Source organism: Megalops cyprinoides, chromosome 11 (genome assembly GCF_013368585.1).
Source record: "Megalops cyprinoides isolate fMegCyp1 chromosome 11, fMegCyp1.pri, whole genome shotgun sequence".
In the NCBI taxonomy this organism is placed as follows: domain Eukaryota; kingdom Metazoa; phylum Chordata; class Actinopteri; order Elopiformes; family Megalopidae; genus Megalops; species Megalops cyprinoides.
In genome coordinates, this window is record NC_050593.1 from 8,806,175 (window position 1) to 8,867,122 (window position 60,948).

Sequence of the window (60,948 nt, forward strand, 5' to 3'; positions counted from 1 at the left end):
GCCAGACTCCCCTCATTGCACTGCGTGGTGTTTGTGTATATCGGAAGATTACTCTCACAGCACCGTTTCCACGGTGAGACAAACATACTGTACAATTTGCAGTTCCAAATTGGGTGAAAAATAGGAAAAAGCATGATCAACAATAACACTGATTACCTCAACTGTTGTGGAGATCTGAATCAGGGGTCATGATCCCAAGGTCTATGACATCATATAGCTAAAAAAAAAAAAAAAAAACAGGAACTGAAAGATTCCTGTGGTAAATGAGTTCAGACAGGCACACAGCCTAGCTTTCTGAAACTTGATCAAACTGAATGCCATTTTACAAAGGCCAGATTTGGTTTCATTATTTCATCTGCTTTGATCTGTTATTGCATTTGACTGGACAACACCTTATCCTGAGCCCAGGGCAGTGTTGTGCTTAGCAGTGATGAAAAGTAATCTAAACTACAAGCATATTTTCAATGACTAATGCAATCCCTCTTTTGTTTCAACTTCTCCTATCAAGGTTTCCATGCAAAGTCAAGACAAAGACGTTTTTGAGCTTTTTTTCCTCTTCACACAAGGGTGCTTTTTGAATTGCCAGTTGTTGACCAGGCTTGTGTCACCACAACAACGTCTGCAGTTGTGAAGGAACGTCAAGGCGAGTGGAATGTAATCGTCCGATACATGCGGCCAGCAGCTATTTTTTGCACTTCAAGTCATTCAACAAATTAGAGCGGAGGAAGTGCTCATCGAAAGACAGGTGCTACTTCATTGATGTCATCCGAACAACTCGTGGGTGCCTGACGAATCGCAGGACGTCTGGGCGGTGGGACAAGCAACCTCCGCTGACCCACCCCTATGTCCGGCAGAATTAAACAAATTCATGGGTCATTGCTGGTTGAAGACATAGCTGGGATCTAATCTGGGTGCAGACCTCAGCTTGCACTCAAGACGAGTGCCTTAACCAATGAGCTTCTCCGGAGCCCCCCAAAACTAAATGTTTACATTGAACATATTAGGTCTGTCTTTATCACATGATCACATTTTAAAGGTTTTTAACGTGCTACCCCATCGAACATTACCTGACGCTGTGCTCCCATAATGCCCCTGGTGTAAATATAGGCCTATGGGTAAAAATATGTATATTTATGTATTATTAAATGTAAATATAGGAGATGTTTCTGAGTGAGTTTGCAGCAGTGTGACATTGAACATGTGACAAACAGGAACAAGTTTGTGTTTCACCCCTTCCTGAAGAAGTGGTAAACCAAACAATGCAGCTTTGTTCAGCAGTCAGACTCATGCAGATAGAAACCCAGGCGTGTGTCGCTATCACTCCACAACGTGCTATCACTCCAGCTTTTGGCCATGTTCCTGTGGAAAATCCACTTCCTGTTTCCCATGACCAGTAGAGATACAGATCCTCCGTGCGGATGTGGCTGAGGTAATCTCTCTCCATGGAACTGTCCCTGTCCCCTGAGGGTGGGTGGCTGGGTGGGTCATCTGCTCAATTAAGGACACAACAGTCGCTTCATGTGGCGCAGTCTGCGGAGCCCTTTCAGATCACATGAGGGTACAACGGGGTGGTGCTGCTCATCTGGTTGAACATGCAATGCACTCATTTGCCACACATTACACCAGCACAGATTTTAAGATCTGGGGACAAGTGGCTTCAGCAACTGCCTCATCTCAGCACTTTCTATGACGTGCAAAGAAAGAGAGCTTTCACTGGAATCCCTGGGGACTGTTTGTTCAGGAGTGCACAAACACAGCTCTGCTCTGTGGGATTCCCCTCGTGTGTGCACTGGGTATATCCCCCGCATGGCCTTCCCCCACAGCACAATGAGGCAAAGGGAAGCTCTGCTCTGTGGGATTCCCCTAATCCATGCAATGAGCATATTCACTATATTTACTCACTATGGACAATGAAAGAACAGAGAGCAGCACACATCAACTGGAAAGATATGAACGTGCATTACTGTCAGTATTTTGCATCCTGCTCGTCATGGTGGATTCTAGATGCCTGGTTGCACTTTCCTTGAACCTATGCAAAGATCGGGAACATTCCCCTCCAACCTCCCTGCCAACCCCCCCCTTTGGAGTTCTGTGGTGAGCTTAATGCCAAAGGAATGCAAAATCCGGCTCTTTTTGCATAACTGCTCCGTTTCCATGGTGCCAACAAGACAGTGGTTTCCACGGCAAGGGCCTCACCCATTTAATCACTGTTGCTTGTTGTTATTTATATCTTACTGACCTAAGCCCTTTCTGCTGAAGCAAGAATGCTAATTACCACACACGTATTTACAATGATGACAATGAGAGCTACGCTGACACTGTGGTTCAGCCAAAATGTATGTTCATCAGACCAGCCTGAAATCTACCTGGTCTTTCCAGATATCTAAAGGTCAGGCATGCCTTACAGCACAGGAGAGCCCTTTCATTAATTTTGGAATGCCACTGTGTGTCACGAGATTTAGCCTCCACGTATGCGTTGGTGTGACATAACACATCCACTTCACGCCAAGTGACAGGGAAGCTATCCAGTTTTCCCACAGAAATAGAACACAATGAGGAAGAATCACTTCAGAGAGGAACCTGCTGAACATTTACCACAGAACGTAAGCACGCATTGACAAAGCTGACCTTTGCGTGTTTGGCATTGTGCAATATTTTACCACAGTGAGTTGGACATTACACCATTAAATAAATACCTATTTGAATAAAAATGAACTTTAGGGGAGACATATTTGCTTTTCATACAAACAGAAGTACCAGATTAAGTGCTGAGATCGATTACATCTTCCAAAAATTACTTGAATATACACTTGAAGTAAAGTGGAGTGAAGATTTGCATGCAATATTGTGTGGAACACAAGTACGTTTTGAGTGCCTTTCAGTGAATGGAAACAGACCAGTGTTCCCAAGCTAGACTAAAACTGTTTGTGATTGTGATGCCAGTGGAGAGCAGACCTCATACTTACATTATAATGGGAAAGCATGCAGCCCGTATGCTGTTGCCATCTAGCCAGTAAGCGGAAATAATACACTCATTTCTCCTGTCTGTTACTATTTAATTTAACAGTGGAGATGTAGGAAGTTATAAGGCATATGAGCATGTAGTGACTTTGTGGTGTTGTTGAGGGGTTTCGTTTGGGCTGAGTGTTGACATTGTAGTAATTCCACTGATGCACAACGGCGTGACATCCTGGAAGAGAGACAACTCCCATCATGCCTTGCAACCTTAAAGTAAACATACAGAGGAGGAAGAGGGTGTGCATTTTGCTGTTAAATGTCATTTTAAAAAGTTTATTCTTTATTATTGGTATCCAGTCCTGATTTAGAGAAAGCCACAGGTGAATTGGGAGCTCCTGTGAGCCAACGGTCATATTTGGTGGGGACTAGAGGATTATCATAACCAAGCCAAGCTTTTTACACTTATGCTAATAGGTTTTACATGAAATGTGTAGCTCATTCAATAATGTAACGTGTGTTTTAGAAACACTCAGGGAGACTGTGGTTTGTTTCGACTGGTATCTGAGTCAAAAGGTTGATGTGAAAATGGGGTCCAGACTAGTTACTCTACTCACCACTGCCATTGAGCAGAATTAAAAAAAAACACGAGTGGGCGGGGCTAACGAACCAACAGCTGTTTAATCGTTTTTAAAAATCACATGTCATTTTCAACACGTGACTGTATCCCTGCTTCAGCTTCAGGAAAGATTTCGCCCAGGTCTGTCCTATTTCTGTTAGCAATTACAGCTTCAAATTGTTAGAGTTGGGAATTCCTGTTTTTCATGTTGAATTTTCTTGGTCCTAGTCAGCCCCAACACTAGACCTAATCTGCGTTTCCTCTATGGGATGCGAGCTAACATGTGGCTGCCCTGGACACCGCTAGCACTTGATTCTGCTCAGGACAAACAGCGGTAAACCTGCTGCTGTAATAAATGAGCGACCACAGGCTGCATTACACCACAGTGCCTCGGGGGGAGCAGAATCAAAGCAAGCCCCTCTGTGATAGCGGGAGGGTAATTAAAACTGGGGTGGATTTGGCGGGCGTCTGGGTGGTCTTGCACAAACTGCAGCAGCTAGCGGTTTTGACCATTAGGTTCTGTTGTCCGTTACGGTCAGCTTGCAAGCAGCTATTGTTGTCACAGAATAACGTGTTGGCTTTCCCACGTGAAACCAAAATATATTCACAGGGTAAACATTGCCCTGCATTGGTTTCGTGCTGTCCATCGGCAGGGAGCTTGAATAAGAGTGAAAACAGAATATCAAGGGGGTTAAATATTGTGCGTCAAATTTCGGGTAAGAACATAAATGTTCAGCTTTCCAGAGCTAATATTTCTGGAAACAAAGGAGTCGCGTTTTGTTTATTTTTTTAATCTTCTGGTTTCTAAAGCGATATTCATGCAACGGGTCACCACTCACACTTCCTTCTATTCAGTAACGGAGCACGAGGGAAACTGTTAATTGGAGTTTGCTTTTCTGTGAATGCGGCACATGGTTGCCCACTGACCCAGCTGTGACTGTTCCGTACGAAAACACAGCGCCCAGCTCTGTGCAACGCATTACCGTTAATTGGAGGTACACCACTGTCTGATTCCCTTTGATAAGAGGACTCACGTAACTTCCACCAGTTCTAATGCCGATTGCTAATAAAGCGAAGGAAAATGTGCTTCCCTTCAAGCGTCAACTAATGAATACAGTACCAGATCCAGCTCGGCTGGGTATTATTCCCCCTTCGGTTTTCTCAGCAGGAAGAGCACGAAGCAGCTGCTGCTTCCCGTTGGGGATAGGGATTAAAAAATGTACTCACCCAAACAAAACAGAAAAGAAACGCTCGGGTAAACTAGCCACACACATACGCTGTCTGAAAGCATTTTCAGATCGATGGCCCCAGTTTAGTTTTCAAGTAGTGTCTGTAAATCAACAGAGGAAGACCGTAAACAAACAAATGAGCTCCAAGATACAGAGAGTAACGAGTATGGACAGGGACAAGGGCAGGGTTGTTGGCGGCTGTCTTTGCAATGGTGTCCGGCCTGCTCAGAGAGTTAACCCTGAGCAGCAGGAGGCCTGCAGGCTTTGGCAGCTGTCTCAGGAGGGTCATTCTCTCAAATCAAGGCTGGAAATGATTATGTCTGAAATTAAAAGGGGAAACGAAGCGCAAACCGAGACGCTGGCGGGATGTATGGCAGCGCAGGGCTGGCGCTAATCTGTCCTGAGTAGGGAGGCTACAGGTTTTCACCTCTGACCTCCCCGCTTTCCTCCCGCCTGAAAATCGCCTGTCTGCCAACAACAGCACGATCATTTTGAGCCTGAGAAGCAACCTACCAACGCAAAATGCATCCATTAAAACAGCAATCCCATGGGAGACAGAACAATGGAGCGTGTTATAACTGTAAAATGTGTAAAATAACATATGGCTTGGTGTTGACTGAAGAGGGTCTTTGCTGGGGATAAACCAAAGCAGTATTGCAGATTTGCTTCTCTGTCTATAGTATTGCCGCACTATTACAGACAGTAATGATTAGGACACAACACTAAATACAGGAGGCCCAGTTGCTGAGCAAGACCCTCTGATTGTTGGGCGTCGTAATGCTGCATCGAGTGGCAAAGATATACTTACCTAAATCAACTGCTGGTTGTTAGAAGGCCAGAATACAGGACTCTAGTGAATCACAGACTCTTTGCAACCAATGCTGTTGCATCGTTACTGACCACAGTTAGTCAGGCCATTCATATCTTTAGTATCCTAATATGTCATTGTTTTTGCACCTCCTCCAGCACAGTGTCGCCACCAATGCACTTAGTTTTTTTTGCTTCTGAGGAAACATAGGTCGGTCGAAATGCTCCAACAGTTTAGGGTCTACCAACTATCTTGATAAATACCAATTCTACATGTTGAATCTGGAATGACAGCCATCAACAGTGGGCAACTACCGAGTATGTGGGACACATTGTGGTGACTACAAGCGATGCTTGGCCTGGGTTGGTTTTTGACCCACCGTTGGCTGTGTATATCCCCAGCTTGGGAGAAGACTGCTTCCTACCAGTCCGCTTAAGCATCTAATAGCAATAATAGCTTTCTGAGAAGGTCTCTCTCCCAAGTACTAATCAAGCCCAGACCCTGCTTGGCCTCAGCTGTTTGGCAAGGGAAGGCTATAGGGTGGTAATGTTGCTGGCTCTGTAATCATGTAAACCCACAGTCTGAAATGTGTCTCCTTGGGGTGAGCCAAACTCTTTTGATTCCAGGAACCATCCATTCAGGAAAAAGAGGGGTGAAAACAGCCTTCTGAGTTCACTCATAAATCACTGTTACTTTGCTATGTGACAATGATTAGCATTATCTGTATGCAACCACGTTCGTCATATTGTCCATTTGTCTTTTGGTTTGAAGCCACTATCAACACATTAGACTACATATGATTTATGTAATTGAGGATTTATTTCACAAATCAACAACAACACAGCTAAGATAGTCAAAGCTGATACACAGTGATTAGATATTATATTCATGCTGTTAACCTTGTATAATAGCATACTCATAATCTGAGTTCTTTTTTCTTGCTTTATGAAGTAGTCCATTTTAATTGTTATGGTTCTTGTCTGATAGCAGCAAGAGTTAAATGCAATGACTTTTTCTTGTTCTTTGCTTCATCATTACACTATGCTGTAGAGATGTGTCACTGATAATAACAACCTCCGCTCCAAGATTTCACCAGTCTCGTTTCAGCTGCTAAGCATTCACACCTGTCTCACACCTTTACATCAGTGACAACTGGTGCATGTCATAACTACTCCTCCACTTCTGACAATCGTCAGTGATGTTTCAGAATGAGGTTGAAAGTGTGTGAAATTACTTAGTGATGTGCGACCGAGGCTTCACAACCCTTGTGGGGTTTAGCTGCCATGTTCAGTCTCGCATCACGGCCTCATATTAGCCAATCAAAAGACTTTGCTATCCATGGCAAAACACTATGTTTGGTTCAATGGGTCAGTGTTACTACATGGTATCTCCACCCACTTTGGGGATCAAGCCTCACTGTAGATTGGAGAGTGGATTTTGCCCCTGCCACTATCACTGCTGGTCATTATCATTTATAGTGTCTCCATTTACAAAATGGCCCCTGCATCATTAATGTATGTTATGTGTGCGTGTTGAAAATGTGTGCCATTACCATCAATGGGGAGCAGTTAGGGCCACTGTTCTTTTAACTGTGATAGCTGTGCAGTTAAGGCAGGACTGCAATCTTCGGTTTTGTAGAAATGACAAGAAAATATTATAACTTAATGTAAATTAGAATAAGTTCACAAAATGGCAGAGTACTAACAACATTTAAAAAAAAAAAACTGGCATAATGAAAATTTCCAGAAATACTGTATCATGGGAATAAGGTGGTGTGGAGAAACTATTATTTCATACCATAAGGACTACTGTGTTTAAACTGAAACAACCAAAAACAACAAAACACCTCAACTCCTTGTCCATTCCCAAACCCTTAATATTAGATAATTATTCCACCTTTCTTTCAAATACTTATTATTTTCACCTTTGTGGACACATTCTTCAAAGAGCAAATGGGGGGGGGGGGGGGGGGGGTGGAGTTTACTGTGCACAGATCAAATGAACCCAAAAAATGCATCAAATAAGCCTGCAGCAGAATGAGCTTGGAACAGCCGCACTTTACGGTTTCATCTAATGACTCAGAGCAATTACGAGGGGCTGCTTATAGGGGATTCAAGAAACTTTCAATACTTAAGCGATCACAACTGCCAACAACCAACAAAAGCAACATCCTACAAAGCATGCATGTGGTTGGTTGATATATGGTTTGAAAACATAGGTCTTACTTTGGCTCCTTCTGTGTTAGCACAGTTGAGTAACTCTGTTCTTCATTATCAACCTAACAGAATGAAACAGCACTGGAAAGTAAACAGGATCTCATAACAAGGAGGTCAGAGGTCATGGTTGGCTCTTGCAAAGCCTGTTTCCTGACTGATGGATGTCTTAAGATTGCTGTGCCCATATTTGAATGATTAAATGAAATATTCACCATAAACATGGCAAAAAAACATTTGTAGGAGGATGATCTGGAATTATGGAACTGTTACTGATTATTTCAGCCTGACCATCTTAGTCAAGGCCTGGACAATGTTTTGAATACTTGGGATTCTCAGAGTTCTTGGAGACAGATTGTTTTGTTTCACAAGATCTGGCAAGTAAAAATTGACCATGTCCTTGTGGTTTCTTCTGCATGGTTTGCCAAATTGGACCTCATGGTTCATAACATGTTGGTTCTGTTTAATTACAGTTAATAACAGTCCTGAGCTTGCCGTTTGAATAGTCTGTTCAGTGGTCTTGTGGGTAGAATGTCTGTCCCGACACCAGATGGTTTTGAGTTCAAGTGAAGGTGGTTCCTGCTGCTTGTCTGCTGGACTGCTGGACAGAGTTGCATGGTGATTCAAACCTGGTGGCTCTTAATAGACAGTAATAGTTTAAGGCTGTTTGACCTATGACAACATTTACTGCCCTTGTGGCAGTGTGTTCAACAAAGCATTGCATTTTGCACCAATGATTCAGTATCTGTGCAGCCAATAGCCAAACTCTACTGAATACATGTGTGTAGATCATTATGGAGTGCATGTGCCAAATTAATACATTTAATTCTAGAGTGAGGTGAGGAGTTCTATATCATTCTGGTATGCTATGCTGGAAAAAATTACATATCCAAATTCTTCACAGAAAGTGATTGCTGTAGTATTGGAAATTATAGCGGGTATGTTAATAGTTGACTCAAATGAAAGGTTTGGCAAATCAAAAAATCACTCACTGTATCAGTAAGTCTAATGGAGTTGAAACCTGAGGATGTAAAAACATTTTGATTGGATCTGGTCCAATTCAGATGTATAGCAAACTGTTGAATGTCCACAAGCCAACCCATCCATTCTGTTTGCCAGTGCATGAACAAGGAAATGAAAGCGTAAATTTTCCTTATGGAAATCAATTTTTGTAACCCTAACCCTCACTGGATGGTGACGCCCAGTGTTGAATTTTCAAGATGTCAGTGCAGTTCACATTTGGCACAGTGCTGCAAGGGACAGCTCCGGTTTTGATAAGGCTGTTATGTCTGACCTCTGACCCCACCCCTTGAGTGTGATTAAACATGCTTCTCAGATAAGAGGCACACTGGGCAGGTTTCCTGCAAAACCGAGGGGAATGGAGGGCCTCCTGATAAACTTTAACCTGCTCAGTGGGCTGAGAGCTCAGACCGACATTCCCTGTCTGGTGACACCCGCTTTGCCTCTCAGATGGCGGACCAAATGGGTGTGAACTGGTTTGCAAGCTACCTGGTCAAATACTCCTTCAAGATACCAGACCTTAACAGTTGTGTTATCAATTCATATTTACAAAAAATGACAACCTATTAATACTGTATAGAATACCTCTTGCTGGGAGCTAAACCTATTTTGATTAAATATGTGTGAAATTAAATGAAAAAGTAGTTGGAAAAAAGTGGGGTTGAGAAATAAAACTTTCAGAATATTTCAGAACATACCAAGTGCACAACCAGTTCGCTGAATATGACGAAGATGAAGACAGCATACATTTTAATGGTACACAAGACCAGAAAACACACAGCCTGAGAAGATAAATGTTAACAAAACTGGAGTAATGGTATAACTCATGCTTTGCTCAGCAAGAGGCCTGCCATGTCTGGCGTACACCAAGGAGAATCCTCGGGCCAGTGAGTGATCATCAGCTCACACTTCCCTTCTTCTGTGAAGTAGTAGTCTGTGTCAGTTGTGACACCCAGTTCCTTGGTTTGCCAAACCAAATAGTGTCAGCAAAATGTTTCACATGTAGCACAAAAAGTCTACAGCACATGCTGAGCAACTTCAACTTCTGTAATCTATCTTGCACATTTGTCTTTGCAGAATAACACTGTGGTGCTCTGTGTATTCAACAAAGCCCTGATCATTCCCTAACCTCTCTGTTTCATTATGACCCAAACCAGAATGAATGAATGAATGAATGAATGAATACAAATTAATGAATGATCATGGCAAATGTTCTGGATGTTCAGCCAGGATGCTTATCTGATGATAAATAATTGTGGTCAGATATCCAGCCATCAGAAAATATGAAGGCAATATGCAACCATAACATATTCAAAAATAGCAAACGTTTTCCAAATGCAATACCATGAAAAAGCACAACAAGAGCAGCATTAATTGAGAATAATTCATACATCCATTTTTCAGGCACTAAGATCTCACAACTCAAAATCTCCTTCCTGTAGCTCACTCTTGTTGTGTTGCCAGAGAAAGCTGGGCTCTTTGTAATAAGAGAAGAATTGTGTTTGAATGTAGTCAAACAATGAGCTGTGAAAGAAAGCAGACTTCATTTTCTCAGTGTTTCCAGGGAAGTACTTGTTAGATTAGATCTGGTGGCGCTTAGTTGTCATTCAGTACTAGAACAATGCCAAGTAGAACTGTCAGAAATACCCCCTTCGTGATTCCCAAGAAAATGGCAAAGAGCATCACGTCCTCTGCTTTGCTCTGATTTTTTATCAGTGCTTCAATCATAACATGGTCACGTCACGCTTAAACTCATTTTGAAAACCATGTTTAATAACGCTGTAAAGTAACACGCTGGCAAGAGCTGTAATTGGCTCTTAATTATTCTGAATGACAGTCTGGAACATCTGTTCTCAATTCAGCTGTCATTCTGTTAATGGCATGTAACTTCACACATTTGGCAGTTGTAAAGCAGCAAGCAAAAATGAAAACGTCAGACACCGAGTTTCTAAAAATATGCCTGTCCACTTCAAAGCATTCCAAAGGCACTCTGAAGACTTCTGTTTAATTTACTTATCTGTAAGAATTAGTCTTCTGTGGTGCGCTGAAGAACAAAATAAACGGACGTAGAAACAGAGGAGTGTGAAAGTTTGTCCTAAACTGGTGCTGGACCTCTGAAGAGGAAGCATCCCTTTGGGCAATCCCACTTTCCAGTGGAAAAAAGACCAGCTGCTCATTACCAGACACAAAGGACATTGTAATCCTAAAAGCCATCCTCAGTCTCCCCTCATCTCTCTTTCTCTTCAGGGGAGCGGTGAACATTGTCTCAAAAATCTTTAAATCGTGTAGGATTTTTTCAAGATTTTTTTCATGATGGTGAAAAAAAATTTGCAAGTGAACCGTAAACTGCTACATGAAATCTCTGCAGAGTAACTGCATGACTTTTAATTCCAGAAGTGATTATATAATTTTATGCCATTACGGTCTTAAATAAAAGTATGGTTTTATTTAAACATATTTAAGTTAAATTACAAAACAGCTAGAGTGTATGTCGTAATGCTTGTTGTTTTGCTCCTAAAGGTAGTTACCCTATATACAAGAATTTTTAGAAAATGTAATTATGCACGTTAGTAGCATTTACCGTTGTGGGCATAGCTGGGTGTGGCCAAGGACCAACAGCCATGACCAGCTGCTTCTCCTCAAGGTGAGGCCAAACTATTCTCTCATATTCAAAAGATTGAATCCCAATCCAAAAACCAAGATCAGTTTGGTAAGTAAAGCTAACGACATTGTTCACAACCATTGAAACCTTCCAGTCAGTCAGTCTACACCAGCGTTTCTCAAACCTCTCCTGGAGTACCCCCTGCCCTGCAGGTTTTAGATCTCTCCCTGCTCCAACACAGCTGATTCAAATGATCAGTTTGTTATTAAGCAGCTTCAGGAGTTCATAACGAGTGGATCATTTGAATCAGCTGTGTTGGAGCAGGGAGAGATCTAAAACATGCAGGGCAGGGGGTACTCCAGAAGAGGTTTGAGAAACGCTGGTCTACACAATGCAGAATTTCAGTTCAGATCACATAAATGGGTCCACAACTTTGAAAGACTTTTGAAAAATGCATACTCTCCCATGGTAGCCTCTCTGACTGTAGTCTCTGTTCCTGTAGTCTCTCTCCCTGGAGCTGCTCTCCAGCCATCCAGCCACTATCCTGATTCTCTCCAGTCACCTCCAGCTGTTGTCCTGTTCACACTAACTGCTCCACAGGCCCTGACCACCATGCAGTTGCATAAGGGCTTCCTGCCTTATGAAGGGAGCCAATGCAGACAGCACCTGGGTGGCACATTTCCCCCCTCATTGGCTTACAATAGTATGAAGCAAGGTCAGGCTTTTTGGCCCGATTAGGATCAAATGCTCGGAAGTCCTTCAGAAAGCCAGGCAGTGTGGCGATTAAATCAGAATCTGTGACATAGGCTCAGATTTCATCTCTGTTTGCACTCACCCTGCCAGAGTGGCAATGGTTGTTTATGGAAAAAACGTTTGGATCGTTTGTTGAAACTTGTGTTCTGTTCGTAATCTATAGAGGCATTACATTCTGTACAGACATAAATCCTCTCCTTCTTCAACTGTTATAGTTGAGTATTTAGCAAGACGTCCTCTCCTACCCAGTAGTGTTTTATGCTACTCTTTGGGATCAAATTGTGCATTTTTCATGACTTTATTTGCCCTTTTTTTCACCCAGCTCTTCAGGGTAGATTCCAGCAATTTTGAGCAATCTTATTGGCTAAAAAGTGAAGCATGCAACAACAGGGAATAGCCATTCCTTTCACAGCAGGATCAGCAAGTCTGTTTTGCTTTTTTGATATCTGTTATTGCGCAGTTAAAATAACACACACAATTTCTGCTTTTTTTCTCCACAAGATGTTAAGCTTGTACTCTTAAATCTTGAGATGTCACACACATACAGGGAAAAGAAGGGTGGCTGTGGTGTTGTAATTGGGGATGAGATCACTGCCACCAGGAGGTTACAGGCTGAAACCCCGGGAAGAGGCACTGCTGTTGCACTGTGCATCTGTCTCCCTGATAGCGGTGTGCGCACGGGAGCCCTCACCTCGTTATGACGTGGCATGTGAGAAACCTGAGACCTTCTCAGGTTGAGCATCTGTCTCAACCTGAGAAGAAGCAGCGGAGATGCAGATGTAGGACTGGCATGCTTTGAAGTCTTTGAGCTGGCAAACGTATGCCTCACTGCCTGACAGAGCAGCTGCAGACAGCTGTGATGCACTGCGTGATAGCAGCCGTGGAGCAGAGGCGGCGGAAGGCGCGGCTTTGGATGAAGTGAGAGAGGGCGGGAAACAGCTCCGGTGTCGAGGCCCCTCGCTCTGCTGCCACGGGGCCCAGGCGTGGATAAAAAAAGAAGGCAAAAAGCATGCTGTCCTCATCAAGGTGTGTGCTGTCCTTCTGAGGACAGAGTGCCTCCAGTCTTCTCCCAGAACCTGCCTAGAGGACTGCAGCCTAGTTTTTAGGTTTAACAGATCTAGAATCAACGATACCTATCCCAAATCCATGAACAGAGTTCCTAGTTTGCTGTACTCAGACCAGTCACTTCATGAGATTCTGTGAAGAATGAACTAGAAGAAAAGAATCCAGATGATTTAAATAAGAAAGAGGCATTCATCAATGGTCTATTTTTACATATTAAAAATGCAGGAAGCCAACCTGAGGAGACAGAGCTGTGAGCATTCATGAGCGATGTAGGTGATGCTGATTAATGGAAGGAGGTCTTCAATAATGCAACACAAGGGAAAGAGGTGTTTTATGTGGGAGCAAGAGGAGGATAGCCAAGGGCCAGGTGTGTGCTATTTGAAGCCCTTACAATGCAATCAATGCAGTGGAAAAATAAAAAAGCCAGACTTGGCAGGGCATTCGGCATCCCACATTCACGGAAGATGGAATCAGCTGGCGATCAAAGCTATGTCTGTTGAAGCAAACATTCCAGCGCCGTGGACAAAGAGGGAACATGACTGGGGCAGGCAGAAGGGCCCGGCCAACAGCACGGCTCTCCTCCATCTCACCTGCGAGCACATTCCTCTTTGGCACACGCTCGTCAAAGCCTCAGAGTCTGAATAATACAGATGCGTGCAGACTTCCTCTGGTCCCCGTCACGCTCTGGTGTGATGGATGTGAGGCGATGAGTTATTGCACGTTCAGTAGGATTCAAGAGGTGAAAAACAACATGCAACTGTTCTGTGTATCTGGCCTCAGTGAGAGAAATGTTATATCTAAACTATCACAAAATAATAAAATATTATTTCTAAATTTATAGAAATATAGATTATATATAGATGTATAGATTATATATAGAATATAGACTTATAGAAAATCATATAATACTACATCTATTATTATTATTTTACAATTATAATATATTAAAATATCTCACATATCAAATATAAAACATCTTGACCATAACATATTAAATCTATATTCATATAAATTCATATAATACTATCATTATGTTTGTATAAACATACAGTATATAGTATAATATAGCAGATAATACAGCCCACTAACTAGCTTTCATGCGTGCATGCATGGTTACAAGCTGCATGCCCTTACATAGTTAACAGATTACATTAATCCAAGTGAGATAGAAATATGTCATATTTATACAGTAGGTAAATCCTTTAGGAATGAAGTGTTGATACTAAACGTCATCTTTCTCCTTGCCAATGCCTTGAAAGATGATAGTAGATAGATAGCTGCCTGTGTGTTTTGCCAACAGTTCAGAATTTGCCCACTGTGTTTGGTAAAGGATTGAACTAATTTAAATATTGGATGACATTCAATCCCAAAAGAGCCAAAACAAATGAAATCTTTTATGCTGGGATTTTTCTCCCACTTGGTAATTCCCACAGAATAATCCCCATCAGTCAGAGACCCCGAAACCAGTGCATTGCGATGTTAGTCAGATTGATGTTTGGGTTGATGTGAAAGCATGGTGATGGGACGGCAGGCAGTTCCTTTTGTCTTGTCACAGTATAGATGGGTGGAAATTTCATCTGGAGCCAAAGAGGCGGAGCCTGACTTAGCATGTCTCGTCTTATGAATAACAGGAACCCACAAACAAGCCTTATTTAAGTGGATTGAAACGCAACAGGATGTTAGTTACTGCACAAGTGTCTGTGATTAAATATTGATGACAGATGACTCTGAACCCTCTTGTCCTGAAGAAGTGGTTGAAACATCAGCCAATGGTGTCCTCTTACTGGTCTCATTCAAGCCTGTCTGTATCTCCAGCCACTCGAAACGGGCATTTCAGTCAACTGCCCTCACTCTGCCCCTAACTCTGCCCTCACTCCACCCTCATTCTGCCCACACTCCACCCATAACTCCGCCCATGCATGGCATCTTACAATGCCACAAATTGCTTGTGAAATTTAATTTTTTTTTAGTGCATGCTGTTTACAGTTGTCCCCATGGGGCCTAGGTTGACCATTAAGGAAACATGGAAATTTATCGACACAAAGTCATGGTAGTGTATGGTAGGTACTGTGTAGTGGGCAGCAGTGTAGCATAGTGGTAAGGAAAAGGGCTCCTTACTAAAAGGTTGCTGATTCCCTGCTGGGGCACTGCAGCTTTGCTCTTGGGCTACGTATTTAACCCATATTTGCCTCAGTAAATATCCAGCCATATAAATGGATGACATGTAAAATTGTAACCTAAGTCGATCTGTAATGTAATGAATTATACTGCTGGTCTACACACATAATGAAATGTGTATTATTTATCGTTTTACTAGGTAAATTACTACTATTTAAATTGGCACAGTAGAAAATTACTTGCTAAAGCTGCCTCATGAAACATTGCACTCAATGGCAATTGAAAGGCTTTCCGTATAGTGTGCTCAAGGATTAGACCTTTATGGCTCTCTCTTGCTGTGTCCCCACAGTTTTTGGAGGTGCACAGTGATGCTTAAAGTGGTGTGTAATAGGGTCCCCCAGGGGGGCTTACACACAGGATTACACCGTGACGGCGGCTGAGCTGTGAGATGCGGTCGTTGGGGTTTAAATTCGAACCATGCTGCCCTTTCCGAACATCAGACACCTTCAAACACAGGCTGTGCCTATTAGCCTCAGCCAATGGGGACCTGATTTATGGGTCCTGTCAAGGGAGGCTTAGCAAATATCTCCATTCCCTGGAGAAGCAGGAGGCTTGATCAAGTGCAACTCCAGACTCAAGTCTGTCTGACAAAGTCAGGAAGGTAACGCATAAAACATGAAAAACATTGGCACTGTTTGAACTAACAAAAGACCTGCGGTCACCGCTGGGGTTCTACTACCAAAGGCCAAAATAATCACTGCTGCGTGACATCCTGAAAAACAACACAAAAGGACACACTTCTTTGGTTCAAATGGTGTGTTTGCCTTTCGACAACTTATTTTGGAACTGTCCAGCTGGGCTGGCAAGCCCTGACCACCAGTGAAGTGAAGAGGGTCACACCCAGTATCTGACATTCACACAGGGCCACCCTCTGGAATTAGTTTTCCCTTAACTAATAAAGTGAAATGTATAAAAGCAGATGAGTCCCTTCAGCTATAATACAGTGCACTGTTGCTCAATTGTTTTTTTTTCTGCAAACCAAAGTGTGGAGAAGCTGGCAGACACTCCTCACAAAAATGAACAAACAGAAGGATGAAACTTAAAAAAACATGAACCAGCCTTGAGCACACAGTCAAAAAGTTCCCTGCTCTCCAGCAACACGCCTGTGAAGCTCGTTAACAACGACAACAAAAATTGGACACTTAACAATTAAGCAATTAACCTGTTTTGCAATGCAATCTGTTGACGTTACTGATAGGGTTGAAAATCAAATAACAAGGGTCCTTACACATTTAAATGATTAATGATTAAGCAATAGAAAACAATAAAACCACAGTTTTATGGGGGACAGATGAAGGCTCTCCTCCACTCCTTGGTATGACATAGCCTGAGTAAAATGGAATGTATGATGCCAATGTTGTGTCAATGCTGGCAGTCTGTGACAGTAGGACTTCCTGTTTCTAATGTTTAGGAACTCTTATATTTGGACATGAGTACAGTGATATGTTCCCATTTCATTTTGATATGGGTAAATTAAATTCTGCCTCTAAGGCATTTGCAATGTTAACAATAATCTACATCTCTCTATATACAATGTCATTTATTCCTTTCATCTCTCACCTAGCTCACTGATCTGTGGAAGGGTGGAGGCTAATCTATAACGGTGTGCACCATCCTGACGATAGAAGACTTCCTATCATTTCAGCACTTAACAACAAATGTCTGATGTGCTAGCAGATACAGTAACCCATGCTGTCCTCGTCACCATAAAACAGCAGGAAAAAACACGCAAGAGCAATCAGGAAAATGTCTCCTGAGTCCTGCATCTACGTTCAAGGAATCATCCCAAGGAACTGGGTGTTCATGTTTCTCCATCCCCCCCCCGACCCCAGATCAGTAGGACACAAAGCAGAGGAAGGGAGAGGACCTAAGCAGCAGCAGAGCAGTCTGAGGGCTCTTTGTTAGAGGGTCTAAAATCAACATAAAAACACAGAGCGTGAATAAACAGCTGCAGGGCCACCATAAATACACACCTGCTGAGTTTCAGAGAAGTGGCTGTGCATCTTACCTTGAGGAGAAAGAGGAGAATGCTTTAATGTGTCATGATCAGGCCATCCTTCCCAACCCCTTCCCCACCATCACCGCCACACCCCTCTGTGCCACCCCACTTTCTGCCATCTCTATTCAGCTGAAAGCTTTATTGGTGAGCTCTTGACCCTGCAATGACCCCTGAGGTCTCCATGACGCCCAGCTTAGAGAGCCTCGGTGTTTGTCCCGCACCCCGATTAAAGGGGGGCCAGCAGCCACGGTTCCTGGAGCCCATGTTTTCATGACCCGGTCTACAGGTCAGTAAGTGTTCACCCAAACAGATCCAGACATGCTTTACTGTGTTTCCCTCCCAAATCTCCCTTTGCCCTCCCCCCGCACCTTTCAGGAGGATTTGTAACAATCCACACATGGAGAAAATCAGACTGAAAAATAAGCAAGGTCACTGCAAACAACAGTCTAAGCTAGTGTTAGCCCATTGTCCTCTAAAATGTCCTCTAGGGCTGATATAACTGTTTCTCAGATACCTGATAGCTTTCCTTTGGCTGTAGACAGAAGGAAATATTTACTTAGTAAATTGTGATTGCTGACTGGGCATGTCCAAATTTATTCTGTTCATCTGTAGCATGTTAAAATAAAGAAAACAAACATCTATAATACAGATATGAACCTGAATATGTATTAGCCATGTACACTCAAGCTGTGGTTAGCTGGATCACCTTATTTATAAACTGCCCTTGATGTAAAGGTCTGTGGTATGCTAACATTTTCCTGATTTTAAAAGGATTGATACTGCTGGTGGTCTTATCTCTAAGGACAGCATCTAGCTTAAAAAATGTTCTTGTTCTTCCAGATCGGTTGTTATTATCAAGAACAGTATCAAGAACAGGACGTCATTGCCTGTCTAAACTACTGCAGTTAATTTGAGGCTTTGTCATAGCTGGTGTCCCAGAAGGCATTCTTGTGCACTAGCTTTGATGAAACCTTCACAGGTATTGTGATTTCCATCTCATCCTGATCCCTTTTTCTAACCAAATGTTTGTCAGTTTTGGCACTTCCTTAGGCCAAATCAGTCTGTAGATTGTACCCATGACAGGCATTTGTTGATATCATTCCTTGTGCTGCAATCTACTGACCACCTGCTGTAGCTGTATTAAGCCAGTTCTGTGTGTGTGTTTGTGTGTGTAAAATGTATATATGTATGCATGCAAGTATGTATCCTTCCTGCCTCTGTTTTAACAGAAAAATATTTGCATTGCACATTGTCATGTTGCTCCATGTTGTTTTCATCAGGGACATGAATATAAAATGGAGAGCATTACATGGTTTAGCACTGTCACACTCTTCTGGATTGATGTATTGATTTTGATAATTTAAAAATCACATTGTTCATGTTCATATTCTCATACAGACATATGGCTTTCAAAATGTGAAAAATAAATTATGGAGGATAACACAAAAAAAGCCTAAAAGCCTCATGGCAACAAGTAGGAGTAGAGATGATGATTGACAGGACAATTCACATTATACGGATAAAACACATCAAAAAAAAAAAAAAATTCCACAAATAAAACAGCCTCCATAAATCTGTAGTTCACCTTATACTTGATATATTAACCACCATTTCACCTCACACATCTTCCATACTTCTGCTCCATACATTGGAAGCATTTTTCATGCTCACTGTTTCTGTCATGGAGTGTTTTTAAGTTTACAGCACTGGGTCTGGTGTTATGACCACTGGCATTCCTAATCAAGCTAATATGATATTAAAACCTCACCTTGGTGCTTAATTATGCAAAGTATTACAAACAATAATAAGTTAGATCTGATAAACTCTTTTATCAGCTGAAAGCCTATTAATTGTGGTTACAACCTCTCTGTGTCTGTGGATGACCTGCAGGAGTTTTGTGATGTTACTGTACCATGACTTACAGGAATAGTTGAGCTGATACCGAATGAGGTATTGATAGTCTTCTCATGGTTTCACTATCCAGGTAATTAGCTATTCTGGCCAAAAGTTTTATCCTGGAGTTCACGTTGCCAAGAACTCTTAGTGCCATGTTATCTTCACACATAAACTGATCTAGAATTCACAGAGCAAATAATTTACAGAACTTTTGCTTTGACAGTTATGGTTTAACATTTTACAGAGAAGCTGGTGAAGTTTTGAGGCTTGGATATGGATCTAGTTGATAAGATTGTTTCTGTCTTGCCAAAATCAAGTGGCAATTTACTGTCAGAAAGCCATTTGCTGACATTAGTGAGCTTTCATATTAATGATAATACAATAAAAATAAAGTGGTCCCAAGATACTACCCTGGGGAACCCCACAGTTAATCTCTTTGGCTTCAGATAGTGTCCCACCCACATCTACCACTTGGATACTAGTTAGGCCTAAGTATGATTTTATCTACGTAACATCATGTACTAAAAATGAACAACATGCTGTGATTGTGATTGTATTTATTTATAATTCTTTGGATATTGATACAAAGCCTCTCTGAAGCTTAACATTTCACAATGCACACTGATGGTGACAAAAGATTTTCTCACAATGCCTTGGCAGATGATTAAGTAATTAATGAAACAGAGAAAACATGTTTGACATGCAATGTTTTCTTCCAGTTCATTGAAAGGAACAATTAATCAAAGTAAAGGGATTGGAGAGATGGTTTGCCTGATTTACCCGACAAAAATTATATTTGCAAATGAGGTTCTCTCCTTTGATCTCCCAGTGACGGTCCTGTATACTGGCATGAATGAATGGGAAGAGAATGAAACCCCTAGATGATATCAAATCTCTGAGGTAATGCTTGGCAAGGTCATTTTCCTAAAAACAATGGCATAGTTACACTCTGTTGAGGTCAAGTAGAACAAGACTAACATGTCTGGAAATATTCTATAGTACTACCAGGATAAGACAATGGATCTGTGATATTTTTGTTAATTTAAGAAAAACCCCTATAGAGGTTGCCAGTTTCGTTACATTTTGTAAAGGCCTGTATATATTTTTGAATTGAATTTCAGTGAATATGTATTATTCCAATGATAAAACTTGGAGTCAGCTGTATATTTCTTTTTGTTTTGAGCTCAATGACGATCAGGGAGTGACTAGTCCGCAGGTTAAGCCCATTCACAGCATTTTTATGGGTTTGTATAGAATATCATGTCTAGCATAGCCCGTGGGGGGAATGTTTGCGCAGGTCTCTTAAAAAAAAGAAATAGAGAATGTTTGGAAGCTAATTAGAACCAAGCTGTGACTAGCCTGCTCACCAAACTGTGAAAATACTATGCCTCCTTACACTAACTGTGTTTGACATGGCATTCTCTTTGCTCTCTGTGACTACATGGGCCTCCCTTCCCCCACCAAAAAATCTAATATATTCTCAACAATTTTCTTTTCCTCTTTTATTGAGATTTATGGGGGCAGCGTTTCCCTGAGTGGCCCCTAGTATCTGGAATGCCCCCCTTGGGGACCTGCAGAGGTGGAGTGGGAGCGAGACCTCTCTGCTGCTCAACAGGGGTCACCAGACACCAGGGTGAGTCTGGAGCCAAACTATGGGGTGCTACATGACTGACACGACAGTGTAAGAGGCAATCAACCTCTGCGGCCCAAAGGGGTAAAGCGGTTACCATGGCAGGACGCCCCGCTGGTGGACTAGTGCTTAGCCCCCCCCCCCCCCCTTCAAAAAGAGAGTTGGAGTTTAGCCCGGTTTTGTACCCAGAATCTGAATTGGAACACAACTTCTTTCCGGTCCCCTGACCCTGTGGTGGAGACAAACATCAAACCAGGGCTCAATGCACGGGGAATCTGAGGTAACTTCAGTGTAAGAAGTTGCGTGTAACTATGAGGTGTTTTCTTCCCTTCAATGAGAGTCTCTGTCTTAGTCACAGTCTTGGATTTACCGCGAGCGTCACAAGCCCGTGTGCTTTATGGGTGGGTTATTTTCTAATCCTCTGCATCCATCATCATCATATACAGTGTATACAATATAAAAGCAAAGATTTGACATCTTGACACCAGAGGTTTTTTTCTGTGGGATTAGGGAACACCTGTGAGCATGCTTTTACAGTGGTTTCTCCTGTTTACATCCTTTGGCAGGGTGGTGTATCTTGTTTCAACTGAACTTGCTGAATGCAGTCTGGAACAAAACAATGAGAGAATTTCAGAACAGAGCCTCAGAACTGAATCAAAGCACAAATGCAGATTTTTCAAATATAAATGTTATCTCATTTATGACATGTCAGCCCAGATCCTTGCCCGCATGCCTGTGTAGCTTGATCGGATCTCTCATGTCACCGTTTCTAAAGTGATCATGCGTGGGGCCTGATCTGATGCTCTGATGTCATCGAGTAACCACCCCCCTACACCATTCATCTCATGTTCTGCATACTGTAACTTCCTTTGTAACTATGCAGTGCACCCTGCAGCAAATGTCTTTTTTCATGAAGCTCAATAAAAGTAACGTGACCTCTCCTTTCAGTTTTTCAATCACTGCTCCGGAATGGCTTAAGAGCCACATTTTGCTAAAAAGCGCCCAGAGCATTTCTGGAGAGTGCTGTGGAAGCGGACAAGATGAAACCCACTGAAGGCTTTCCATACTGTATTTTAAATACATCTCCACAAACATTCTTAATGTATAACATCTCCATCTGCACATGAGAATCAATAGATGTCTTGTGTCCAGCATCTGAGGAAAACATCTGCCTTAATTATGTTGATGGGTGATTTGTGTTGGGGAGGCGGGGGGGTTACAGCGGTAATCAAATCAAAGGGGAGGTTTACCATCCTGTCTGCATTTGTTCATGTGGAAGGGCGGGGGCTCTGAGCGAGGGAAGCACGCCCTTCTTTGAAGACTTCAGAGAGGTGGCTCCATTCCAGGCTGCTTCGTGGTTAGCGTGTGTCGCGCACGCAAGGTCGCACGCCACCCCCTCCCACCACTTGTTCAAGTGCAAGCTTATTTGGGCAATCGAATGTACTCCTAAGAAGGTATTCCCATTTTCCTGCTGCTTTTGAATGCTTGAGTCTGGCTGTGCACAGCTTTGCAGTTGATTTGGAGGGAGTAAAACAGCCAATGGGCAGTCAGGATTCCCTAAGTTTTGTCACTGCTTCAGATGCCTTTGGGTAGCGTGTCTGCTTCGACTCCACAAGGCTCTAGGTTCAATTCTTAACTGAGTCAGTGCCAGAGAAGGCTGTGTCTCTGCTGGCCAAGGCCAGAGTCAAAATGGATTGAACCCAAAAATGCTCTGGCATCCTTTAAAGAGAGAAATTGGAATAAACAGATCCATGTGAACCACCCAGACTGAGACAGGCCCTCCAGTCATGGTTTCAAATATAAACAGAGCAGAAACGACTGTGAGGTCTTTACAAATGCTTTATTAATGGCCTTTGGTGTAATGAGTCTCTGCGGTGGCACTTTCCCACACAACACCATACATAATGTGATTACTGAGCTAGCTAGGGAGACATCTTCTATCAAGATGGCCATATATTCACCTCTAACATGGCAGCGTTTTAGCTAAAACTTCAATGCCACAACAAAGTGTATGTAGTCATATTTTGACAGAGCTGTAGCTCTTGGGCTGCAGTTCGTACTCAAGTCTCTGCAGATAGATATCTGCTGGTTTAAATTAATCCCAGGGGTTGTTGTGTTACAAAAACCATTCGAGGTATCTCCAGGGGAATGCTCTGGAGGTGGCACTTATAATAACAATCACTTTATTACGAATCGTGAAAATGGAGACATCGTTTAAACCGAGAGTTTTCAATAAGTATGAAAACTCTTGAGTAATGTGAAGAAACACATGAACAGAAATGTGTTTATGAGCGTGGTTTAATGGGTCGGTGGGAGCCGTAGTGCTAGACCGCGACATTTTAAAAGGGGGTCCTCGAGGGCCCCCCTAATCCCCGACACAGCTATTCTGGGTAGTTAACATCAAGGTAGATCTTAAGCTTTTAGCTTTAAAACATGGATAAACATAGTTGAAACAACTTGGATTGTTCTTGTCTTGTTGCCATGATGGCAGTCTCCATGCTGTGTGCTAGGCCCTGAAGAAAAACGAGACCTGACTTCCCCCCATCGCTGAAATAATAAATGCAATAAAAGATGTAGGTAAGTACTGTACTTGTCACTGGTACTTAACATGCCTTCACACAGACCATTATATTTCTGCACCGGTAAGATGATAATACACGCATTATAAATATCAGAGCAATGTTTGTGTTGTGTTACATTTTCATGCATGGGACAAAAAATCGAAATCATTACCGCCATAAAAAAAAAAAAAAAAATCCACTGGAATTTGTTCATATTTTTAAGGTTTGTGGTTTAACGAGGCGCATAAATAACATGACTGCGGCCAACCCTGGACCCTGACAGATTTCACCACTAATAAACTGTGTTACAATAATGTGCACTATGTTTTTTAAGTTTAGCATCACCTAAGCGATCCTGCACCTCCACTCCAACAAACCCCGAAATCCTGCTACACTGTGATGTAAGCAAGCAGCAGATTTGTTTAGTCATTTAACATGCTTTTGAAATGTTACCATTACACCAGTAGGCTATAACACACGCTTTGGTAATGGTTTATCCCTCTGCATAGTGGGGTTCCACTCCGTTCAGAATGTGCAGCCTGAAATAATATAAACCCGTCAGACTTTTCCTGTTTTGAGTGCGGGATTTTCCTTCATTCCTAGCCATGTCGGACCGGGCTGTGTCAGCGCTTGCATCACTTTGTCTGCCCAAATTCCCAGCAATGCTTTTGCCACTTGGACAGGAGGGATTTGTCCTGTCAAAACTAATTTGCTTCCACTAGCGGATATTCAGTCCCGATATTCGGAGCTGCTCAGTTGAGATCAGAGAATCAGCCCCACTAACGTGATCGACAGATACAAAACAATGGGTATTGTTCTCACGCTCTGCGATCATTTAAGAGCATAATGCAGAGACGAAGATGTGCAACCTTTCGCAGTCCGATTTTTCTGAAAATTGTTTTTTAAAAAGATAAATAAAAATAAACACAATTAAAAACAGATCAGGCGAGCAGTAACTGATTGCTTAGTGCGTTATTTATTGAACTGAAGGCGGCTCTGTGTGTAAATAACGCATCGCTCAACACAGGTGACAGCAGAAACAAGCAAAAAATAAACGATTTCAATACTCGACCCAGAGCTAAGCAACGTTTTTCGACATTGTGGTCTTCCTCAGTTAGCGTAAGCACATTTGCCCACGGACGCTCATCGGCAAAGTTGCTGTGGGAGATTATTAACTTTTCTCCCCGTGAAAACTTTCAGTCAAGCTAATGAATCGAGCAGTGAAACAGAATTTATGCAGCGCGAGAGAACTGAACACATCCTGCAAGAAGTTGCAACAAAGTAGCCGAACTTTAGAACTGGCTGTAGGTGTGAACTCTTACTCGTCTATTGTATGGACATTACAGTTTTGATTTTATTTGCATAAATCTAGACCATAACCTTTAATTGACGGAGAACTAATGCATACTATAATGGTTTTAAAACAGCCTCCTGGATCCAGTTGAGGGTAGTGTCTCATAAATGAACTCAGATTATTTGTGGATGCAGTTGGAAGCTATGTGGTGGTGGAAACCTCAGGTGTCCACTTTGAGCAGGCCAGAGGTGAGGAGATGCCCATCATGTGACTCATTATTTTTTATTTTGGTGCAAGGAGAGGCACGGGCTGGCACAGGGAGAGACACAGACTGGCACAGGGAGAGGCATAGGCTGGGACATGGAAGAAGAGAGGCTGGTATGGGAGGAGAGACAGGCTGGGTCAGGGAGAGGAAAAGACTGGCACAGGCGGGGGGATGCACAGGCTAGCACAGGTGGGAAGAGGCACAGCATGGCACAGGGAGAGGCATGGGCTGGTACGGGGGGAGCACTGCCTGACTGGGCACATGCTCTGTGTCAATTACACAGGTTCAGCGATGTCATTTCCTGCCTGTTGTTGAATAATAAAACAAATGACCTCTTAGGCCTTTCAGCAAAGGCATCAGCAAGGAGCTATTTTAAGTGGAATTGTGTTTTTTTAAAGCCACTGTTACGTTTCTTCCTGATTTTGGTGTATCCAATCAGCGCTCTTTAGAAGGGGAAAGGGCAGAGAGAGTGTGGAGACAGGGCCGGGTGCCAGACACGTCTCGGAGTCCCAGAGCACAGGCATCAAAGAACCATTAAGCTGGCTGCTGTGAGCTCCAACAAGTCCCAGTTTAGGAAGCACAAACAATGATAATGGCTTTGTGCACTTAAGAGTGGGCACAGGGCTTCAAAGCCACTGCTAGCAGATCACAGAGAGGGCTATGGGAGAGAGGACCAGGGGTCCCTCTCATTCTCAGGCATTCCAGCCGTCTGGCTTGGACAGGAGCCTGGGGAATCATAACCCAGTTTATTCAGCATTTCTCCTTCATCCTCAATGGGTATATTTCTTTTTTTAAAAAGCACAACCGTGCAGTTGACTTAAATAAGCACAGTCTTATTTAGAGCGGTGATTGATGCCCCAGCGACGCTGCAGCGGGGGTTGATTAACAGGTTACAGAGCCTGAGGGATCGGGCTGCGGCTGGACCGGTGCCACGGCGCGAGGGAGGCGGACCAAGAGCCGCCGTCCGGCTTTTAACCCGGAGGCCCCTATGAGATAATCATTTACCCGGGCCCTGATTAATATCCCACAATGCCTCTCTCTCTCTCCCCCCCCCCACATTCTTCGTTCTCATCAGACTCATAAATACAAAAGCCTTCCCAGGTGTAGGGGTCGAGGCTGCCCATTCCCACGCATGGCTTAGTGAATGCGTAAGAATTTACACTGAAGCAAAAAGCCAATGCTAATGAAAAGTACTCCCACGAAAATGCACAGGCATTAATTGGACTTTCCACCACTGTGATTGAGGTGTGCCTAAACTATTTAGCACTGCAGCAATCAGGACACACACCTGTTTGAGGACCTGGGATGTCGTGCTGAAGGTGGCTGTGAAATACCTCCCTCAGTTTTATCACCATAGATCAACAGCTGTGACATTTATTGCATTAGATTTAATGCTTTGGTCAAAATAAAGGCAGTGATCCCTTGGCAGAGTTTTGAAATGTTTTGAAAAGATAATCAGCAATGTATTTCTCTTGTATACACTATTTAATTAAAACCTGAAAAGCTATGTTATAAATGTAAATGTATGACAAGTATGAAATGTTGTGAAAAACCTATAATGTTATAAATGTCCATGTAACATTAACTGAAAATACATACCTAGTAATTCAATTTTCTATGATGTTGCTTGTTTCTGATACTTAAAATGAGACTTTTATTATTAATTAAAAATATGAATTCATCATACATATATATAATAGTTTATGTTTTCTGGTAGAATCCCACACTTCCTGGCAAGCATTGAACATGGAACTAGACCTTATGGAAAATATCCATTGTCTTATGGTCAAGTTTCTATATGTGTTCTTAACAAATACTCAGTCACTACCACCTCAATGTTATCATCTAATTATGGAAAAAAATAAAAAAGGTCTCTTGTGTGAATTCTGAGGTAAGCAAGAGAGGGACAGTCAATCTTATATGGTCTTCAACTTTGAGCGAGGAAGTGGTACATTGTGTTAATTCCAATGCAGTATTCTTTGTTATGTTGGTGACTGCCCAACATGCTATGATGTATGGGAAAAAACAATGCAATGCATGCTGAAACTCATTAGTCATAGCCAAGGACAAAGTGGCGCAGTGGCTGAGAGCGAATGCCCTCTCTAAGGCTTGGTAAGGTAAATAAATACAGTGTCCGTGTGAGGCCACAGGGTCCTGGCAGGAAGCTGACCTTCAGTGAACTGGCCTGAGAGTGGCGAGATAACGATTAACTCTTTCTCCCCCTGGCAGAGTCGGGCCAACGCCGGGGGGCTCGTGGGAACGGCCCTGTCACTGGGTGCGTGCCCGAAGCCCTGCCCCTCACTGCTCTCCGCCATGCTACCTTCTGCCAGGGTACTCACTGGTTGTGCCAGGGGCACAGGGAAATGAGGTCTCATTTTTCTTCAGGGCCCAGCACACAGCATGGAGACTGCCATCATGGCAACCAGACAAGAAAAATCCAAGTTATTTCAGCTATGTTTATCCATGTTTTAAAGCTAAAAGCTTAAGATCTACCTTAATGTTAACTACTGATGTTCAGTACTGTGGTAAAGACAAACATATTTTTTCAATGAGAAGAAAATATCTATGTATGTCTCAAAGCTGGTTATGAAGTTAGTAGTTCTGTTGTTTCATATTGTGAATTATGATTGGCTGTCCTCCCCAATAGAGGCATGGACAGCGAATGAGAGAAGAGATGTCTGGTGTGTATTTATGCTGAACGTTACTTTTGCTGCATGGTACTGACGCAAAAGCTGAATTTGACCTCGTATTTACCTCAGCTGTTCTGCTGTAGCTTCACCACCATCCCCTATGCTCTCCACATACAGAACATGCTGTACCCTCCAGGTAGGCCTGATAGAACACGCTCAAGTAGCTCCCTCTGCACTGACCTGTGGCACACTGCGCCGTTAATGTAACGGTGCGTCTGAGCTGGCGGCGATCCGTGACCCGGTCCCGGTGCAGTCGGCGGGCGTAAGCGTGGGAACCCGCGCCTCCCCACCGTAAACAACTCATGTAACGACGAGTGGAGCACAATACGCAGGGCTCATGCTTTGGGATCAGGTTTCCTGCGTTTCTCAGCGAAATAAAACATTTCCCTCGGAGACAGGAACCTCGTCTACACGAGAGGACGAGGCTGGCATCTCTGTGGAAGCGAGGCCACCACCCTCGACGCGGAGCGCGGTCCGCATCTCGCCAGCGTCTCGCCCGGCCACAATGCGCCATTATTACAAGACCACGTTTGAGAGAGAGATGGAGCGATCGATATGGGCCCAACTGGCCATTCCTTTCAGAATAGTATAAATACATGGACGCAAAAATAAAATTAATGCGGTGCGTTATCACCCTTTCAGGAAACATCTGCATTGGATTTCAAAATGACTCAAGGCTGTGAGCATTGGAATAGCTTTGGATGGAATGAAGCAAAGGCCAATAAACCTTAGAGTATCTGCCATAGCAAACTTTATTATGAGGCAACTCCCACGGAACCTCCCTCCACAACAACAGGCTACACAGGCTTTTACGCACATTGACAGCAATATTATAAAATAAAATGGCAATAACCTACGTATGTTCCTTTAACATTGGTAATTATTCATTTGCTTGGCATAATCTCTGTTTAGCATTATTTATATTTATTGGATCCCCATCTTGAACTTGAGCTGATATCCCACTGGTTAGAAGCCCATCTGCTTGAGCACTACAGCACACTCAGTCCCCAGGGACACACCAACGCATTTACCAACTGCTGATTTAGTATGTTCCGTGTTTGGTATGTATGATTAACGCTACAGTGGTTAGTGGCAGGAATTCAAATCTGATATTATTTTCGCGGAGCATCTGACCGTGAACATTAAATTGATTAATGGAATCGCCATAGGACTGAACACGGATCAACGGATATTGGATGCCATCTAGTGGTACGTATAGATATAGAGCATTTTATTTAAATATTTCTATGGCAGCTCCAGTCACCACAAATCTAAAAATTCAATAAAAAGAATGCGTTTTCCTCCATACAATGCCGTAGATAATGACATACAAATTGGGCAAGTAATATGGAATATTCAACAAAATATTATTGCGAAAATGTGAACAATGAAAGGAAAATGTTAAGCCGAATGTAATAATTGTACAATTTATACAAGTTAGTGCCAAAGCAACGAAAACCAAACCGTCGCTGTTTTTTTAAAATCCATTACCATTCCGTAGAGCAATTATCAGTCATGTATTTGACAAAGCAGTAAGCATGAAAATACAAAGTAATATTATAAATGTTACGCAGTGCTGTACTTAATAACTTATGCATGCATATGTATGTATGCATGTATATTGATATATGAAATAAGTCAATTCAGGTGTGGACCAAATCCATAAATGAGTAGATTCTGCTTCTTCTGGCAAAAGAACCAGGCATCCATGCCTCGTTCTCCAGTCATCTGACACCGCACGAGCAGTGCCGTGCATTTATTCTCCAGCAGAGGGCCGCCCTAAAAAATAGAGCACAGTGTTATGATCTCTATGGTAACGTAAAGGAAGTGACGTCGACGTTGATGTTCCGTTCCGAATCGGTCGCTCAAGATGCCAGCGGCGGTGGTGATGGGTGAAAATTACGATAAACTACTAGAGCAATGCGAAATGCAGGAGCTGGAGGTACTTCGTCTGCGTAATATAGACTGTACTGTCTAACAGCCAGCTTGTTTGGTAGTTGCTTAGCGAAATTAAATCTAAAATAATAGCAACCATGTTTGGCAACGATGCTAGCTAGCTACATCTTCTGACTGGCTGGTGCGGTAGCGAGCTAGCTAACGTTAAGATGCTGGCCGGTTTGAGTGAAAGCAGTTTCATATTTCATATAGTTCATCAGATAACTACTCACCGGTAACCCCTCGCTGACTGTATATTGACAGTATATGAAAGCACGTTTTGCTGTTAACTTGTTTTCTTACGTGATAGATAGGTTTTCAGCCAGCTTGTTAGCACTGTCATGAGCTGTTGTTAGCTAGCGAGAAATCTACATGACGGTGTTTGAATTTTGTGGATTAAGTAACTGGCTAGCGTGTAGGACTTTGTACATACATCTTAGCCACTACTTTAGCAAGCTTGTCTCACGTATTTTTCTGATATCGACTGAATTGGCAAGGTAGTTAGCTAGATTGCTAGCTGGCTGTCTATAGAGTTTATGCAGCTAGCTAACTTGCTATCGTTAGCTAGATGCCTGGCTACCATGCTAGCGAGTGTGGGCATCCAAGATCAATGCGGAGCTAAATGGTTCTTTTCTGATAAGCCTTAAATGTTTCACCCGATTGAGATTTTGCTGTATTTATTTTGACATAGTCTTACCTAGCGAGTTGACCATCTACTTGTTGCCGTAATTTGCCGGCTGAAATGCACCTCATATATGAGTCCGCTGGCTGATGTGCTGTCCTGTATCTCCAGGCTCCGGGTGGAATCGCGACCCCTCAGGTATATGCCCAGCTGCTGGCCCTGTATCTCCTGCACAATGACATGTGAGTCCTTTCACGCTACCGTACAGTCTGTTTTTTGTTTAGATGACATTTAAGAATATCTGGGTGCGAAGTGAATTACAGTTAGCTAAGGTGTGCTGAGAACGGTGGCTATATGAACATTTTTCCCGGAAGCAACCGTATCAGAAGAACACACTTTATTTTTCATTCCATTTATGTTTGGTAGAACTTTTCCTAGGATTGTCTTTTCACAGCATTTTATAAACAGCGGAGATCATGGTAGTAAAATATGATCCATTCAGTGTTGACAGTTCTGTACAAGACAGACTGTATCCCATATGTAGTTCAGTGCCGAGGGTCAGGTGGCTGCAGTTATAAGGTTGTGCATTTGGTGGCGTCATGTATTCCCAAATGGCTTTTAAATTCAAGACAACTTTTAACAACGGTATGTGTTATGTGCAGGCACAGGTTATATACAACGTTTTGTATGTACACAGTGTTGTATGCTAACTGACAGCAGATTGATCATGTAGTTATAAGTGTATAAGACTTGTAGCCCGCCTGCCTACAAAACATCTTTGTGTACATTCTGAATTCATGAAATTGGTTATTAAAAAGAAAACCTTTGAGTTGTGACCCTACTGACACTGACAATCATTCTCGTACATTTAATTATTTCTGAAATGGAAAATGTATTTTAAATGTAGGACAATATAAGTAGCAAGGGGGATCAACTAACATTTGGACAGATGTTGAAAAACCATTAAAAAATAAAGGAGAAACTTTTGCTACAAGCTAACATTTGATATTCTGCTGAACGTTTTGTTCGTTGAATTGTGTCCAGAAACACCCAGCTGAATTACATTTTCAGCAAAAACAGAGAGGGAGGGGTCACTAACCTGGTACACCTGGCATGGACGGATCCAGTATGTGAATGGGTCGGTTTTATTAGTAGTGTGGAGTATGATGGGAAATGGTAGTTTAGCTGTGTTTTAGAGACTCACCATGATACACCTGAAGTAAAAGTGAGCCTTCTCTGACCAGCTGGATCAGTTGGCCCATTCTCATGTCCAATAGGTAATGAAATTCTAGATATTGCTTTGGGCCCAGTTTTCACAAATATACATTAACAGCATCAGGACAGAGTTTATTACATAATACATCAAACAGTGAGCAAAGTCAGAAATGGTATTTTGTAATGGTATGTGCTTTACTAAATCATATCGCAGCACCTTTTGTATATAATGATGTGATATTTTGCCAGTCTGCCGTCCTGTGTAGATGTGACATCTGAGGAATTGTCATTATTGTATTTGCAGGAATAATGCCCGGTATCTATGGAAACGCATTCCACAGGCCATAAAAACTGTAAGTTCAAGCTGTTCTTTCCATCATCCACATATCAGTTCTAAGGATTGTACATTTAACGCAAGGTTTCCGTTATCCGGTAATTACCGGTTTTTGCCTGGTAAAATTCATAAAAAACCACTAAATTAAAAACTTGCCAGTCAAAATGTCCGGTAATAATGTTCTTATAAAGCGTAGCCTACATAGCGGCTAATGCTGAGGTTTTGCTCAATTGTTACTGTTTGCTTTGCTTAATCATTACTGTTCATTAAATAGTCAAACTGATTTGAGGTCGTTGTCATTCTTTCGTCAACCTAGGTGTATGTTATATTTGCGTTTGTAACATAGACTGTTCTTGAAACATGACTGGTAAGTATCAGATTTATCCGGTAAAATAAATTCTTTCCGGACACCAGACCGGCAAGAAAAAATCCTAGCGGAAACCCTGATGTAACGCTCACCAGACATTCAAACAGATACATAAACGAAGAAGAATCTAGTATATTAAGTTACGTTTAAAACAATAGTCTAAAATACTGTCAAATAATACATCTGATTGAAAAATGTCAATGAAAGCTAGCTCGTTATCTGTGTATTTCTGTTTCTAAGTATAGAGCTTTTAAACTGTTTATCTATTGAGCTCATTAACACTTTTATTTAACGTGAAATGTCAAATGACATTATGACACCGTCTGTATTTTCCATTATCTACATAATGGCCAGTCTCCATTAGCCTGTGCAGTTGGGCATTTATTGCATGTTATGCTTCTGTTATGGGTCACCACGTTAATGCATATAATATAAACCCTTTTAATTAATATATCCTTAAATGTTATTGGTACGTATTTGTGATAAATGGTGAGTGTAAGGACTCCACTGATGCACCACATTGTCTGCTCAGCAAGTGTAAATGAATCAAGGTTAACTTCTGTAGCATGTAATTGACAAAACTTCTGTTATTCATTTATGTTGGTGAGTCTTTACCAGAGCATTTCTGAGTTTGTTAGGTACTGCCACCCACCAGGTCTCTAGGCCTGGGTTGGAAATTGGAGTTGTATTTGCTCGACTTATACGCTCCATCCAAAAGGGGTTTCAGTGTACTCCCTGTGCTGTTTAAGAGACTGTTCACTCCCCTCTCTACCTCTTCCATACTGCATGTGTTCTTTTCATTCTTTTTCATGTTTGATTGGTTCCAACATCCTGTTTTGCCCATACACAAAGGCTGTTTATCTCAGCGTAATCTTCTTAAATCCATGTGTAATAAACTGGAATTTTTACATGGAGTAGTCAAATTTTTTATATATGTATATGTTTATTTTTCCTGGAACAGTAACAATTCTCAGTGGAAAAAATGCAGCTTTCAAAACTGCCAGATTAAGTGTTAACAAAGTCATTTACTTATTTTTTCTTCCATTGCAAAGGGAATTTGTTTCTCATTTAATGAAAACAATCCATAAACGTCCCACAGAGATAAACATTGGATTGAGCAGCGCTTGGCTGGTTCAGGCTTGTACACATGCTTTAAGTGCAGAACACCATTTTTACGAACACATTGCCTCGTTTTCTTAATGGTTTTGATGGAAAACACACATCTCCTCCCAGAAATGGGACATGAATTGTAACTTTCAAATGCCAGTCCTCATTTTTCATGACAAGTTGCATGCGCAGAGTGTTGGCAGGTAGGAGGGAAAAGCAGAGTGCTGCCACGTTAGCGCAGGCTGAAGAGTGTGATTAAGTCCCGCTGGATGTTATTATTAGTGTTGATCCTGACGCAGACATGCTTGCAAGGTGACATCTGACATTTAGAGGCCATATTCTGCAGCCTGAGTGAACCGCAGTGCGGCTCCAGGAAACATCTCTGCAACTGTCGCCCTGCTCTTAACGGCTCACAGGCGTCCGGTCACAACATGACAGAAAACAGGTCAGCTGGCCCCGCCTCGAGAGACCGTTTCCTTTGTGGCCTGGTCAGTGCTCCCATTTCTGAAGTAACGGAAAGAGATTTTCTTTTTTCCTTATTCAAAGTAAACTGGACATTTCCTATGATGCCGGCATTTGAGCTGCTCTCTGCTTACTTCTTTCTGTCCCTTTGGCAAGTAGTGCCTCTGTGTCAGATTGAAAGCTTAGTAGTGTTAAAGTTGCTGTTGATCACAGATAGCAGGTGCTCGGATTGCATGCCTTCATATGGAGGGCTCTGACTAGAGCAGAAGGAGAATGACCCATTTTGAGACACTCCTTCTGAAGATGTCGTAGTGTATGTGTAGCTGCAGCAGTGCCCATTTTGAGGTCTGTAAGTCTTTCTCAGACAGGGTGTTCCCCTCTCCCTTTATTGTATGAACAGGTCCCACTCCCCTCAGCAAGTGAGTGACAGATCTCTCTCCCCTCTGTGTGTGAGTGACAGGTCTCTCGCCCTTCACTGTGTGTCAGTGACAGGTCTCTCTCCCTTCAGTGTGTGACAGGTCTCTCTCCCCTCAGGCTAACCCAGAGCTGGCAGCCATCTGGGCGGTTGGTCAGCGCATCTGGCAAAGAGATTTTCCAGGAATCTACTCCAGCATTGCTGCCCACCAGTGGTCAGAGAGCATCTTGCCCGTCATGGAGGCCTTGCGAGGTATCTGCCCCACAGCACACCTGTGTGAAGGGTTATCTGCCCCACAGCACGCCTGTGTTGAAGGGTTACCTGTCCCATTGCACACCTATGTGAAGGGTTACCTGCACCATAACACCTGTGTGAAGGGTTACCTGCCCGACAGCACACCTGTGTGAACCTGAAGTACCAGGGGTACCTGAAGCATAGAATTCACCTGTATGAATGTACCCGAATCACAGATCATACCTGTAAGAATATTTACCTGCTGCACAGCACACACTTGAGTGAAGTGGTGCCTGTATTGCTGAATTGTAGTACTCTGCTCAGAGTAATAAGTGAGCACTGCTGTTTGAATGCTGCCAAACAGCCTGACTGCAAAGCCCTCCATATTCATGCTGAACGAAAAGACCATGCAACAGAAACAAATTTATCTTCTTTTTGCTCCACTAAATTGAAAAAAGGCTTGTTTTTAAACACTAACAATGCTGGAAAGAACAGTATGGTATGTTTTTCAAAGAATGGCACTTCTTTAAAAAAAAAAGACGAAAAGCAAAAACAAAACACAATTATCAAAGTTATACTTGCAACTAAGTATCTATAAGCAAAACCCTACCAAAAAAACAGTTTCGACATTGTGTTGTCTGGACATTCTTTTCAAGCTTGTGCATGACAAGTTTCCAGCTCATGTGCTATCACTAAATACTAAATTAGAAGGCGGCCCACAAATTCCAGGCATGGTTTGGCAGATTTCAAGGCCTTGACGATGGCCATATAAATGTTGACCTCAAGCTGAACCTGCATTGCAGCATGTGCTATGAAACAATTCAGGGCTAAACGGAAGATTAGTTACCTTGGTACAGTGGTACCTCAGTGTTCAGCTCAGTATGATTGCTATGATGCCTACCAGCAGTTAATTTCTTAGAAGAGGAGTTACAAATGAATGGATAAAATTGACATTTATTTTAAACAGCCTTTTTGCGTAGGAAAAATCATTTGAATCTACAATGTTTTATACGGATATAAAATAACAATAAAAGTAAAAATAAAAATATTTCACCATGTGAAATGCTAGTGCTGGGTAGTCTACAGTGCCCTGGCACTCTGTGTCCTTAATTAATTAATTAATGAAATAATTTAAATTGTGTGTTTTTAGTGTGTGCAGAGGCGGGTAGACTGAAAATGTGCCTTTCCAGTTCACATTTCTTTTCATTTGTTCTTAAACTTAAACGGTGTATGCTAATGTCCAATTTCATAGCTGCATCTCTTTGATAAGACTAATTTCTACTGTGGGCATTAAGAAGGCACTGTTGTTGATGTGTAGAAAATGTCTTTTTCTTTCCAAGTCAGATGGCATCCAGTGCCAAACACAATAGGCACTTACTTGAAGGCATCCAGGCACTTAGCAGCCTACCTTTGTCTTTAAATATTTTATGTGCTGAATACCTAAGTAGTCAGCCTAAGAAACAGTACTAAAAATGAATTATATTCCTTTTCAGAATTTTTTTTTTCCTATGTATGTTGCATTGAACTGGGTTAGGTGCTATATTCTTAAGTGGTTTTTGCAAATGGGGTGTTAGTGTAGTATAGAACACTCCTTTATAGTATAGTATAATAAGAGAAGTATCCTTAGTATAGAAATTATTCTATCCAAAGGGTTTTTGACCACTGCATGTGGTTTATTCTTATAGCAGTACTGTATTTCAGTATTTGCCGTCGGCTCCTGAATATACCGCATATCAGTATATCAGTATGGAGCGCAAGGTAAATTTGATACAGACTACCATGCAGATTTAGAAAGTGGAATAAGTTGTTTAAACATCCTGCACTTTGAGCATTGGTGACATTTCTTCTGAAAGGTTACATCTGTAATAAAGCATTTGTACTGGAACAGAGAAGGAGTCATTTCCTTGACCTTTAGAAAATCTTTAAAACATATTAACAGCACTATATCGGGAAACAGCCTTGTATTTTCTGGTAAGTTGTTCAATATGTTTTATTTTAAAAGAGAAATAATGAACGTAACTTTGTGTGCAAGTTAAAAAGTTTCTCAATCACATGTTTTGTGTCTGTTTGCCATTAGATATTTGTGTTAATTTCAGGTTCACCTCCACATATGTTTTTGAAATGTTTTTACATCCGTTCAAAAAATAAGAAAACAACTGTTTCAGTTTTTCCACTTTAATCAGATTTCAAAATGCCTAAGTAATCTTAACAGAGATGTCTGTTTTTATTTTCTGTGTGATTTCACCACTGCACAGCTGAAACCAGACTTTGGGACAGTTGATGAAATATTCTTAGAAAGCTCAGAAGGGCAAACAGTTTATGCTCCAACACAATTTAAAAAGTAATTTTTGTGCATACAAAAACAGTGATATTTATGAACAGCCCAAGTAGTTTCCAGCCCAAAGTGTTAGTCATACTGCACCATGAAATTAAAGAGTTTCAAAGGAAAGTGGCACTTTTTCTATTGCTTTAAATGTAAATACCAACCCACAAACAAATAACAAACACCTTTATACATATGCATTTATATCAAGCGAATCAAAACATTTTATTGAGATTATATCTGTTTCACATTGCACAAAGAGATTACCCATGTCTTTGAAAACATTCTCAAGTTTACACTTCCAAAATAAACACATGCTGAAATGGCATTCTTATTTTAAATCACTGTCCTTTTATGTCAGCTCTTTCAAGGGCCATTTACATTCAAAATATGACAAATCATTGCTTAATTAGAAACAAGCGTGATCTACTTTAAATTCACACTGAAGGTGCACACTACAGATTAAGTAGCAGTTAGTACAGTCATACAGAGGCATATAGAGTTGTTGGAAAGGCATTTTGAATTAGTTCTAATGTCAACAGACCCATTTCAATGGGATTTAAAAACAGAACAGAAATACATGTGATGGTTTAATGGTAAGGAACAGCAAAGGAAAGGTGCACTCTCATCTTTTATCGCAATCCAGATTAAAAGCATGGCACAGAGGAGAGAAGCCTGCTTTAGGGTTACTTACCCCCCGAAGCTGCGTCCGATTTTAGGGTGCAGTGGAAGCTAAGTGGCTGCCCACCTCTGCCCCCGTCCCCACGTGGATTGGGTGCCTCCAGTCCAGCGCGAGGGGGGGGGGGGGGGACGGGTGTGTGTGACATAACCCGTGCTGCAGGAGTTAAAAATACGACACCTTGTGTACCGTGACCTACCCCTCAACGCTCGCTATTTTTAACCGTTTGATAAACAGCACAATAAGTACTGTACTTTCGTGGCAAGGTTGCACAAGACTGCTGCAGACGGGACTGTGGTGTTCAGAACGAAGAGCGACTGACTGACTGTTTACAGCAGTTGTCCAGTCGTGTAATGTCACAGGGGTTTCTGGGTGTTTCTCAAAATTTGTTTCGTTTTGCTGTTTTTGTTTTCAGGGCCGGCAGTTCAGCACGTGAAAAGGGTCAACGTGTTGTACTTGTAGAAATAATCAAATTTTGCATGAAAAAGAAATGACTGAAATAATATCCTGTTCAAGATATAATTAAAATATATTATGAAGAAAATTTGTTTGAGCACTTACATTGTGGTACGCAGTTTTTGTAATATGCAGTTTTCTATTAACCTGTCAAGTCACATTCACAGATATTTAGCTAGCTATGCATGCATGGGATGTGAATCTTTTTCTCTCATCCGATATTACTTTTTAAATACAAGTGAATTCATTACAACACATACATTAGGTCCATGTATATGCGTTGTCACCGTAATAGGGACATTGGTGATGGTACATTTTAACGTGATGGACCTGTGCATTTAAAAGTGCTTGATGCTTCGTCATTAGTTTGCATTTTACACACAGTTCCAAAAAAAAAAGCTTGTTTCTCGATTTTCAGCAGTTTGTTTATAATTGGATTGTTCCTGTAAGCGAGCTGTCTCTTCTAGTATAGTCAGGTATCCAAGCATACCTTGTATCTATAGACATAGGATGAAAATAGGAATGTATGCTGTTAATTATGGACAGGTATGGGTGCATTTATTTAAAGGAATAGGGGATTGCCAGAGGCTTCTGTTTTGCAGTGAGAGTGAAGGAAAATAGACAGTTGTAAACAAAATCGCGGTGTTTGGCAGGTGACAGAACATGTTGAATGTTTGCCAGGAAAAGTCTTGCCGCGAATGATGAAACCGGCGTGTCTCGCTGCCTTCCCCTGTCACATGCGGCCTGTTTATCTGCGGGGCTCGGCTTGCCCTTAAGCATACCCCTCACAGGCTGGGAGCGAGGCGTTGGGGGTGTAGCTCAGTCCTGGCATGTGACACAGCGAGGGAGGAGGGGGGAGGTTTTCTCCGAAAAGAGACTGACAAACAAGCCGGGAGGAATCCTTGGGCAGCCGGAGCGGCGATCGGGTGTCACAAGCAGCTGGGCCCTATAAATGAGGGCCGGCGACTGTGTCCGGGCAGATCAAAACAAACCTCGCCAAAGACAGCAGCAGCAGCACCAGTGGTAGCAGCATCTACAGTAGCAGCAGCCACAGTCACACAGCGGACGGAGGCTCCAGCAAAGCAGCAAGCTACACCCAGGATACAAAACAGTGTTTCTGCCTAGAATGGACATCCACACCGGCCACATGAGGAGGTCTTCCAGCCCCATGGAGAGCCTGGAGAAGCAGCTGAGCTGCCCCATCTGCCTGGACATGTTCACCAAGCCGGTGGTCATCCTCCCCTGCCAGCACAACCTCTGCAGGAGCTGCGCCAGTGACCTGTATGACTCGCGCAACCCCTACCACTTCTCCGGCGGCATCTTCCGCTGCCCCACCTGCCGCTTCGAGGTGGTCCTGGACCGGCACGGTGTCCACGGGCTCCAGAGGAACCTGCTGGTGGAGAACATTATCGACATCTACAAGCAGCAGCAGGAGGGCGGCAGGGGGAACGAGGCCCCGCTGAAGACCAAGGAGAGCAAGGAGCTCATGTGCCAGGAGCACGAGGACGAGAAGATCAACATCTACTGCACCACCTGCCAGGTGCCCACCTGCTCCCTCTGCAAGGTGTTCGGGGCCCACAAGGACTGCGAGGTGGCGCCCCTGCAGAACGTTTACCAGAGCCAGAAGGCGGAGCTCAGCAACTCCATCGACCTGCTGATGGCGGGAAACAGCTGCGTGCAAGCCCTCCTGAGCCAGATGGAGGACACCTGCAAGACCATCCAGGACAACAGCCAGAGGCAGAAGCAGACCCTGGGCGAGAAGTTCGACCTGCTCTACGCCATCCTGGAGGAGAAGAAGGCCCACCTCCTGGACAAGATCAGCCAGGAGCAGGACGAAAAGATCCGCGTCCTGCGGTCCCTGGTGCAGCAGCACACCGAGCAGCTGCAGGCCAGCACCAAGCTGATGGACGACGCCATGCAAACCATGGAGAAGAGCGGGGTGGCCGAGTTCCTGCTGTCCGCCAAGCAGCTCATCGCCCAGACCAAAGACGTGGCCAAGAGCTCCCTCAAGCAGAGGCCAGAGCCAGGGTTCGAAAAGATGGACCACTTCACCCTGGACACAGAGGATGTTGAAGCCATGCTGGCTAAGATGGACTTTGGACCGGAGTCAGATGAGGATTTTGAAGATGCAGAGGAGGAGGAGGAGGAGGAAGAGGAGGAAGAAGAAGAAGAAGAGGAGGAGGAATAAACAAGACTGACAGTTTTTGTAAACTATGAACTTTAGCTTACTGAATGCGAAGGGACTAGAGATTAGATAGAAACATGTCGAAAGAACTGTGGAGAAGGGCAAATGAATGAATGAGGGAGTTGACAGATATTTTTAATGATGGGCTTCTGCAGATATTCTGTGGAAATATGAGTTTTATGGAATACAGCTCCAGAAGCTCCTCCAGAGAAGACAGCTGTAGAAGCCCAGATTTCATATCTTATCCTCACCACAAGTGCAATTTTAAATGGTTGTTTTTTACACATACAAAATGTAACATTTTGTATATATTCTACTTTTATACTTTTGTATATTTTCATGTCAGTTTTATACTGAATTATTTATTAATGTCTTTTAGATTTTGATGTTTACACTTGAAGCTGTTCACATATCATCTTAGTTCAAGTCTGGAATAGAATATTAAGTAGAGATCGATAGTATTTCTGAGCGAGCCTAGAATGTCTCCTGTTTGTGTCGAATTGCTAAATACTTGAAATGATATGGAATGCACTTGACTGACAGCCATAACAATTTGAAAGTCTTGTTTTAGTTGAAAGTTGAAATAAAGCAGTTGAAAAACGCAGCACTTCTTCCCATTGTACTTACTTTCAATAACTCACAGTGAGGTGAGATGGTGTTCCAACCCTGATTAATAACTGAGTCTCAATTCGTAATGAGGAAAAATGACTCCTGACACAGTTTAAAAAAAAGCCTGAAAACCCCTTGACCTTAGTTGCAGTAGTCCTTTACTGGTGATGGGGGCGGCTATTTTTAAAGGGCGAGAAGAGGCAAGGGTCTTGGAATAGCTGGTCGGGGCAGTGGGGGCGGAGTCGAGTTTCTGTCCCTGGCCCAGCAACTTCAGTTGCTATCTGCCACGCCTGGCGAGGGGGGGGGGGGGGGGTGGTGCTGGCTTCCAGGGCCCTGAGACTCACTTCTGGATGCCACCATATCGGACACAGGGCTGGTAAAAATAGACGTCGCAGCATATTAGAGAAAAAAAAAACTGCCCACCGTGCACAGCTCGGGTTTAAGGCCTTTCAGCTGTGCCGTACCTTGGCAACAAGAACAGGATTGTTCCTTAGAACAAGCTTCAGCTTGAACCTTCATGGCAACAGTAAGAGCCATGTTCTTAGATTTCTCAGGAAATGTCATCATCTCTGTCCGGCCTTGTCTGCCTCTTATTGTAGATGGACTGTCATTTTTAGACGTGACTGAAAGTTGCACTCTGATGGTCAAGTGCTTTAAGGTATTAACTTTATGAGGTTTGACTTGCTATATTGATTCTGGTGTTTATTTAATCTATTTAGGAGACAGCTCAAACAAACCTGCACCTGTATTTAATGATTAAAAACAATGACCCACTCGCAAATGAAAGGCTTGGTGCGGTTTTTTGAGCTTTGTAAGTGTTTACGGTGATTTGTGGTCATATATCTGGATCCAGACCCAGAACTTGCCTTTTCTTCAGGCTGAATGACGGCATCACACTTGCATGATATCATGAGTCAGATGACGAAGCTTAGGAAACGTGCTTTGTTTCATCTCCACTTCGTTAAATACACGCCTCACAGCAAGCCTTTGTAGTCAGTCCCTTTCGGCTCATGTCATAGTTATTGTGTTCCTGGAACATGTGGCTATATGTTTTCATCTCCGGTTCCCTCATATCTGCTGAGCGAGCAGTGCAGGAAGGCCTGGGCCACACAAGGCTCAAAGCGAGGGCCGGGGCTTAATCAGTGCGGTGCAAAACGGCTTTCCGGCTCGATGACATCACCCCGTTACAGTCCCTCGTAACATTTTTTGCAACGAATTTCCTAATTTCATCCAAATGTGCCGCTCATTAGGAACACGACGAGCGTGCGTGGACGTGTAGCGGCAGAGAACAGGGGAAGGTGCCAGCGGAGGCTTGCAATGCACCCCCCCCCCCCCCCCCCCCCAAACAATGAAGCAACGTTCCACGCGGCTGCAGCTGCCTCCTCTTGTCACAAGGTTTGCTGTCGCCACCGGTTACAGCGAGGTGTTGTTGGTACATACAAGTGTTGCCAGGCTGTAAAAAGAGGGGTCTCCACCTTTGCTGCCGTCACTGTTTACAAAGTGTGCAGCAACACACCGGGGAGCAGTGCGCGGCGGGCTGAGCGCGTCTGGCCGGCCGGCAGCTGGCCTCCCATTTATCACTGCGCTCCCGGGGGTACGCAGACCTGGCCTGCGGGTGGGGGCTCAGCACGCGCCCTGAACTGTGACCAGCGCAGAAATGTGTTGCTGCGTTTAGATGCAAACACAATCCTTCCCGTTAATTTTGGCCTCTTGCAAACACACTGAACTGTTTCTGAAGAATAAAAGTAACGTGTTTCATCGGGAATTGAAGTTAAAGCCTGACTTTGATCGTATCCAGGCCTTAGGTGCATTATGGGCGGTGAAGAGAAAAGGGTTTTGGCTACTCAGGAAAGATGCAGCCAGCCTGTTGGCGTTACCGCTGTCAGTAAATAGCCGTGTCCTGTAACACAATGCTAGTCCCCATGGTGGCACAGCGATAAGTTGTGTTGCAGGTCAAGTGTCGCTCAGTACATTGTGGGCCATCCTGCACCTCTTTCATAGACTGTGGGGTTCCTTTTGGAGGGGGCTTTCTCTGTGAGACTGTACATATCCTGCTTTTTGTTACAACACACTCTAGTATTAGCAATACTGATATAAACATTATCCGCATATAGTGAACCAAAATACTGGGACAGTGTTTTGACATATCGATGCTGTGCTTGAAAGAATCAGGCAGAAATTTTATTCTTTATTCAGGCCCGTAATTATTATTTTTTAGTATTTACTCATACTGTTAATTTTTTTGTGAGAAGAATCTTACCATAGAGAGGAGCCTTACCAATGAGATGAAACTGTGAAATTGGACATTCAGTAGTCTGCACTATCTAAGATTGTTCAAGAGGACCACCAAGAACAAAGGAAAATGAGTAAACCACATAGGCACCTTTGCAGCCTACAGTGCCATGCCAAAAAATGAATTCAAATATTTGATATTTTATTGTAGGTAAGGACATTTACTGCAGTTCACACTGCACCAGCAGTTCTTTCAATGACAATGAAATAATTCTTATTTTAATTCATAAAACACCTTTTTGAAATAGGTTGATTCATGTTTGAATAATTTAGATAAGGACACACTTCTTTGAAAAAAAGAGAAAAATGCCTTTTAATACATTATGATCATTTCATTTATAATTCTGTTTTTGAGTGTAAAGAAACAAGTTTTGCTGTTTGGATGTGATCCCTACAAGCGGGGTGCATTACACTGGGCTTGTAATAGGTTTCTTGTGAGAGGAATGGACTGTGTAAACAGAAGTGTCAGCTGTGATTCCTCCTGACTCAGACCTGGCGCGTGTGCGTCTGTCCTCTTGCACAGAGACCACCCGCAGACGCGCGTTTGGCCTGGTGGCACAGGCATACACCTCGATCACAGCAGACGACTTCGCCGCCTTCGTGGGATACTCTGTGGAGGAGGCAGTGAAAGGTGAGAAGCCAAACTGTCAGAAAAGCCGTAGATTAAAGAGCCTTGTTACTTTATAAACTCAGTTACATCTGTACTGACACACTTGAGCTACGTATAACCTGAAGATTTGTTCTGCTTAATTGTATCTAACCGGCCCTATTCAGCGTTAGTATATTTTGTTATGATGTGTTTATGTATAATCACAATTTTATGTCTCTGCTCTACCCACATTTCGTCCTCACCTGCAGGAGTGGTCAGTCAGGGCTGGCAGGCGGACCCTAACACCAGGATGGTAATGCCACAGAAGCCAGGTAGGGGGAGCTGTTGTGTCGTGTTTCAGCAATACTCAGTGCTGTGATTCCTGTGAGGCCTATTCTTTATCTGCTGTCTCCAGCCGAGCTCAGCCTTATTCCTGTGTTGATAGCAGTTTCCATAAACTTCAGATAGGTTTGTTATTGTACTTTTTAAACAGTATGCATGGAAGTTGCCCAGGCGGGGTGAATTATAGTGCTCACTGTCAGACAGTAGTTCGCTTCTTTTCACTCTACGGGCGGCTCGGCGACTTTGGGACCCAGCCTCCTCTCTGAAGAACCACACGCTAATTATACGTGTGTTTCTCATCCGTGTTGGAGTGTGTTCCTGTAGGAAAACCTTTCAGAGGAGTTGTCTGTTTCATGTGAAAATTCGGCCTGATCAGTGGACCATCATTCGCAACATCTGCGGTGCATATGCTGTGGCAGTCAGGCGAGCTCTGCTAAAGCAGAATCCTCAGCTCTGATTAATTCCTAAATTAGGATTTACAAGATGTAAACCTATCAGTTACACAGCACTGAGACATCTGCATATTTATTTTCTGGTTTGTTTCTCCTTTTTTAAGATTTTCTAAATGACTTGAAACCTGGCAGTTACGGCTTCAATACATCATCAGTTTCAAAGGAAAAAGCTTTTTACAACTTTCCTGAAAGCAGTGAAAATGGCAAACTGGTTACGCAGTGGACATGCCCACACTGCCAAGTCCATACTGAGCTCGAAGGGCTCTGGGATAGCTTTTGGTTCTATCCCATGCAAATAACTTTGTGGATACAAACATGCGTCTGATGGTTTTTTTGGGTTTTCAGAAATTCATGAGAATTGGACAGAATGCTGTCTGATCACATGCGACTGAGGGTTTCTGCAGCACAGGAAACACCTTCTTTCTGTTCAGGCCAGGAGCTACAGAGGCATGCAGTGCAAACTTAGCCATAATCAAGCTCTGAATCTGTCTCTCCCCCTTCCTTTCTTTCTGTCTGTCTCCTCCTCTGTCTTTCTCTCTCACTCCCCCTCCCTGTTTCCCTCCCTCCTCTCCCCCCTCACTCCATCCCTCCGTCTCTCTCTCTGTTTCTCTGTCTCTGCACAGATCCTCCTCCAGTTTCCCTGGTTCCCAACGAGCAGCAGCTGGCCAGACTCACTGACTACGTGGCTTTCCTTGAGAACTGATAAACCCCACCCGTCCCGCCTGTCAAACCTCAGGCTCTCTCAACCCCCCCCTTCCAGCGAGATACACCTCCAGCACCCCCGAGCCGGCCCCAGGTCGCCCTCACAGCGCTCAGCCCGTTCCTCCAGCATCGCCCGGTGGCTGGCCACTACCCAGCCCAATTGACAATAAGGCAGACCCGAACACATACCCAGTTTGTGGATGGGTGCCCAAAGTAAGAGATGCACTGTCTCACCATGACCTTCAACATGAGATTGGGGGGTGTGGGCACCTCTTGGAACTGAAATAACCGGGGTGCTGTTTTCAGCCACTTCCCCTCGCCGATTTGAAGGTGACACACCCTCTAGCTTCGTTTGGCACAGCCTAGCACATTACAGTTTTCCACAGCCCGTAACGTAGCGCTGTAGCAACTGACTGCCGTTCAAGTTTCTAAGAAGTGATTTGCATGTCGGTAGGTCTACCCTTTTTTTATGCTTTGCATGCAACACTTAACACGTGGACAGTGGAGTAGAAGTGTCTTTCCGGGTTTACTCTGTTAAAAATGTGCTGACACCTTACAGTATGGGCCATCTGTTAAGTGCAGTTCATGTATTTGACTTGCAAATAAATATTATCAATTCTGTGTGTTCACTGTGTTCACCTAAAACCTCTGTAGTGTTATGGTTTGTCTTCCTTCAGGATGGAAGGGATTAGTCCAGTCAACATTGTCCTGCATGTATGAAGAAGGACACGCTGTTCTGTGTAGAAAAGAGAAATATGTGGTATTTTTTGACCCCAGTAGCAAGGTCAGAACACACATGAACCCCTCTGTCTGTCTGCCAGAGCCTTCAGGCTTTCTTTGCTAGTCTGAAGCTGGTAAAGTATGGGTCTGGTGAGATGGGTGTTTTTTGGGTCTTATAAAAAAAAAAAAGGCGTTTGCTTTCAACTCCCGTTTTCCTTCTCATTGTAACATGAACTGACCATAAAGAGTGAAATTTCATCCGGCGACTTTCACACGTGTTTCCATCCCGAGGACATAAACAATGGCATTTACAGGGAGCCTCTGTGGGGGCATCTCCTTGAGCAGGCCTGAAGCTTCAGGAAAAGCCTAATTAAGGAGCATTTCCTCTGAAGATTACAGCAAAAAATGTCAACAAATCATCTTGTTTTCTCATCACTGCAGTACACCAGTTGTATGCATCTTGTATCACAGCAGAAAGATGAGCGTGAAATACACACTGGATGAGATGCGTAGCATTCCCTGTGAAGTTCCTCTGAGCTGCCACCAGGCCTGGGGAGGGCATGAAATTACTCGAGCTGTAATCGATTTGGCGGGCGTTTTAGGTGGGGCTGCTGGGGAGCGGCATGTACTGGAGCTCCCCTGCACTACAGGAGCCCGTCAGGCATCCGGTTTGGGGTGCGGGGAGCCCCACCGGAGCGCAAGGCGGCCAAGCGGAGCAGCTTGCCTCTGCATGCAGCGTGGTGTTGTTTGCGGCGTGTACCGGCTCTCGGATTGCAGACCCGTGTAGGAGCGTGTCGCGGGGCCCTGACCCCAGGCCCCGCAGACCGCAGCTGGCGCGCGTCACTCACCGGGCTGTCGCTGCACGTTTCTGTGCCGTGCATCGGCAGCGCGACCTCTGACCTCTACTCGCATACAGTGAGGCGCGGGCGTTAGAGTAGCGCTGGTCTCTGAGACATACGAACCCGATCCCCTCGCCGGATAGACGCACAGCACAGCATTCTGAGTCAGCCAGTGCTCCTCCTCCTCCTCCACGGCCCGTCCGGGAACAGGTGGTAGCCTGGGAGCGAGTTTGAACCCGCTCTTAAAATGTTTCCTTCACATGCGCTCACGCGAAGGGGACCGTGCGGCCACCGCCTGCTCTCCCAAGCACCCGCAAATGCTGTTGTCATTGGTCACTTCTGTGTGGAATCTGGATGATGGATCGTGACAAGGCAGTGCTTTGGGAGCGCTGGAGTGCATCGTCTGCCGTAGGAGTTTACAGCCTGCGTGTGGAATAAAACAAAATGTTCTTTTCCATTTGTGTGTGAAAATTGTGATGAATATGCCACAGACCTTCAAATGAAAGGCTAAATAACAACATGTGGAATCATTGTTTGAATGCATTTTTAGCATTCCAGAACAGCTGAATTTTTTTACATCTACACCTTTTAGACTTGTAGATTATTCTTATAATACTGCTTGGTGTGTAATATACTGTCACAGAATTCTGTAATAATGATAGTACATAGAAAAATAATGTAATAAAGATAAAACAAAACACTAAACAGCATAATGGTAGCACTTTTGGCCATTTTAGGATGTGGACTGAGTTTAGCAGATAAGTTTCCATTTTTCAGAGTCCTTACTTTGACAGGGAAGAAAATACGATGGTAACGCAAGGAGACGATAAAGAACTCACTTCATTGGATGAAAATATGCAACAGCTGCCAAAACTGAAAAGGTCATCGCCTATGCAAGGGAAATATTTTCAGACGTCTCTCATTTCAGTATTGCATTGATTTTCTGAATTTCCCAATGTACTGTCATTGTAATGTAAAACAGTGCCTAACTGTATATTAAGTAATTTTGTTCCTCAGTGTCGGTTTCATGCGAAAACAACCCTGTGGGCTGTGGCCATAATAGCTATGGGACAGGGGAATCGAAATCCAGTCATGCCACAAAATCTCCTAATTATTATTGTAAAATATCACATTAACAGTGCAGAGCGGTGCTGTCTGTTCTCACATAAGGAATGAGAATGGGAGTGAATCTGTGGACAGCCGTAGTGTCTGAAATGAGGGAGACGGAGTGCAGTGCTAATCTAAGTATGTCATTGTTTGCTGATTTCTGGCTGTCGATAGTTTTATATTAAAAGGCTGCATAGTGGTAAGTAGTAGGGCTCATAACCCAGGCTGCTGGTTTGATTCCTCGGTTGGACACTGCTGTTGTACCCTTGGGTGAGTCGCTTAACTGCAGTTGACTTGGTTAATATTCGGCTGTATAAATGGATAAATTGTAATCTATGTAATTGGTCTGAATAAGAATTCCAGTTAAGCTATTTTTTTTTTTCAAAGAAAGTGTAATGTGAATTGCAAAACGGTCAGACTCCCCTGTTAAATTCAGTGAAGTAAAAATGAATTCACAGCTGCAGCATGATCCTTCTTGGTGCACTTATTGGACGCAGGCACCAACCGAAGAGTGGTCTGAGGGTAAAGGTCAGTCCCCTGCCTTCCCTGTTGGTAGCACAGCAGCTGCCACTGGGAGCTGAGATTTATGTGTGTGTGTGTCCTCCATGTGAGTGAGCCTGCTTGAAATGGCAAGTGGGCAGCCATGCTGGAAAACCTCCTGCACCAAAGTGTTTGATGCTCGCTGCGGGTACAGCTGCTGTTTTAAGACACTATAAACAAGGGCCAGTGATGCATTGCGCTGAGTGAGCCAGATGGATTTCCATGCAGTTTTTACACAATCAGTGACCAAATCTGCTTACCTAAAACGAAATGTGTTTATACAACAATAAAAAGGCCTACACAACGAATTACACCATGGCGCTGGAAAAAGAAATGGACATTTTGAATGCAGCTGTCGAGGAAGAGGCTGGAGCTAGGAACGCTGGCGTTTTCTCGCTGTTGATGCCGATTATCACGCGATCAGCCAGAGGATCCTGTCAGGCGAGCTCTGTGCAGCAGAGTAATGTGATGCGGCCGGTCCTGAGACAGCTTCGCGCCCGTGTGTGAGACATCCCGCTAATAACGAAGAACAATACTCCTTCACTCGCCGGAGGAATGCTTTGAAGTCTGAGGAGGGGTCACGGGGGTCGCAGCGCAGATGAGCCCCATGCCTGGCGAGCTCTTTGATTCTTTAAACACTTAAAGGTGGCGCGTCCAGATGCCCTCGTCCACCACCCCCCCACACACACACATTTCCAACAGTGTCTTCTGATTGACCCATCAAGGGCGACGTCGTCCAGCCAGTCAGAGCAGGATCCTGTAGCGCATGCTGTCCAACTTCAGAAGAGCAAAAACATTTTCATATTTCCATGGAGTGTTAAATTCATAAGACAGGATGTATCCCTTCTGTACCTTTGGCAAGTATAGGGATTGAGAGACATGGAGAGACACACTCGCCTGCCAAATGCATAAGAAAATAGGGCTATACCTGCCACCCATTTAAACGTCAACCTGCTGTGCCCTTACCACAGATACCATATTTATTGAACAGATATTCATTTCCATTTTCCTCCTGCTCTGTTCTTGTCCCTTGTCTAGGGTGTGTCAGTTGGAAACAGTCGGTTTCTGGTGCCACCTGAATTGCTATGTTGCCTATGTGCAGTGTGCTTGACTATGCCCTGTCATGAATATTCCTATCAGGCACATCGGGACACCTTCTGCTTCAAGAGTGGCAGGTTTGAAGCACATGGAGCTGAATATCTGTTCAGTAGGCACAATATCTGCTGTGACCTAGGAAGAAGCAGATGCTGAGAACTTGATTGCTTGTCCACCAGCTGCCTCATCATTGGTTTTCCATGGTTGCCTCATTCAATCGCCTCATCCAGTCTCATTCAGTTATATCTGGGTAAGCTTTTTGCATTGTGATAAATAAGAACCACCAATTTTCTTTCCTATATTTGAAATAATATGTAATAAAGTAAAAATAATATGTCCAATTAACTTGTCTTGTACTTGTGTATGGAAGAAAGTAGACACAACTGTAAGGAACACTTGTGTTTGCCGAGTACTTGGTAAAAAGAACAGGGAAGGTCAAGGGATGTCAGTCCTCCTTCACCTGTATTATGGGATATCCCTGGTTGGGACATCCCTTAAGAGCGTGATCACCGACACCCCCCATTATAAGGGCAAATGTGAAAAGAAGATAGCTGGACTGGAACTCACTGTTTGGACTCCCCAGTCAAGGCTAACTGATACATCTCATAAACCTGATTGTATGGTGACATTATTAAGCAAAGTGAAAGGTATATCTAGATTCTGTAATCCACTGCAACTGTGAGGTGCAGTATCATATCCTCCACTGGGTGGTAGTAGTTAAAATGTGGTTATTTGTCCAAAGGGGAATGTCAGTGTCAACTGGAGGAAAACGTTGGCAACACCAAATGGGTTTAGAAGAGAAAGTGACAATTATGCTATTTAAAACAACTAGCAATTGAAATGTTAAATATAAAGCTGTCAAAGTCTTGCCCTGTATCTAATCTGTACGTTTTAAGAGTATTTTCTAAATGTGCAGGACTGAATAACTAACTCTGTCAATTGTGCTTACCCATGCTGAATTGCTGAATGTGCTATACTTGCCACCTTGTGGATTTGGATGAGTTGTCTTCACATGGATGCTTTGTAGCATCTGACTGAACTACACAGCTCACATTGCTATCAATAGATCACATCAGCAAGCACTGCTGCCCTTGTCTACATACATAGAACATTACCGGGACCACAGGTATGCTGTGTGTAGGTGCCAAATTCTTAGTTTGATCTCAATGACATATCTCTTATGATAACACCTCATAAAGGTTATATGAAGGCCTTATGAAGTTACATATGCTGTGCTGTACAGCATTAGGGGTTGTAACTAGCAATCTGTCTATTTCACTCAAATTCATTCAAAATCACCAGCCATATTCGCTTTTGTTCAGAATGGGAATAATGAGTCCAGAATTAGTGAGGGTGAGGTAAAGGCTTTATGTGGTGGACTGACCTCACCATGTAACTGCTCCAACGGGGCACTTCCATCCCCCTCGTGTCACTGCCGCTCAGCATGGGGGTGTGTGGCAGTCCTCTACACCTCCCAGCAGCTGAAGTGACTAACGGCAGTTCCCACAGCAACACGCAGCTTTACTAAATAAGACCAGGCTCGTTGCTGCTCAGGTTGCCAGCACACAGTGTGTCTCGCGACTAATTTTAGAGCTGCGGATCGGCCTGCTGTCACCTCTGTCCCAGGAAAGGACACCCTGCCCCCCAGACTGAGGAATGAGGTGGATGGTTCACACAGACACACTGAAGTTTGTTTATTTCTGATCAGTTTGATCGGAGGGATCCTGTCACTTTTTACTGGTTAAGCCCAGGGTTATCTGTAGACCTTTAATACTTCTGTCCTTACTGAAGGAACTGGGAAGCAGTTCCTGTTGCAGTAAAACCCACTGAAAAACGGGTGTGATAAAGAGCCTTCATATTAATTAATTTTTACTGCCCGGGGTGAAGGCTAGCTGTGTCCTCACTCCCGAGGGTAACGCGGTTAACACAATTTATAACCTTGCCCGGAATTAACCTGAAGCCGGATGTGTAGAGATTTCTATCAACAGTGGAGGGCCGAGTGCCAATTAACTGAGCGGAGGGTTGTTTACATCATACATCACAAGCACTGTTATCTGATACAGAATATTTACACAGCAGTAACAATATCAGAGATACATAAGCTAGCCTAGTATGTTCCATACTTGATGTAGGAGTTTAAAATCCACACAAAACCATCCCTTCAGGAGAACTTGCAAGGCACTATCTGAAGCCACATCAAACAGGTTAATTAGGTTTGTGGTTTACATTTTTTGCTGGTAATAGTGGATTGAAGCAGAGGTATGACTGCCCCTTTTGTTGGTGACCACCTGTGTTACACTTGGTAATCAGTGCTGTCCTTCTCTGCCATAACCAGTCAATGACCTATGGCATGTAATGCAATTCTGCACTGATTCGGATTCTAAGATAAAGGCCATGATTCATGCTAAATTAGCCTGTGACCCACACCATCCCACTAATCCCAAACCACAGATCAGCCCCACCTGACTCACTAACTGGCTTTCTGTGGCTAAATGATTAAATTCTGTCCACAAGGTGACATTCACAGTTGAAATGCTTCAGTTTAAGTGATTTAATTACTGAATATGCACAAGACAGAACAAAATTCACAGCCATCTACTTTGCTATGATAAACTCTCTATAAATCCAATGTGTAATGTAATTATTCAGCAATGCATGAATAGGCATATAAATAAATCTAAGAATAAAAAATATTTTCCATAGTGCACTGCGACCAATCAGAAGTAGCAAGCAGCTTCACTTACAACAGGGAGGGCAGGAAGTGTGCAGTAGTGTAATGAGTCATTTTTCCACATTTAATACCAGCTAGCTAGTAAAGCCTGGATCCAACTCGATTATATTTGTTAACTTAATGGAATGAAAAAGATAGTTGCAAGCTATTACCAAGAGAAGGTTTCTTTAAAAAGAAAGCAGACATGATTCCAGCTTGTAATCCGAAGCCAAAAGCTGTGTCTACAGACTGGCACAATTTTATGATTAACTTTTTTTGGTCTGGGGGGGGAGAACAAATATAAGACTCCCCCTTCCTCTCTTATGCAACTCCCCTTGTCACCCTGGCTTCTGCCTCCCCAAAATAAAAACACTAACTCATGATCTACCCAGCTTTGCAAGAGGATCTTGCAGAGAGCAATACATGCACACACAGACAGGCCATTACAAAATAACTTTCTAGAAGACATATCTTCACATTTGCCAAATCCTTTAATGCAGGAAAAAGGTGCATCAGCAGCTGCAAAAAAGCTGTGCTTCCAAAAAAAGGCAGCGGAAAAAGTTTTTAAAGACGGCTCTGCTTATCTTTGTGTTTTTCATTGTACTTGCCCTTCTGTGGAGAGGGTTTTTTCTCTCCATAGTTTGTAATGAGTAAAAAGTCCTTTTTAAATATGAGAGATCAGAGATGAAAGAGGCTATCTACCGCTTACCAAATCACAGTACACAGTGTAGATCAAATAATGAATGTTCTTTACTAATCATTCATCAGCAACTTATGGCTGTCCTAAGAAGTGAGCCTAATTAATTTGGGTATCTAGTGATGTATTATTTTTGTGTCAGCTCTCTTTACTTTAAGATCATTATAGTGAGATCATCGAAGGTGTGAAATACATAGAAATTACCATGTATAGTTATCTCACCAGCTCCCTAATAGATAATTGCAATAGAGCTGTTGTCAATTGTCTAATCTGTACTGTGCAGAACCTCTTGATATGTAGTGTACTTATTCAATTGCAGATCAATTGCTGGTCCTGTCCTCACAAGCAGGTGTAATTTATATTACACCTAACATGCTTAGAGCAGCAGTCGGATCAAATACTCTTAGTTTTACAGCCAAACATTGAGATGTTGAAATGATCAGCAGCCACCAACCCTCTACACCTAATTCTGTGGAGATGGGGCTGGGCTTGGTCAGTACTCTGATAGGGAATCTGTTCAAATGCCCAAAACTGGATCTCTCCAGCCATGGCATCATCTTCCCAGCAGCCAATTGGCTATGTGGTAACTTCCATTTCCTAAATAGCACTTCATGCCAGGTTGTCACTGTGAAAGACAAATGAGTCCTCAGCTGACCTTTCTGGTAGCATAAAGTTTATGCACATGCTTAGCATCAGCAAAATAGAAGGAGAGGCACATTATTGTATGTATCTTTTCATTGGCGACTTGACATGGAGACTGGAAATCATATCTTTGTGTAAGGTCTTTGGTCTTCTTGTGGCTACTGAGTCAAAAGGAATTATAATGTATGGTAATTAGTAATCACTGTACTGTAATTAAGTTAAATCAATTGCACATGTTCTCTGTTTACCCCTTTTCTCGTGTTGTATACAATATAGTCTGTATAGAGAATGCTAATTGCCTTTCATGTTGCTAACATTATAAGTATGTGGTGGAATGATGTCTCACAACGGACTTCATTTAGGTTTCGCTTGTGAGTCAGCGCAGATGTAAACTGCAGATATGATTTAAGCTCTCCCAATGCGTCCCAGCTTTGAAGTAAAATAGATGCAGGACAGCTGGACTTGCAAGGCAATTATTTGCCGAATTATAACCACAAATCATTCTGTGCTGGAGCCGGACAGATATGGCAGCCTGAAATGGGCCATCGATGCAGTATTTTGCTTATAATGTAAATATCTCGCGCAGAATTCGCCATACGTTGTCGTTCTACTCATGCGTGTATACCCTGCAGCGTGAAATGTTTGGATTTGAAATGCACAGCCTTGCTGACATAAAGCATTTGTCTTTTCCTTTCTCGGGTTGGGGCGGTTATTTTTTTCCTCATTAAAGTAAAAAACATCTGATGTGAAAATGTTTCCATGTGAGCGAGTGAGTCATCCACTCGGAGGCTGTAAAAGTGTCCCGGGTAGACGGGGGGAGCCAGGGGCAGATGGTTGTGCCGGCTAGAGACAGGCCCGCTTTTTTAGAATCCTCCGAAGGGGCCGCTTTCCTTGGCTGAGCGATTTATGTTTTGTGCGCGATAAGAGCTCTGAAGTTCTCGTGCTATTGCGGAAGTCCCGCAAATGGTGTTTATGATTTAAAGATTACGCCAAGACTTGTAAGGAATGACACCCCATGAGTGCCTTGAACGCTAACATGAGCACACTTATTAGGAGAGCTGCTTGTTGGAATGGGTTTGACGGGGGTGGGCACATTTCTCGTTTTTCAGATAACACTGGCTAACAATGAGAATACCTCTAAAGCTTAAAATGTTCCGTTGCACCGGTTGTGACACACACCGTGTAGCTCCTCGTCCTGTGTTCAGTTTTGATTCTTGTCAAATTGAATCCTTCTGTAAGTGAAACAGACGTGCATTTTCGAATAGCAAAGTGCTAATGCAAAAGTCACTGTCGGTGCGCCGCATTAATAAGTCTGACATTTTGGCGCTGGCTTGGCAAATTCCTTAAGAAAAAAAAAAAAAAAAAAAACGGAGAACCGACCACCAGTGGTGTTAATTCCGTAAGCTACCCCTGAAATCATAAAGAAGGAAAGTCGTTGTGGAAAATCACACCAGACATAATTAGCTCTCCCCACGACATGGATTGCTGGGAGCACTCGCTTACATGCAGATGTTTTTGTTTTTGTGTTTTTCTTGTGTGTCTGACTTCGCCATGAGATCTGAAACCGAATTTCTGGAGAGCAGGGGGTTCATCTCATTCTCCTTCAGCATTCAGAGTGACTGCGGTGCTTGTCATCAAAACCAATATAAAACAAAAAAACCTGCACTCTTTAATTTCCCGCAGAAATTTCTAAATCCTTACAGCTTGTAATTGGTTACTGATTGGTTCTGGAGACAGAATCATTTGAGAGTGAATTACAAGAGAAGTTTTGCATATTGAATGAAAGTGTCTTGAATGAAATGCAGCTGTTGTATTTTCCCACCAACCCTGAGTCATGTGGTGCATTTGACCCATGTGGTGTTGACACCTCCAGTTTAGTGAAGAGCTCATAAAAAAGGAGTGAGTGTCCATCCATCCATCCCTGTTCGCCACCCCCCCACAAACACACACACACACAGAGTCACATATACACAGCTTTCGTGGGATTTCCTCTGTAAAACACTCTGTACACTCTGTATACTGAAGTGTTGGACACCCTGAGTGTCCTTCTCAAGTCAGCAAGAGATATCATGAGCTTCCCTCCCTTTCCCATACCAAGCCATTATTACATTACATTATTGGCATTTAGCAGATGCTCTTATCCAGAACGACTTACAATGTTATCCTTTTATACAGCTTCCAGACTCCATGAAACCAAGCCAGGCCTGGTCAATCAACCTGAGGATATTCCCATTGACAATTTATACAATGAAAAAACAGGCAAATCTGTGACAGGGACAGTGCTTGTGGCATGACTGCAGGGGTCCCCATGCATGTCGGTGTGTGATTTTTCATCTCTTGACTCAGGAAAATGTTGCATCTCTCTGACGAAAGACTCCGGCCGAACTGCGTGGGAGGTTTTTTTGTTTATAAACATTGTTCTGTCCCACACAAGGCCCTGGAGTGCTGCTGAACTTTGGAGCTTGTGGGAAACGCTCAACTCCGTCTTTGTCTGAATCTCACATCGGTCCTCAGATCGGGGGCAAAATGTCGCGGAGGATGTCCAAGTTTTCTCCTAAGCGAAAAATATGTCTCTCTTTTTTGACCACTGCATCTGGAGGAAGTGATATTCCAGTTTTGAAATGTTCAGCTCTTTCTGAGCCTGTCCTGAGAACACTTAATAAAATCCAAACGCACTGCACTGTGCCAAGCGGACTTTTTCCCCTTGGTTTGGATTGGCGTGCATCACATGACTGATTTTATTCAACGGCACGGCACATATCTTTGAAAAATGTCACATGCTCGGCTTCTCAGAGATGAGAATATTGAAATGCTTAATGGAAATTTTGGGAAGTTCATGTCAGAACATATATATATATATATATATATATATATATATATATATATATATACACGCTTGCTGTTGGCTCATTCTTTAAGTCCTTTCATTTCAAATAATACTAAACCATAATCAACTAATTCTGAGAATATTACATTTGAAATCGCACTCTGTCAGAGTGGCTCTTTGGAGAGCAGATTTTTTGAGGAATGTACTTAACATCCCTTCTTAAACACTATCATCAAGTCTGGCTTACTAATGTATTGCCCCCATTATGTTTTTCAAGAGAAATGTGCATTTTCCATGACAGAGACAATGAAAACTGCACCAGAATTTTATATATATTGTTGTCTTATTTTTCACACAGGAACACAAAAACAGGCTGTTTCACTCAGCATCAAGGAAGCCAACCCCAGAACCACAGCCCAGACATGAGATAAGTGCTTTTACTATCTTTACAAGATTTTTCCTTTATCACATTTATATTAAATATCCATTAAAAACACACAAAAATATGGACAAAGATAAATGAGAAATAATGGCAACAGATATGAACTCTGTACTCACTTTGTGATAAAGAGAAATATTAAATATTATTTAATGGAAGATATCCATTTGAATACCTTTGCATTTTTTTTAGTCAGAATGAATGAAAACAGCAATATAGGAATAGGTATCACTGTTTTGGATACATCTATGTTTTATTTTTTACAGCTCTTCATTATTGTATCATGAGTACTGAATGCTTATATATATGAGAGAGTATGTATACATATACTCAATAAAAGTTGCTGTATGCAAGGAGAATTCCTGGTGAACATTATGCAACCGAAATCTTCACCTCTATCTCCAATTGTGTACGTTTCCTGCAGATCTGAATGACATGAAAGATCAGATCTGGATCCATCAGCGGATGTATTCACCTTTGTTCAGTGAGCATCTCATTGTCATCTGGTTGTTTACATTTAGCAGCTACTCTTATCCAGACTAACTTACAAAAATGCAAACAAAAATGTGTAGGCTAGGAGCAGAGATGATGCTAAATCATAAGTGTCACAGTCCAATGGTAGGAGTCATTACGTGACATGTCCTATTCTGTTACGTGCCATAGTATATGCAAGAGGAAGTTTGAGTAGGTTACTTGGCAAATGTATTTGAGAATATAATATTAATGTTCAGACTTTGGGCTGAGTTGAACCAAGATGCAGTTGAGTCAGATGACAACAGATGAGTCTGCAGTGGAGGGTAGTCTGTGATTCAGCGGTTCTTGCCGCTGTGTGGAGCTCATTTCACCATTAAGGGTCCAGAGTATGTGACTGAGAAGTTGGACCCTTTCGGAAAAAGGGATGGCAAGGGGTTGCAGAGCGGAGTGGTCTGGCAGGAGTATATGGTTTGACAATGAATTGAAGGGAGGAGGGTGCATTTCCTCTTGCTGCCTTATGGCTATTCCTCATAGGAGCTGCCATTTTGAATTATAAGGTTCAATACCATAATTCCTTTAATGCTATAGTGCTTGCACATTAGGGCAGACCATATTAGTGTTTATAGGCAGCTTCAGCAGGCTATTTTTAGCATCCAGCTTTTTTAGGGTGTAGCCACATGTGCTAGTATGTTAGTGCATGTGATACACATTTTACAAGGGGGGGCGGGGGGCACTGTATCAAGACTCTCATTTGCGGTCTTTTTTCATGAATCAGTTTTGCCATAAGTCTTAGTCCATCATATCATTTCATGCTGTGCATTAAACAAATTCCATATTTATTTAAGTGTAGACTTTGCACACACACACAAGAACCTTAAATGCATTTTTTTTTCTCAGGAATTTCCTTTTCTACCTGGAAAGGATATTGCTGGATGGACAAAATAAGACATTCCCTTCTTTGTATGTGCCAGCACCTGAAACCGACTTGTCTGGTCAGGAATTTCTCAGAAGTGGACCGCGTCCACTGAAAATAAATGCACACAATTCAGAGACTATTATTTTATGAAGAGGAAATCTAGACACCAAAACTCCCCAAAAAATCCAGTCTGAATGTCCAGTCAGCATTCAACATGCTAATATCCAAATATTCAAACAGTGTCTGATATAGTATGATACAAACAGCATGTGAAAAATCCTAGTCCATTCCTTACATGTTGTATTCTACCTCTTATATGCTGCCTGAATCAAAGTTAGCCTGCAGCAAGTAATTCATAAAAGCTGTGATTGTCACATTTTGTCTACATACCAGAGTCACATACCAGCAGGTGATGTGAAGGTTGGTCATTGGGGAGATTGGTCCATGAGCACTGATGGATTTTTACACCAAACTGGTTGGTCACAAAACGTTGCTTACTGTAATGAAAATAATAATAACACTAATGAGATAATAATATTATTAATAATAAGAAGTAGTAGAAGAAGAGGAAGAAGAACCGATGTGTGCTTCGCTTCCGGTCAGAGCTTGAACTCAAAAGTCCCATGGTGTTGCTGGGGTCCATCCCAAAAACCAGGGTCTGCTGGCCAGTTGTTTGAGCCCAGCTTCTCACACTGAACCCAAATGGCTCTCTATCTCGTGCAATCCCCTCTGAACACCCCCTCCCAGTCCCAACCCTGCAATCAATTCCAAACACGCAACCAGATCCAGAAAGATCACTGCAACTATGGGAGGTTATTCCCTCATCTGCAGTTGCTTCGATCAGCTACATACAGTGCAAAGACATGACACCTCTGATCAAGAGCGCCCCAAGAAAAAAAGACCAGAATCCTCTTTGACAGCACCCCTGGACTCTGTCCAGTGGCACAAATGAATCCTGGGCGTCGTCCCAAATATGGAAACGATACTCCGTCATGTTCCACAGCCTGTCATGTTGCTTTTGTACAGACGAAACAGGGCCGATGGAGGGAGGTATCGCTGTACACAACACAGACAATCTCCAGTTAGCCTTAGGAATGCCAGCGATGCCCTTCTCTCGAAAGGGAGGTTTGACATGAATGTCGTTCCGATGCAATCAGATACCACAGTGTGCATACAGAGCCGCGCCGAGGCAGAGATAGGTCTGTTCAGTTGCCATGAGCTCCACGGTGCACGTCACTGCCAGGCGTGGAGATGGACACTGATGCATTTCGCGGAGGTCATGGAGGTGGAGGTCGTGGAGGTCGTGAAGGTCAAAGGCATCATTTTGCTGCTGCTGCCACAGGTCTGAATTCAGAAACTGATACATGTAAATTAAAAATGAAATGTTCTAAATGATATAAGGACCTTAAAAACCCACCACCATATTACACAATGATTGAGGGAAGTCGTTACAAACCTTCAGCTTGCGCGTGCCTCCTTCACTGGGTGCACCCTGTCACCCTTTAGACAGTGAATATTAGAAAACCAAAGCATCAAAGCTCACGCTTCAAAGATTTATCAGCTGCTGGTTCATCTGGGATTCAGTTATGCTGCATGTAATGGCAGGACTCTTCATCATGTTGAAAGATGATTTGTTATATTTTTTTAGGTCACTTGCTCAGGCTTTGCAAAGGGCCCAGAGGAAGCAGAAATCTCCTCATGAATGTTATTAATAAACCCCAGATACATATAGGAATCTCTTTAGGCAAGGGGGTGGGGGGGGGGGGGGGGGGGGGGGGAATGCTGGAAAATGCCTGTTGCATGAAGTCTGGGGGTCAACCTGCTTTAAGTATAGGAGGCTGTGAACCCCTTCAAGGTGGCTGTATAATAAAAAAAACAGACTGACACATGACCAGACTCAATAACCCTTGCACAAATATAGCTGAGCGCATAACACCACTCAGCACTACCTAAAGGGGGACCTCATGGCTGCAGTTTAATGGTTTCCTGTGTACTTTTTCTGCAGCAGGAAATTGATCATTCTTCCACTGTGTTTTTGTAGCTTTGATTAAAACATTTAATTAATTCAGTGGAATCTGACACTCTCCCCATGCCTCATTCCACAATGTTTTTTTTTCACTCACTGAGTTGGAAAAGGTAAACTGTGAGATCTAAGCAGGGTGATTGACACAGATCCTTCTCTGTGTGCATCTTATGTGTCTCTGACCAATTTGTGACAACTGCATACCTGTGGACTGATATGCAGTTACCTGCTCCAGACCAGAGTTTTAAAATAATTTTGATTTTTTTTTTTTGGATCAGTTTGTGTTTCTGTTACAGGACAAAAATGTTCAACCCACAGTCCCTGAACAAATCAAGCCAAAAATACTTTCTTCTTTGAAAGTGTCTTATGTGGGTGTTTTATTTTTATTTGTATCGTTCCTGTGGTAGAACATGTTTGCAAGAACATGGTGACTGTTCTGGTGTAGGTGTGATTACTGTTTTTACTGTTTTTGCGCCTCAGGGGTAGAGTGTGACTGTGACTTGTGTGACGTCTCTCTGTCCTGGCTGGAGGATCTAAATGAGCGGGTTTTGGAGTTTCCTCCAGAGACTAGCTCAAACATCTGTGCGATGGGCCTGGACAACTATAACCAAAGCTGTGTGTTTTTGTTTGAGACTTTTATTTATCACAATAGAATCCCGAAACCTAATGCCCATTAAGTGCCTTTATACCATGCAGTAGATAAGCCAGTTGTGCAGGTCCAGTTAGCCAAACACAAGCAGGAAGACGGGCAAACACCACAATCAGAATATAAAGTTCATATACAAATATGGAAAAAATGTAAATAGTGATTACTGACATCAT

General features: G+C 43.0%; 2 protein-coding genes across 2 annotated transcripts; both read left to right on the plus strand.

The window, feature by feature from the left end:
- Positions 1-29,617: 29,617 nt before the first annotated feature.
- cops8 (COP9 signalosome subunit 8) lies at positions 29,618-45,696 on the plus strand. The gene is made up of 7 exons (XM_036540471.1): positions 29,618-29,719; positions 30,506-30,576; positions 31,854-31,902; positions 34,354-34,486; positions 43,536-43,643; positions 43,871-43,933; positions 45,019-45,696. The coding sequence occupies exons 1-7, from the start codon at positions 29,648-29,650 to the stop codon at positions 45,096-45,098; spliced, it is 576 nt and encodes a 191-aa protein (XP_036396364.1). The 5' UTR covers positions 29,618-29,647; the 3' UTR covers positions 45,099-45,696.
- Positions 38,897-40,715, plus strand: LOC118785648 (E3 ubiquitin-protein ligase TRIM63-like). Its single transcript, XM_036540470.1, has one exon. The coding sequence runs from the start codon at positions 39,053-39,055 to the stop codon at positions 40,112-40,114; it is 1,062 nt and encodes a 353-aa protein (XP_036396363.1). The 5' UTR covers positions 38,897-39,052; the 3' UTR covers positions 40,115-40,715.
- Positions 45,697-60,948: the final 15,252 nt, after the last annotated feature.

Coding starts and splice junctions, on each gene's coding strand:
- cops8 (XM_036540471.1), top strand. CDS start 29,648: ATGCCAGCGGCGGTGGTGATGGGTGAAAATTACGATAAACTACTAGAG. Junction 30,577..31,853: donor TATCTCCTGCACAATGACAT/GTGAGTCCTTTC, acceptor TTGTATTTGCAG/GAATAATGCCCGGTATCTAT. Junction 31,903..34,353: donor TTCCACAGGCCATAAAAACT/GTAAGTTCAAGC, acceptor CTCTCCCCTCAG/GCTAACCCAGAGCTGGCAGC.
- LOC118785648 (XM_036540470.1), top strand. CDS start 39,053: ATGGACATCCACACCGGCCACATGAGGAGGTCTTCCAGCCCCATGGAG.